This window comes from Heptranchias perlo, chromosome X (genome assembly GCF_035084215.1).
Source record: "Heptranchias perlo isolate sHepPer1 chromosome X, sHepPer1.hap1, whole genome shotgun sequence".
Lineage (NCBI taxonomy): Eukaryota > Metazoa > Chordata > Chondrichthyes > Hexanchiformes > Hexanchidae > Heptranchias > Heptranchias perlo.
The window spans coordinates 7,359,739-7,420,686 of NC_090370.1; the positions used below are offsets into that span (position 1 = coordinate 7,359,739).

At 44.8% G+C, this 60,948-nt stretch overlaps 2 protein-coding genes across 2 annotated transcripts; one reads left to right on the forward strand and one right to left on the reverse strand.

The window, feature by feature from the left end:
- Positions 1–35,971: 35,971 nt before the first annotated feature.
- krt18a.1 (keratin 18a, tandem duplicate 1) lies at positions 35,972–39,228 on the reverse strand. Its single transcript, XM_067976662.1, has 8 exons — positions 38,754–39,228; positions 38,380–38,462; positions 37,937–38,093; positions 37,387–37,551; positions 37,080–37,205; positions 36,671–36,891; positions 36,494–36,516; positions 35,972–36,186 (listed from the first exon to the last, which is right to left on the reverse strand). Exons 1-8 carry the CDS (start codon positions 39,150–39,152, stop codon positions 36,092–36,094), a joined length of 1,269 nt encoding a protein of 422 aa, XP_067832763.1. The 5' UTR covers positions 39,153–39,228; the 3' UTR covers positions 35,972–36,091.
- A 131-nt stretch (positions 39,229–39,359) lies between these two features.
- LOC137307234 (keratin, type II cytoskeletal 8-like) lies at positions 39,360–59,863 on the forward strand. Its single transcript, XM_067976661.1, has 9 exons — positions 39,360–39,771; positions 40,985–41,193; positions 46,811–46,871; positions 47,914–48,009; positions 51,421–51,585; positions 54,630–54,755; positions 56,184–56,404; positions 57,665–57,708; positions 59,531–59,863. The coding sequence occupies exons 1-9, from the start codon at positions 39,496–39,498 to the stop codon at positions 59,674–59,676; spliced, it is 1,344 nt and encodes a 447-aa protein (XP_067832762.1). The 5' UTR covers positions 39,360–39,495; the 3' UTR covers positions 59,677–59,863.
- Positions 59,864–60,948: the final 1,085 nt, after the last annotated feature.

Below are 60,948 nucleotides of genomic sequence, written 5' to 3' on the forward strand. Positions count from 1 at the left end.
ACTCCTGACTTGTGCCTTGTAGATGGTGGAAAGGCTTTGGGGAGTCAGGAGGTGAGTCACTCACTGCAGAATACCCAGCCTCTGACCTGCTGTTGTAGCCACAGTATTTATGTGGCCGGTCCAGTTAAGTTTCTGGTCAATGGTGACCCCCATTGGGAGCATGGGAGGAAACTTCCTGGTCTGTGCACTCAGTACTACATCAGGAAGTGCATTGACCCAGTAAGCCATCAGGGAGCTTCCAATGCAGTTTAAATATAGAAACTGTGAGGAATAAGAGCAAGTAGGGTTGTCATCTCTGGTTGAACGTAGTCCTGGAGGTTTCATCAAATGACCTCCCGCCCCCATGCCCCCTCCATTGGTCGCCCAACACATCTGTCCTCACAGGGCACCACATGCCCACGCCAATTGAAAAGTGAACAGACTCTTAGTTACCCAATTGTATGCTTCTGTCAGTCAAATAGTCTTTTCCCTCATCCCCAATATTTATATGACTAATAAACCTAAGTGTTCAAAGAAAATGATTGTGCCGCTCTGATTGTTCTCCAGGGTGTTTGCTCGCAGCAACGTCCTGGAGATTAATCTTTAATTCCTGGAGATTCCAGGACAATTCTGGAGGGATGGCAAACCTAAGAGCAGTAGAAGTACCGCAAGTAGCAGTAAATATCCTGGAGCAGTATCGCGCGCAGAATGGCCCAAGCAAGTTACCTTTAAAAACAATAAACCTGAATGGTCTGCATTGAATTTTCTAAATTTCTCAATCATGGGTTAGAAAATAAACCTGCATGCACCCTTAATTCTGTAGTTACTTGGCCAGACTTAAAGAAACCACCTCCGCAACTCACCCCATGTCCTCGGCCAAAAAGAATGATTTACCAGCAGCTTACAGGGGGTGAAATTGGCAGTCGACAGGTAAGAAATCGCAGAATTTGTTATCGGCCATTTTGCGCCCCCGCCAAAGACCAGCTTCACCCCCCACAATACCCAGAAATATGCAGTCTGCGTGTCCAGTGTGTCGGTACTTGCACAGCCTGGGGAAACACAAGACCTTTTAGCTCGTGCACTTGTGATCCAATTACAGGTCCTGTCACTCTCAAGACCAGGCAGAGAGTGCTCATTGTTTGAGGCTCTCAGATGCTTGTGAAAGCTTGAAAAACGGGGCTGGACAAAGACAGGCAACTGGACCAGGTACAAAGCGAACTTAACAAATAGCATTGCTGTTCTCATCGATACCTTACAGCTAATTAAGGGTTTGCCCTATTGGATTACAAATAGTTGCATCCGTTAAGCATGGGTGGCTGTGGAAGAATAATCCAGTCCCTGCGTAAAGCTGCCTTGCTCCCCATGGATCTTACTTAATCAACTGCTATCAATATATAGATAAAAGTTTTGAGTCTCGTCACACTCAGACTTCATTACAGCTGCAAAACAATCTTAAAAAAATGAAAAAAGCCAATTTATAGAAAAACACTCTCTAATAGACCTTGACATGTGCCTAAGAGGAATTGGCCTCTAATTGGCCATAGAATGTGCCTATTTACAGCAATTAGACCTTCTGGCCTTAAAGGGATAGACTAGGTTGCGACCTTGGCAACAGAATACATTGCCCATTACATGGTATAATTTTATATCGAAATATCTTGCATTTAGCCTACATTCGTCACACTGGAAAGTGTCAAAAATATTTTTTAAAAGAGGAAGAAAGCTTGTCACAAAGTTAAGTAAGGTGAGAGAGGTCATTCAGCCCACTGGGCTCACCCATCGTAGAAACCTACAATCCTCCCCATTACACCATCTAACCGTCTCTTGAATGACTCCAGAGATTTTGTCTCCAGTAGCTGGATACCATTCCAAGAACGAATCACTCAGTGTGAAGAAGTGCTTCCTGACATCGGTCCTGAACTTGCCTTTTCCCAATTTGTCCCCTTGCCCTGCAGTCATACTTTGACTTGAAATAGTGCTCAGGATTCATCTGATCCATTCCACCTATTATCTTATATGACTCTATAAGTTCCCGTGTCATTCACCTCTTCGCGTCTGAAGAGTCCAATTTTTTTAACCTTTCAAGCAGTCCTCAGATACTGGGTATCGGCCTTGTGTCCTCTGCACCGCTTCCAGGATTTGAATGGTTCTCTTGTGTCTCGGTGACCAGAACTGAACACATTATTCAAGGCATTCACGCTGAATTCTACAACTTCAGACCATAACCACTGCTCCCATTTTTTCGGACAGCAGGTGCTGGTAATGGTTCTGCTGTAACCATTTACACCTCCTCTAGACCCATCTTTTGTTTCTTTACTTGTCCCATTACCACTCTCCTTGCCTTGCACCATCATTCCCTTTGTTATTTAATCACTCCTGCCCTCCACCCCATCACAGACCTTCCTCCAGGTTCTTTCCTTCCACCCCCCACCCCCCGCCTTTTTCCCTAGTTCTGTACTCGCTTATAAACGGTTAAATCTCTAACTTCTTCCAATTCTGACGAAAGGTCATCGACCTGAAACGTTAACTCTGTTTATCTCTCCACAGATGTCGCCTGGCTTCCTGAGAGTTTCCAACATTTTCTGTTTATATTACAGTATTCAAGTTGCAGCATGAATGGAGCACTGTACAGCTTCAACATGGCAGTCTCAAGATTTGGGCTGATAAGTGGCAACTAACATTCGCACCAGACAAGTGCCAGGCAATGACCATCTCCAACAAGAGAGAGTCTAACCACCTCCCCATGACATTCAACGGCATTACCATCACCAAATCCCTCACCATCAACATCCTGGGGGTCACCATTGACCAGAAACTTAACTGGACAAGCCACATGAATACTGTAGCTACAAGAGCAGGTCAGAGGCTGGGTATTCTGCAGCGAGTGACTCACCTCCTGACTCCCCAAAACCTTTCCACCATCTACAAGGCACAAGTCAGGAGTGTGATGGAATATTCTCCACTTGCCTGGATGAGTGCAGCTCCAACAACACTCAAGAAGCTCGACACCATCCAGGACAAAGCAGCCCGCTTGATTGGCACCCCATCCACCACCCTAAACATTCACTCCCTTCACCACCGGTGCACAGTGGCTGCAGTGTGTACTATCCACAGGATGCACTCCATCAACTCACCAAGGCTTCTTCGACAGCACCTCCCAAACCCGCAACCTCTACCACCTAGAAGGCCAAGGGCAGCAGGCACAAGGGAACAACACCACCTGCACATTCCCCTCCAAGTCACACACCATCCCGACTTGGAAATATATCGCCATTCCTTCATCATCGCTGGGTCAAAATCCTGGAACTCCCTTCCTAACAGCACTGTGGGAGAACCTTCACCACACGGACTGCAGCGGTTCAAGAAGGTGGCTCACCACCACCTTCTCAAGGGCAATTAGAGATGGGCAATAAATGCTGGCCTTGCCAGCGATGCCCACATCCCATGAACGAATAATAAAAAAGGTGACAATTTGAATGTCAAAGATATTGGGGTAGAAATTGTTGTGCACTGCGCCTGTTTTTTGGGCTTATAATGGGCTCAAATCAGACCCGTTTAACAGCGGCCAATCTGTGCAGGCGTTGGTCCCACTGCTAAATCGTGGGGATCATCTTTTAGGCGTCTTAGATATGTTAATTGGGGGTCACAGTTGAAGGAGCCCTGCGTAAAATTTGTTCCTGAGGACCCAACTAAAGGTGGTGAGTTTAATTTTTTTTTAAATAAATGTAATTTTCTGGGGAGCCAGGAGGAGCAGGAGTGTCCCCTCCCCGCACTGACTCAATAGTCCTGGCGACTGCCCAACCTCCCCGCCCGCCCCCAGTTGCTTGATCCAATTCCCCTCCCGGAATTCACTTAAAGGTCGTTGCTGGTGGGGCGAGCTGCCTGTGGAGACTCCCCGAAGATGTAGGTGAGGCCTTCGGGCCTTAGGCCTCTCGGTTCGAGCGCATTCTGCTCACGCAGCACCAAGCCAGGGCCCAAAATCTGGCCCAGACTCATTTCTATCCCATTGAATTATTTTTCTTCCTTCCCTCTTTCTCCTCCCCCTCCCCCTCCTCTAGCTGGTACTGGCTGCCCTCCTGTACCTCACTGACTTCTTGACCTCCAAAATGGGGCAAGCATTTGACCATGGTGGGCATCACAGATGAGGTCAAAGAAAGAAAGAAAAAGAAAGAACTTGAATTTATATAGCACCTTTCATGACCTCAAAGCGCTTTACAGCCAATGAAGTACTTTTTGAAGTGTAGTCACTGTTGTGATGTAGGAAATGCGGCAGCCAATTTGTGCACAGCAAGATCCCACAAACAGTGTTAATGACCAGATCGTCTGTTTTAGTGGTGTTGGTTGAGGGATAAATATCGGCCAGGACACTGGGAAGAACTCCCCTGCTCTTCTTCGAAATAGTGCCATGGGATCTTTTACATCCACCTGAGAGGGCAGACGGGGCCTCGGTTTAACCTCTCACCCGAAAGACGGCACCTCCGACAGTGCAGCACTCCCTCAGTAGCAGTGTCAGCCCAAATTATGTGCTCAATCCTTTATGTAAATGAAGGGGACCTCAGAAAATCCTGGGTGGTCCCCATTGCCATGCCTGCTACGTCACCAGTGCACCCCCAGTGGAATTCCACTCCTTATATTCCCGGTCGCCTGAGCTACCTGTTATGATGAGTTAATGAAGGTGGTGCAACTATAACTGGAAATGATTACTCTGCAGGAATATGCTGCTCTGGACCTTTGTGTCGGTGTTGTGCTTACCAATTAATTAACCTGGCTTCCAATCTGTTTGTGTCGGTGGATTAGGCTGATTTGGGGCACAGCAGCTGAATTCCTATTGTCACACCCACCGCCCCCTGCCCCCACCCCCAATCTCTGTGTCAAATCTTAATAGTTTTTTCAGAGCGATTAGTTTTAAGATAAATACGAGTAGCCCTTCATGACTGCACCACCCAGTACCTTACCTTTAAAACTCTTTTGGACACAGTTGCAATCTTGTCTTCAGCAGCAGGAAATTCTAATTTAGACGAAAACAGGGGGAAGGTTTTCTCTAATCGATGACTCACAAACAAAATTGCAAAAACACGCATTCTCTGAGAATTGTTGGCCAGTTATCAATTAGGTGTCAGCTGTGACTCAGTTTGTAGCACTTTCACCTCTGAGTCAGATGTTTGTGGGTTCAACTCCCACTCCAGACACTTGAGCACATAATCCAGGCTGACACCCCAGCGCAGTACTGAGGGGGTGCTGCACTGTCGGAGGTGCCATCTTTCGAATGAGACGTTAAACCGAGGCCCTGTCTGCCCTCTCAGGTGGATGTAAAAGATCCCATGGCACTATTTTGAAGAGCAGGGGAATTCTCCCCTGTGTCCTGGCCGATATTTATCCCTCAACCAACATAATTAAAACAGATTATCTGGTCATTTATTTAATTGCTGTTTGTGGGAGCTTGCTGTGTGCTAATTGGTTGCCATGTTTTCTACAACAATGACAACACTTCAAAAGTACTTCATTGGTTGTAAAGCACTTTGGGACATCCGGAGGTTGTGAAAGGCGCTATATAAATGCAAGTCTTTTTTACAGAGTAAAGCAGGAACTCTCATTAAAGGAGGAATTTCCCCTGCCCCAGCTGATATTTTTTTTGCACATTATTCGGTGAAGGGGGGACATTTTAAAAAGGTATACTTTTATTCTCATTTTATCTCCTTTGTAATGCACTTTGAGTCCTGTCTGTGAGGGCACACAGGAAGCTGCTAATGGCACCACAGTAGTAGCACTCTTTCCTCTGAGTCTGAAGGTTGCAGGTTCAAGCCCCACTCTAGAGTCTCGATGATTGTGAATGCCATATGTGGCAAACCATTTATACCGATCAGGCGCGTTTAGGAACATAGGAACAGGAGTAGGCCATTCAGCCCCTCGTGCCTGCTCCGCCATTTGATGGCTGATCTGTGATCTAACTCCATATACCTGCCTTTGGCCCATATCCCTTAATAACTTTGGTTGCCAAAAAGCTATCTATCTCAGATTTAAATTTATAAATTGAGCTAATATCAATTGACGTTATCAAAGCTACTCAATTTGCTTGAGTAGCTTTGTGTACTGAACCTGAGTTGATCTCGTAACCTGCTGAAATAGCAGAACAATGGGAAGTAATGAAAATTCTTAATAATCAGTGGAGCAGGCCAAAATGGGATAATGTTGAAAGGTGCAGGTGAAAAGGATTGAGGACTATAAACTATATTGTTAATCTCACATACAGCTGACCATTCCAATGCACCCCGTCAGATTCCAAGCCACCTGCAGCCAATTGAGCTACGTACAAGCGTCAGTTATTTCCATGGCAGTTCTCTCGATCGCCCGGCGTAACTTTGGAATTTATGCTGTTTCTCCGGGGTTTCCGCAGATCTTACATTGAAGTTGAACCAAAATTCAACCAAGGTATATACAACTGCTGTCCAAAATACACAGTGTGATACACCCACTCACTGAATGTTTACTGTTCTTTTCCTTGCAGAAGGCGGCTACATATTGCACAACAACAATTTGGATTTACATTTCGACTTTAACGTACTAAAATGTCCAAAGGTGCTTCACAGGAGTGTAATCAGACAAAAAATTGATACCAAGCCAAAGAAGGAGATATTAGGACGGGTGAACAAAAGCTTGGTCAAAGAGTTTTAAGAAGTATCTTAAAGGAAGAGAAAGAGGTGGAGAGGAAGAGGTTTCGGGCCACAGGATCTTACGCGTCCACCTGAGAGGGCAGACGGGGCCTCGGTGTAACGTCTCATCTGAAAGATGGGACCTCCGACAGTGCAGCACTCCCTGAGTACTGCACTGGAGTGTCAGCCTAGATTATGTGTCAGCATGGCCTGGGGAAGAAACAGAAGAGAGCCTATATACTTTCTTCCTATGCTTTTGAGTGCAAGCACCTTCCACAGTGTGTACCTGCGGTGGGAGCAATGTCAGGGGCCATGGTAGTGACCTGAACCCTGTCTGAAGTGATTTTGCTTCGGACTGATGCTGCAGTTATAGTACAAATGCAGCCTGAATCCAAAATCAGGGTCTGACCTGCCACCAGAGTAAAGGAGGGTGTCAAAGATCCCCATGGCACTATTTCGAAGAAGGCAGGGGAGTTCTCCCTGGTGTCCTGGGCCAATATTTATCCCTCAACCAACATCACTAAAACAGATTATCTGGACATGATCACATTGTTGTTTGTGGGATCTTGCTGTGCGCAAATTGGCTGCCATGTTTGCTACATTTCAACAGTGACTACACTTCAAAAGTACTTCATTGGCTGCAAAGTGCTTTGGGACGTCCTGAAGTCATGAAAGGTGTTATATAAATGCAAGTCTTTCTTTCTTTCTTTCATTCCGCTTTGCTTTGGAGTCAGTTTGAGCCTCACACCTGATTCAGACTCCCAAGTTTAGTATTGGCACAGAGTGCTTTTACTCTCGCGCCGACATTAAACTTGTGGACTGCGAGTCCTTCCCTCAGAGAACAAGGCCAAAAGGATGACTGGGACAGGAACAAGAAATGTCATCATGGTGCAGAAGGATGGATCCTACAAAAGTTGAGGCTAAGGTGCATTGTTGGGGGAGTGTAGCAGGAGCTTGACTCTGAATCTCACCTCTGCACTGCCTGACCCTGCCTGCTGAAGGTAGAAAAGCATTCCACCCTTCCCGTCAGATCCTTCATGCACTCCTGGCGTCTCAGTGTCACCGTGCGCTGTCCCCGAGGAGGCTGCGGTGCAGACGAAACAGTCACCCATCTCCTTCTGGAATGCGCCTTTGCAAAGACGGTCTGGAGAGAGATGCAGTGGTATCTCTCCAGGTTCGTCCCGAGCAGTTCCATAACACAGGACTCTGTGCTCTACGGGCTGTTCTCGGGGACGCACACCGAGACAGACATCAACTGCTGCTGGAAGACCATTAACTCGGTGAAAGACGCCCTTTGGTTTGCCCGAAACTTGCTGGTCTTCCAGTGCAAGGAGCTGTCCTCGACCGAGTGTTGCAGACTGGCAAATTCCAAGGTCCAGGACTACGTGCTCAGGGACGCACTGAGGATGGGTGCGGCCGCCGCAAAGGCTCTGTGGGGAAAGGCAACCGTTTCGAGCCTTCCCGCAATTGTATACCGAGGGGCTGCAATCAGGGAAAAACCCCCCCGGGCAGAATGTAAAATAAAAAATGAATGTAATGAAATGTAATGTACCTGTAATCAATAAGCTGCATTGATTGTAAAAATGAGGCACCCTAGAGTGTCAGGAGCTGTAATTATCATGTACGATGTGTAACTGTATTATTTGAACCATACTTGAACTGTACTTTATGTATCTTGCAAATTGTATAATCTGTATCGTCTATGTTTGAAATGTGATATGGCAAATGTAGTGTATGTATTGTTACAAATTTTATGAATAAAGTATATTTTTGGAAAAAAAAGCACTTCATTCTCTAACACTGATGTTCCTCACCTCGATGAGTACAAAAGAGATCACCAAAACTGTGAGAAAAAAAGAGAAAGAAAATTTCTCAGGGTGGCGTGTCAATTTATATTGTTGCAGGAACCTTTAGCCGATGGGTAACACTGGATGAACATTAATCATCCATGAACCTTGGTCTCAGCACAGCTCAGCTCTTCAGATTGAGATGGAGATAAGTTGATCTCGGCTCTGGAATGCGAAACATCCAGTTTCCCCTTCATCATGAGAAACAACAGGATAAAAACAACTTAAATCCTGAAGCTTCTGTTTTTTGTATGACTGGGAGGGATAGTTATTTCAGAAACATTCTCCATAGGGATTAAGGATCATTAAATAAATAATCAGCCTCATTTAAAATTTTCCATTTAACAGGAGTTAAAAATACATTTTCAAGCACGGGCCTGTGGGGGAGAAGAAGAGACATTTTTGGGACAGGTGCTTAGAGTTACCACTAGTCCCAACATGCAGATCTCTTCAGACATGAGATTCTCTCTAGCTCCTCCAGCCCTACAACTCACAGACAACTCTGCGTTCCTCCAACTCTGGCCTCTTGTTCCTCCCCCACTTCCTTCGCCCCCACCATTGGCGGCTGTGCCTTCAGCTGCCTAGGCCCTAAGCTCTGGAATTCCCTCCCTAAACCTCTCCACCTCTCTACCTCTCTCTCCTCCTTTAAGACGCTCCTTAAAACCTACCTCTTTGACCGAGCTTTTAGTCACCTGTCCTAATAATTCCTCCTTTGGCTCGGTGTCAATTTTTGTTTGATAACGCTTCTGTGAAGCGCCTTGGGACGTTTTACTATGTTAAAAGCACGATATAAATGCAAATTGTTGTTGTTCATGTTGCTACAAGAGTTAACTCCTAATCTCGGTGGTTTTCAAATGCCTGCACCTTAATGCAGTGGCTATTTTTGCATACAGGAGCAATTATTTTGCATGCATATAAATTAGACACCGCTGAAAAATATTCACACAGAATACATTCAATTTGGAACATTAGAGCCAATTTTCTGAATTGGAACTGCTGGTGGGGAGTATCGCCCTCAGGAAGTGCATGTCAGGAAGTCGCGAGTGCCACACTGGCAGTGCAAGCTGGGAAAATTGCCCCCCAATGTGTAACTTATGGGCATTGTACCTTTAAAAGGTACATTGGGGAGGGCTCAGATAATAGCACCAAGGACATTCCAGGAATTAGGGCTCAAGGTTATGAGAAGAGACTTGCAGAGCTGAACTTGTTTTCATTGGAGAACAGAGTACTGCGGGAAGATCTGATCCAGATCTTTAAAATGTTGTGATGTGTCATTGATGTAGTTGTAAGCAGGCTCTTTTGACTTGGACTGTGATCACAGAACTTGGAGGCATGGGTTCACAATTAACAAGCCTCAAGTGATTCCAGGGATTTCTTCCTCAATGAATAGTGGATGTGGAACAGACTCCCAGCGAAAGCAAGTCACAGTATGTCAATTAACTCCTTACATGGAAGAGCTGGATAGCTTCCCTGATGGCCTAATCAGTAAAGATATCTCCTGGTTTAGTTAGCACTAACCCAAACAGACCAGACGGTCCTAAGTTTGATCTCCGATCTGTGCTGGCTTAGCTGCTCTCAGCTGGGGCGCTGGGGGGGTGACACCACAATTGACCTTAGCACACCCGGGTTAGCAGGGAGAACAGTCAGTCCCTCATCATCTCAACATTATCCAATGATCCCTGCTGGAAAGTGTGTGTGTGTTTGGACACCTCAAATTTCCCGATGTACACGGCCAACAGTCGAGGCTTTCCGTCAGCGGTGTGTACTCGGAACATCAGCCCTCTTCTGGGAACAAGATTGGAGTTGGCTCTGATGCCCTGTTAGGGATGCCAACCCTCCAGGATTGCCCTGGAGTCTCCAGGAATGAAAGATTAATCTCCTGGACACTGCTGCGAGCAAAACCCGGGAGACAAATGATAGGGGCATTAAAGAAAATTGCGTGTTTTTAAAAAAATTTCTTTGGACATTTTCGTTTATTAGTTTTAAAATATTGGAGATGGTTAAAATAGGCTGTTTGACCATGCCGGGCAGTTGGAGGTGGGAGGTGATGTGATGAGGAATTGGATATTTCCTTCAAAAGGAAATACTCGGGGAAAGAGCAGGGAGAGTGATGTTAATTGTAGCCATGTGATTTATAGCAATTAGTGTTAATTGTATTCAGGTGGTGTGTATCAATTGGGGACTCTCTTGTATCCATTTATAAGAGAGCTGATCCAGGGTGTGGGTTGTGTTGATCTCTGTGAATAAAGGCTTGGAAGCAACTGAAGACCAGGCTCTAGTATTCTATCCTTCACCACCTGGCTATCCAATTTATAACAAGTGGGACTAATGGTATAGCTCTTTCAAAGAGCCGGCACAGGCACGATGGGCCGAATGGCTGATCTTCGACCTCAACTGCACTTTCTCGTCCGATCCCCATATCCTTTGATTCCCCTAGAGTCCAAAAATCTATCAATCTCAGTCTTGAATATACTCAACGACTGAGCATCCACAGCCCTCTGGGGTAGAGAAGTCTAAAGATTCACAACCCTCTGAGTGAAGAAATTCCTCCTCATCTCAGTCCTAAATGGCCGACCCCTTATCCTGAGACTATGGCCCCTAGTTCTAGACTCTCCAGCCAGGGGAAACGTCCTTTTAGCATCTGCCCTGTCAAGCCCTCTCAGAATCTTATATGATCATGATTAGGAAGAGGAAACCTGAGTGATTTTCCCCATCCTATCGGAGGTGCCAAGTGTTGCCCCCTCCAACTATTGCCCAAGCTGAGATCAACCAATTGAGCACAGACCCAGGATGGACCCTGGGGCCTCCCTGGTCTGTCTGCCTCAGTACCACAGTGGCCAGCATTTTCACTCACTAAGTGATTGAGGAGGCCTGTAAAGATCCCATGGCATTAATCACCAATAATCCCAGGTTATTGTGGGAGCACAATCACCACAAGGACTGGAACGGTTCAGGAAGGCCCACCACCATCTCCTCAGGGCAACTAGGGATGGGCAATAACGCAGCCTAGCCAGCGTTGCCCACATTCTGAGATCCAAACAAAATCTCAGGTCTTCATAAAACCCTGTCCCTGTTCCATATTTGCACCCATGGCCCCACCTAGATTAGACCTGCAATCTCACTGAACTATGCTGGGTAAATGCCTTCAAATAGACAAATATTTATATAAAGATACCACCTCGCCAAGCTTTACTGTTGCCATGTTTACTTTTAATCAGTGAACTCCAGTAAGCAGCCAGGACCTCATGTTTTCCAGTCTTTGTTGTTGCCTGTAGTTTTGCTATCGAGGCCTTTAATACTAGAGATGAGCTTTGGGGGACATTTCCAAATTAGATGTTTCTCTCCAGAATGTGTCCACTTCAAATCTATTCGGAGTTGGGATGCTTATTCTGCCCATCCCAGGTGAATGGTGTTGCGAAAGGTAACACCCGAAGCTTTGTGTAAAACTAATCGCACTTTTCAAGGCTCCAACCCAATATCTGCACAATAAACAGACCACTCCTCCAATATCTTGTTCCTGCCATTATTCATTTTAATGACTTTGTTCTTCACAGTAAAAACATGCTGCAAAGTGAAGGCTTTCTACTCCCTGAGAACTGCTTTGGCGAGACTTGCCAGCTGCCGCCTTAAATTACACAGTAATTTGGGCATTCTGTGCATTTGAAGAATTTTATTCTCTTTTACCACAGTGCAGGGTAGTTATTAACCCACAGAAACTCACCTTTAATTATTCATCAGTACAATCATTTTTGTGCAACTTTCTAGCTACCAGCCCTGAAGACTCCGCTCCGCAAAGTCCCTCCAGTATCTGGTCCAAGTCAAGTGTGAGCCTATGCAGTGAATATCAACAAGCTATTCGACTATGGAGAACAGCACAGCTGAGCTCGATCCTGTTCTCATCCTCCAGCCACACTACCATTGCCTTGCATCAAGTTACTTCAATTAAGGGTACTCCAGGTGGAGAATCAGGAGAGTGAGGAGAATTAACACCACACAATAAAGCCTCAAATGAGGAAAGGACATTCGGCCCATTAAACATGTTCATTCCACAGACCATGTGTAATCCATTCATTTCCTAAGGAAAAGTTCTCTCTCCTCTCCAAAGGATAATGTCACAACTCGGGGTCTCTCCCAACACTCTTTATTCCTGCTCACCACAATGACACTGGGGGCAATTTTAACCCATCTCCCCTGGCAGGAAACTGATGGTTTTACACCCGACCCGATTTTACTCTCCATGGCTGTTGTTGTTGTAACTGGTCACACTCACAGGGAGGCAGCATGTGATGTGTGAAGATAATTTTTAAGATTGTGCACAGAGTCTTTATGGCAATAACGCTGCAGGGCTCACTTTCAGTGTGGGTGTGTGGCACCGAAATAGCTTCCACTGCCATACATCAATTTTGGAAGGTGTGCCCTGGAGCAACACTGCCCTTCCACTGCCATACATCAATTTTGGAAGGTGTGCCCTGGAGCAACACTGCCCTTCCACTGCCATACATCAATTTTGGAAGGTGTGCCCTGGAGCAACACTGCCACCAGAAACTGCATTCATTAATTGTGGTCTCACACAAGGAGGATATAGGTTGGCCTCAGGGGTTGCCTGTCTGGCTGCCCTTCCACATTTGAACAGCAACAACAGCAGCTTGCATTTATATAGCGCCTTTAACGTAGTAAAACGTCCCAAGGCGCTTCACAGGAGCGATTTTCAAACATAATTTGACACCAAGGCACATAAGGCGATATTAGGACAGGTGACCAAAAGCTTGGTCAAAGAGGTAGGGTTTAACAAGCGTCTTAAAGGAGGAGAGAGAGGTAGAGAGGCGGAGAGGTTTATGGAGGGAATTCCAGAGCTTAGCGCCCAGGCAGCTGAAGGCACGGCCGCCAATGGTGGAGTGATTAAAATCGGGGATGCGTAAGAGGCCAGAATTGGAGGAGTGCAGAGATCGCGGAGGGTTGTAGGGCTGGAGGAGGTTACAGAGATAGGGAGGGGCGAGGACATGGAGGGATTTGAAAACAAGGATGAGAATTTTAAAATCGAGGGGTTGCCGGACTGGAAGCCAATGTAGGTCAACGAGCACAGGGGGTGATGAGTGAACAGGACTTGGTGCGAGTTAGGATACGGGCAGCAGAGTTTTAGATGAGCTGAAGTTTATGGAGGGTGCAAGGTGGGAGGTCGGCCAGGAGACCATTGGAATAGTCCAGTCTAGAGGTAACAAAGGCGTGGATGAGGGTTTCAGCAGCAGATAAGCTGAGGTAGGGGCAGAGAAGGGCGATGTTACAGAGGTGGAAGTGGACGGTCTAAGCAGCACATCCAGGCAATTGGGTGAGAATCTAGACTGGAGGTGCACCAACTCAACGGGACCTGTCCAGATTTAAGAGGAGGGTGCAAGCATTCTTCAGGCCCTAGTCCATGGAAGGAATAGGGTAGGGAGAGTATGGCGACATGGTTCCAACAGACAGCAAGTATCCTCGTTTATCGATCTCGCTGTTACCCTACTCACTAACGCAGTAATGCGGTGCCCAACAGCAATATAATGCCACAGAATACATTTGCATGTTACCTCTGTTACAGGGCATGCCGCACTGACACCACTGGAACCTTTCTCTCAGTTCTCTTCCGACATGGGTTTCCCAAGGTGAAATGACGGGGCCGACTGGCTCACAGCAACGTGGCGCTTCGCATTGTGACAAGTCACACCGGGCACAGGTACCAACACGCATACAAGCGCCCTTGGGCATTCAGACAGTGACTTTAAGGAAGCAGTTTTAGCTAAAGCACAAGTCACAAGTGAGGAGGAACAAGCAGAGATAGCTGCAGGAGAACAGGAACTAACTGGTCGTAGTGCCAGCCTAGGTGTTCTGCAGCAGGGTAGGCCAGGGATTGGTACTTTACAGTGCTTGTCTTCAGAAAGGTGCCATAGGATGAGCAAAATGCCTTCACGATATTCCTTGTGAATGCACAGGAGCCCCTGCAAGGCTTGTCCAACAACCTGCAGCAATGCAGCTCCAACAACCCTGCAGCCACGTGTGAGGGATTCACACAACTGCAGTATACCTTGGAGCAGGTGGAAACACCACTACCATCCACAGGGGAGCCCCCGCCGACAAGGGACTTAAGTGCATTGAGACCGTGGGCTTCAACTTAAAGGAATCTCTCAGCGCCAGATTGGGTGAGGTGCGTACGGACGGGCTTGTTTGTGATGGCCACACAGTTGAATAGCCTCCGCGCTCAATGTCAAGGCTCACACACGAAAAATGTTCACTTGGGTGAGGTTCTGGTGCAGGAAGTCTGCCATTGCCGACGACACAGTACCTCAGTGTGAATCAATGCATTGAGGAACAGAGGGGAGAAAGACGGTTTTTCCCAACCCTTTAATGGTATCACACAAACCAGGCGTGTGACTGTCTGCCTATCGGGATGAATATAGCTGTTCACATTGTCTGGTATGCACCAGTTAAATTTATTGGTAATAATCACCATTATTCTCCAATATAAGGCCAAGTGGGAGGGAAAACAGATGTTTGCATTCAAAGGGAACCTGTTGTCATGTGTTGCCGAGACATTCCACCCCCTACAACGTGAAGCACAAATTATAGGCTGACATGTCATTCACAAAGAAAAGGTTCACCCAATGAGTTTTTAACAGCAGTCTTTCTTTTAAACTATTTTTTAAGCACTGTTTGTCCCACTGAAATCAAAGAAAACACCATGGAGAAAACTAGCAATCTGAGGTGTGCTTTGTCCTCAACTCATTGGAATTGAAACCAAGAAAGGCCCACGTTCGATCCCCGGCCTGTGGTGAGTTCGCTGATCCCAGTGGGACAGCAGTAAGGGGGGGGGGGCAGGCCTCACAAAACGAGGCTGGTCTAACTCTCCTCATTGCTGGTGCGAATCCACCTGCACCAGTCGGTCAACGCAGCCACGATTTTGCCAGTTGCCACCGTTCATTTTGACCGAACATGTTGCAGTTGGAAAGATATTTCTGTGTGATTTAAGTTTGCAAAAAGAAATTCTAAAACCAGAAACGTTCTACCAATATTTTCCTCTGAATTTCTGATCAGTAAATGTGATGATACAATGGAATAAAAAATATATATGGACCAGTATCCCCCATGTAGTGTCAACATAAAACATATTTGACTGTGAAAGCTGCACGCCAAATGAAGGAAGGCCCAGGATTCAGTCACAGCTCTGGAATTGCTTCTTGCAGCCTTATCAGTGTTACCAGGCAACGTCACATCTGTTCTGGACACACATTTTCAGGTTTCCACTGAGTGTGCATCCATCTTGTTCACAGCCGTTCTCTGTTAGGGCTTCTCCCCTGTGGCTGCTTGTTACAAGAGCAGACTCTGGCCCTTATCACAGTGGTACCCAGTACGGGAGTTACCCCAGATATCAGTGCAAATGCGGTTAGACATCTCTGACCTGCAATATTTAGGTACAGTGCACCGGTAATCCTTAATTCCTGCTCAGACAGGCATTCTGATAGCAATTTAGCAGCTGGATTCTCGTCTAAGAGACTTCTCCGTTAACACTGCTGTTCAACCACTTATTTTAAATGGGTTAACGCTGGCATTCAGATAACGCTGTTTGGAAAAGCTAGGCTGAGATGTTGGAATGTGCAAAGCAAGTGACCTCACTGCCTGAACGATAATCTGGGGAGTGGACCGCCACCTTGTAGAACCTGCTCAATATTCATCCCAGTGCAATCAAGTGGGATGAAATTCGGGTGGGTTCTCCAATGGGTGGACAACCCCCTCCGCCAATTTATCACCCAGGCAGTGATGTTGAAAATGAGCCCCAGTGACGTCGTGTTTCGTGTGTTTTCTCGGTACCTTGTGCAGTTTTACTTGGAGCCGGTGTACTTGGGTCATGGCCTTTGTCCCTTCCGGCACTCGGCCAGCTCTCCCGGGCAGCAGCAGGTGCTGGGCGGTCCGGATCTCCTTGGGAGCTGAGGGTCGAGCACTTGTTGCAATGGGCCAGCGAAGCCTCTTTCATTCTTAACAGTATGGGTCACAAGTGAAAGAACCAGGGAATCTAAGTCAGTTAAAATAAAGGCGCACGGTGCAGCCAATTTACATCATTCACAAATCTCAAAGCATGCGGCTTTGCAAGTTGACGTGAATTTGTACAATGTATCCAGGCCCCATGGATCACTGTGCAGCATATTTAATGTTTAGCCCACAGTGACCCAAATCATGGCCATTTTTGCGAAACCGTGCAAGTACTTAAAAAGCTTAGCCTAACCCACCATACGTCGGACTGGTGGACGTTGTTTACAAAAGATGAGATTTGGTGCACAGAGGGACCCGACTCATCTGCTAGGCAGGTGCCATTTCCTGTCTCCCTGTCCTGTAAGGTGGTGGACAGATGACTGCTGCCTGTCACTGGACGGGCACGGTCGTAGTCACGGGTGTTTATTCTGACTGTGGACATTTGTTTTTAGCATCTGGTACTCGACAGATTTATTGGTGGGTTGGGTGTGGGGGTCTCGGATTCCTGCTGATTAAACAAGAAAAGTTCAATTGCAGGTAAGTCTATAGTTGGTCTCTGGTGGAATCCTGGGCAGTTTAGCAGTAAATGTGGATCTGTATTCCCAGTAGTCAAGTGGGCAAGGAGGGGTGAGGGGAGAAAGGGACTTGGACAAATTTGGCTTTAGTCACTGGCGAACGGTAACAATATTGAACGACAGGTTTCCAGTTCATGTGCGGCTGAATTTTGGGATCTACAATGTCAAACACAATGCCCTGAGCACTCGTTCTTTTAGTAGATGCACTGAGGGGGGGGTTAACCAGGAGTGTGTTTCAGGTGGACGGAGGGCGGGGGGAGCTGCAGGGCGATCGACAAATCTACCCGATCTCATCAGTTTGAGGCATGGGCTATTTTAATTAATGGGTACGGTATGTGGTTATGTTACTGGACTAGTAATCCAGAGGCCTGGACTAATAATCCAGTCGAACGTGAGTTCAAATCCCACCATGGGCAGTTTGAGAATTTAAATCCAGTTTTTAAAAAAAATCTGGAAATAAAAAGCTGGTATCAGTAAAAGTGACCGTGAAGCTGTCAGATTGTGGTAAAAACCCAACTGGTTCACTACTGACCTTTACTACCCTTTTTTTATTTCAAAATATGCTTTATTTCATAAAATTTAAGGATACACACAGTTCAATGTAGATATCACAATTACAATTCAAAAACAATACAATGAAGGTCATACACAATGCGATTCCATTATTACAGTTTAAAACACAGTACATATCTTCTAATACATGCTGTGTTTAAGGTGAAATGGCCTCACACGGTGGCCTTTCCTCATTGAGCCTTTATGTAGGCCACACCTCACTTCAGTGCGTCCTGCAGCACGTACTCAACTTACCATCCTTACTCGACCTGGTCTATATGTGACTCCAGTCCCACTCCAACGTGGTTGACTCTTATTTGCCCTCTGAAGTCCCCTAGCAAGCCACTCAGTTGTATTAAACTGCTACAATGTAGTGATTCATGAAGCATCTCAAGGACAACTAGGGATGGGCACTAAATGCCAGCCTTGCCAGTGATGCCCACATCCTGAGAATCAAGCCTCTATCCTGGAATTCCCTATCTAGTAGCATTATGGGAGCACCTGCACCACACAGACTGTAGCGGTTCAAGACGAAGGCCCGCTACGGATGGCTAATAAACACTGTCGGGGTGGGGGGGGGGGGGGGGAGGGAGAGGGGGGAGTCCGGGGCAGCAGAGGCCCAGATTTTCCTCGTAGGGCCTGGAGGAGCACGGCAAACTGACCGGGTCCCTTCATATGGATTTGCACTGTTCTCAAGTGACGTTTCCCCCCCCACCCTGCACGCCCCTCCCCACTCTGACAGTGGCAAACAATGGGAATTCACCTCCGTGATCTTGCCCGAATTTGGGCGGGATTGCGGCGGGAAATGGCGGAGAAATCAGGTGGCGCGGCCTACTGCCACCTTACCACCCGCCTGTGATTTCCATTTCCATTCCCCTGCCCGCCCCCGCCAGGACCGCCACCCCTGCTCTCTACCAGACCCCTTCCTGGGCCGCCAATTCTACCCCCAATAAAAAAGAAAGAACTTGCATTTATATAGCGCCTTTCACGACCTCAGGACGTCCCAAAATGCTTTACAACCAATGAAGTACTTTTGAAGTGTAGTTACTGTTGTCATGTAGGAAACGCAGCAGCCATTTTGTGCACAGCAAGATCCCACAAACAACAATGAGATAATGACCAGATAATCTGTTTTCGTGATGTTCGTTGAGGGATAAATATTGGCCAGAACACTGGGGAGAACTCCCCTGCTCTTCTTCGAAATAGTGCCATGGGATCTTTTACATCCACCTGAGAGGGCAGATAGGGCCTTGGTTTATTATCTCATCCAACAGTGCAGTTGTCCCTCAGTACTGCACTGGGAGTATCAGCCTGGGGCTTGAGACACACTAACTACCTGACTCAGAGGCAAGAGTGCTAGCCACTGAGCCATGGCTGACAATGACATTCCCTTTCAGCCAATACCTAGTTCTAGTTTTTGTTTGAGAAAGAACACGGCATTTATACTGTGAACGAAAAGGTTCCTTGGACCAGATCCACTCGCTCAACCAGGAAATGGCGTGCGACACAAGGAGACTTAGAGAAAGGAAATAACGGAACTTAATAAGGGGGAAGGGAGCATAAATAATTAAAAAGATATTGATCAAAAGTTCACACCAATTCACACCATAGTTTGGAAACGAATTTGTCTGCCACAGTGCCATTCAATCCCCCTGAATGTGTTTCAGCATTGTAATTTCATCCTAAGTGGCTGTTATTCTATCTGTGACACATGGGCCATTGACAGTCTCACACAGTGATTAAATAATGCATCACCCTTGTATCATATCTTTCACCCTTTCACCAGTTGATTAGGTTTTGGAAGAGGCTGCCAGTATGGCACTGTCTTAGCTTGAGTCTCATTTTCGTCCAATTGAACAAATGTTCCATTTAAAGTGACCCTCTGTAACTCGCTCAGTGCACGGCCCAGTATGGCACTGAGTTATTCGGACCAGAAAGGACCCTGTTTGGTTCCCTGTTTGTTGCTACGATAGCTGATCTCAGTCCCCACATAGAATTACATAGATCGTACAGCACAGAAACAGGCTATTCGACCCAACAGGTCTGTGCCGGAGTTTATGCTCCACACGAGCCTCCTTCCTTACTTCATCTAACCCTATCAGCATATCCTTCTATTCCTTTCTCCCTCATGTGTTTATCTAGCTTCCCCTTAAATGCATCTATGCTATTCACCTCAACTATTCCTTGTGGTAGCAAGTTCCACATTCTAACCACTCTCTGGGGAAAGAAATTTCTCCTGAATTCCTTAATGACTATCTTATATTTATGATATAAATATATGTATTTATGATACATTTCCCCTGTCAGAAATTTCTAAATCCACCAATGCAAAAAAATGCGTGTTTGTGCACTTCAGTTTTCCCCTGCAATATAAATGGTGATCTATCCTGCCGCTTAAGTTACAATAAATTTGCGTCCCACTGCACTCTCAGTGTAAGTACTTGATTTTCTCTTCTGACCTACAGTGGGGCATGTGGTATGTGCCGTGTCCATTCTGCCCACCCGACGATGTTGGTGGGAGGCCCGATTGATTTTGGTGATTGGGCTTCATTTAAATCTGGCGGGCATGCCACTTCTTAAAGGGGAGGTGGAGTTGACATTGGTGGTGTGTGGAGAGTGGATTGTGGACCAGCAGGCACAATGTCGATGGCTAGGACACCACGATTTTAGGATACTGTGATGGAGATGCTTACTGAACAAGTCAGGGCCAGGAAGGGGGTCCTGTTTCCCTTAGGTGGCAGACAGGTGCCACACCAAATAAGGCAGCAGGCATGGAGGGAGGTGGCTGGCCAGGTCAATGCCAGCAACATCATTCCCAAGACCTGGCTGCAATGCCAGAAAAAGTTTAATGACCTCACCAGGTCTGCCAAGGTAAGACTCATCTTCACATCTCTCTACTCTGAATACAAATCCTGTAAACCACACTTTTCCTCCAGCACGACCAATGCTTCTCTCCCCCTCTGCACAATCCTCTCCTCCAAACATGACAGGACACTTGACCACACCTCCTGCTCACACTCACACACTCAACACCTGCCACTGCCCTCAAAACTGGCACAAAGAACGTTCGACTTTTATTTTGTGTGGACTTGGATTCATTCTCATATTTCTCTTAAGTTCTTTCATACTTCACACTGAATCTACTTTCTTTCATCCGGCGAGTTCCCCCCTCTTGCACACTCGTTGCCGTCACCCACAGCAGGACGTTTGGCCATTTTCTCTTCCTTTGGTCTTCCTACGTAACTCTCTCGCTCACTCACACTCACAGCATGCCACCCCGATGGTACATTGTGCTGCCACTTATCGACTGCCGTTTACCCTTGCCATTATGTGCTAACCCTCGTTGCCGTTTTGACTGGTGTTTTCAGTCACTGGAAAGCAGTGGTCATGGTCACTGGCCTACAGACAGGGTTCTTTTTCAATTGTTAGTTGTTTCTTGAGTTGCTGGCTTTTTGTGAGCTGTGTCAGCTCTGACTTTGAAGGTATTCAGCAGGTTTTGCGAGATTTGACTGTTTTGCATTTGTTTTCAGTGATGCATCTCAACTGTTCCAGAGACAAACTGTGCTACAGACAACTAATGTGGCTGGTTTAATGGGGTCACAAATCAATGGCACTTCATCTTGGTAACACTGGCTAAAATAGAGGAGCTCTTGGGAAGGGGTCTGGACTCTTTGTTCACTGCACCCTCCTCTCACATATGCACATGCCTATGGTTTCGTTATTTTGATTGGCTCACCTCTATTAGGCTTATCTATGAAACATCTAAAGCAACAATAACAACAACTTGCATTTATATAGCGACTTTAACGTGGTAAACGTCCCATGGTGCTTCACAGGAGCGATTATCAGACAAAAATCGACACTGAACCAAAGAAGGAGACATTAGGACAGGTGACCAAAAGCTTGGTCAAAGAGCTGGGTTTTAAGAAGGGTCTTAAAGGAGGGGAGAGAGGTAGAGAGGTGGAGAGGTTTAGGGAGGAAATTCCAGAGCTTAGGGCCTAGACATCTAAAGGCATGGCTACCAATGGTGAGGCAAAAAGAGTGGGGGATGCACAAGAGGCAAGGGTTGGAGGAATTAAGAGTTCTCAGAGCGTTGGAGGGCTGGAGAAGGTTACAGAGATAAAGAAGGGCGAAACCGTGAAGGGATTTTTAAAAAGGAGGATGAGAATTTTAAACTGGAGGCGTTGGGGGACTGGGAGACAATATAGGTCAGTGAACACAGGGGTGATGGCTGAGTGGGACTTGGTACGGAATAGAATCATAGAATCGTTACAGCACAGAAGAAGGCCATTTGGCCCGTCCAGCTCATGCCAGCTCTCTGCAAGAGCAATCCAGCTAGTCCCACTCTCCCGGCCTTTCCCCATAGCCCTACAAGTTTTTTCCCTTCAAGTATTTATCCAATTCTTTTTTGAAAGCCATGATTGAATCTGCCTCCACCACCCCCTCGGGCAGTGCATTCCAGATCATAACCACTCGCTGTGTAAAAAAGTTTTTCCTCATGTCGCCTTTGGTTCTTTTGCCAATCACCTTAAATCTGTGTCCTCTGGTTCTCGACCCTTCCACCAATGGGAACAGTTTCTCTCTATCTACTCTGTCTAGACCCCTCATGATTTTGTACACCTCTATCAAATCTCCTCTCAACCTTCCCTGTTCTAAGGAGAACAACCCCAGCTTCTCCAGTCTATCCAAGTAACTGAAGCCCCTCATCCCTGGAACCATTCTAGTAAAGAGGGACAAGGAAGGATAGTGCACCATGGTACGCCAGTCACAGGGGATGTCATTTGTGACTTGGATTAGTTTCAATGCTGTGGCTAGGGTGGAAACCTGATTGGAGAGATTCAAGCATGGAAATGTGGGAAAGATGGACATGGATTTGGGAGGTGACAACATGTTCAAGGACTTTAGAGAGGAGAGGGAGGTTGGAGATGGGGCAGAAGTCTGCAAGGACAGGGGGGCGAGAGTTTCTTTTTTGAGGGGGGGTGATGATATTGGTTTTGAAATGGAAGGGGACTATACCTGAGGAGAGGGAACCTTTACAATGCCAGCCAGCATGGGGGCCAGGAAATGAATTTGGGTGGTCAACATTTTAGCGGGAATGGGGTCAGGGAAGCAGGAGGTGGTTCTCATGGACAAAGCACTCACAGAATGTTGTAATAGCACCATGTCATTCAAGAGACATCATTACTTTGGCATCCAGTAGTAGATATTTAAGATTTTGCAACTACAGAATCTGATAGTCATCGTGAGGCACCTTGTGCTTTGCATATAATTAAACTATGATGCAGTTACCGCAGATTCAAATTTCAGTGACTAGTTTGTATATCTTGCACAATGAAAAGCCTTATGATGATGTGGTCATCTAGTACAAGCAATAATGTACAAGTAAATATGTAGGCTTGAATTTTTATGAATGACTGTCGGTTGATAATCAGTGTAACAAGAAAGGGAATGAAAGAAATTAGCAGCTTTCAACATTTACACACATCTATGTAAGCAATTTACAGATTATCACTAAGGGGCAGCGTGTTGACAAGGAATAGGAGGAGACCAAGATGAAACTTTGGAGATTACCTGAGGTAACTGTAGGGTGGGAGAAGATATGCAGTCTATGTTGGGACAGATAGGAGTGTAACCAAGCAAGGTGCTGTATATGCGGACCGCAAAGCAGAGACAGTGGAGGGAGATGGAGCGGCAGACCATGTGGAACACCAAGGAGAGAGTGAAGAGGAGGGATAGCGTGCCATGCTCACAGCTACAAAGGATGCCGTTGGTGACCTTGACCAGGGTGGTATTGGCCCTGTGGGCAGGGCGGAAACTTGACTGAAGTAATTCGAACAGAGAGTGACAGGGGAGGAGGGTACTGAGTTGGGTGGTAAACACATGTTTCCTTGGAGAGGAAAAGGGAGGTTAGCGATTGGGCAGTAGTTAGAGAGCATGGAGGAGTTAATGACAAAAGGAATTTCATAAATCATCAGGGAGCTGGTAAGAAATATTAAATTACAGAATATGAGCCAAAGAAATAACTCTCACCTGTTTTAATGGAGTCAGTCCCTTAATCCTGTGCACATGAAGGAGCATGTGACTCCTCTGTGGAGACTGCAATATTCCACTTAACCCTTTCCTGACTGAGATATTGAAGCCTCCTTAGCCTGAATAGAATATTTACAAAGTAGCTTGGTATTTCAATAAACAACTTAGAAGTAATATTCCAAATGCACATAACAATTACTACAACAACAACTTGCATTTATATAGCATCTTCAACTTAATAAAACGTCCCAAGGCGCTTCACAAAATTTGACACCGAGCCACAGGACAGGTGACCAAAAGCTTGGTCAAAGAGGTAGGTTTTAAGGAGCGTCTTAAAGGAGGAGAGAGAGGCGGAGAGGTTTAGGGAGAGAATTCCAGAGCTTAGGGCCTAGGCAGCTGAAGGCACGGCCGCCAATGGTGGGGCGATTAAAATCGGGGCTGCGCAAGAGGCAGGAATTGGAGGAGCGCAGAGATCTCGGAGGGTTGTAGGGTTGGAGGAGTTAACAGAGATAGGGAGGGGCGAGGCCATAGAGGACTTAACTTTCCCCTCTTGTTTCTCCCTGCATCCCGTTTTGAAATCACACTATCTCCTACTCATTCTTTGCTAGGATGACTTCAAAACTTCTGACTTCTGTCACCCTTCTCTTCCTCCTGCAATATCCAAGCTTTTAAAACTCCAAGCCTACCATCGCCTAATCATCTTGATTTACATCAGCTTCTCTCTTGTGGGGCTTATCCGAATGCAAGAAGAAGGAGTTTATGATTTCGCTAGAATTACTGAGCAAAGGAAATCTTCCAGCATTTGCTTATGATTTCAATACACAGAGTGCCAAGTGGAAAACATCCCCACTCCTACTTAAACCTTTGGTGGTGTCCTGAACTATGGGTCTCGCTGCAAAATGACCTCACTGGTGGATAATGCTGAAACTATAGAGCTCTATTCCTGAAAATGGGTCGGCCAATGGTTGTTAACAGCTGCATGGGTAATAACGCCTAGAACAAAAACAGAAAACGATGGACATTTACAGCAGGCGTAACCTGCATCTGTAAAACACAGGTTAACATTTTGGGTACAGACTATTTGTCAGAAAAGTAATCAAGAAAGAACAGAGCGAAACATGAAGAGGTGTAGTCAATGGTGCCCCTATCTGTTGAGGCAGGTGCCAGACTCCTGCTGGTGAGCCTGCAGGGAAATGTGAGTGCAGTCTATGACCCCATGCACCCTGGGGAAGCCTCCCATGTGGACGAAACCTAGTGCTCTCTCATGCTGCTTAGATTAGTCCACGGGGAAGGGGATGTAGGTGTTCCTCCTGGAGCAGAGAACCTTGGTCACCTCCCTGATACAGCAGTGAACAGCGAGTTGCAAGATGTCGCCGATGTCATCTGCTGCAGCCTGGAAGGAGCCGTGGCATAAGAGTTAAAGGGCCACGGTGACCTTGACAGCCACAGGCAGTGCTGTCCATGCCCTGGTGCGAGGCTCTAGTTGTGGCCGCAGCAGGCGATGGAGCCTGGTTACAGCCTCCTTGGTGAAGCGCAGGTGCCTCACAGGTTGCTCCTCGGTCAGGCTGCGATAAGAAAAGTGTTTCCTGAAGTCCTACTGTGGGTATGACCTCCTGCACAGTGCTCTTCTTCTCCCGCTTCTCCCAGCTTCTTTTGCTCGCTTCTGCCTTCTTTGCTGCTCCCCGTCCTCTTCCAGCCCCAAAGGCAAACCTAACAGACCACCCATGAGTGAAATAAAATATCACCAAGGCGGACAAGCAGTCCAGCACCGGCAAAAAGTTGTTCTCACCATCCCTTCTTCCTTATCTATCTTTTCTAAATACATTATAGCTTGCAATATTTAATTGCCACTCCTGTCCTGCCTGCAGCCATGTTTCCATTATCCCTATTACATCTATTTCCTCTCTTCTAATTACTGCCTCAAATTCCCCTGTTTTGGTGCTGATGCTCTGTACATTGCTATATAGGCAATTTAGTATGCTTTCATTTTTCATTACTTCTGCTTTATTTTTAACAGCCATTATGTTATTATTTGTAAGGACTTGGTAGCATTAAGTCTATGTGAAACATGCGCTGGTGCAAAAATTGATGCATTTCTATCACCACAAAGTGGGGCGTGCAGATTGATTTAACAGAGGGCTGATGAGATGAGACATGGTTTAGGCATGAGGTGCTTGCTGTGGATACCAAAGACTTGCCTCACAAAGTAGCACCTCACGGTATACACCTTGACATAAACAAATACCACTCAGATTCGATACACATTGGTCAAGACCGCACAGATCAATGGTGTGCACTTAAATCAGCCTTTGTTATCCCATCAGGGAGGAAGTCTCACCACAAGTATTTCTTTGAAAAATCAGGGTTATGATTAAATGTAACATTCTTTTGCTGTTTTCAAAGTGCCTATGATAGTCACCTATCGTTTCCCAAACAATGATTCTCTCGTTGTTCTGCCAGGCACGCTTCTGCATTTTACCACTATAACAAGGAAAGTCATACTCACACTTCTGGGGTGATTTTCGTCTCGCTAACGTCCTGTGTGCACTCAAAAACGGAGTGGAACCAAAATTAAGCAGCTGCTGGTCACGCTGGCTTACCGCTGCTTTGACGCCCGTTCCGATTTTCAGGTGGACTTGAATCTTGCTGGCCAATCTTCCCATTGGAAACAGGCAGGAACCTCATGCGTATTGGGGTCAAGTTATGCCATTTAGGCCCCAACGCCATTTTTGGCATACATTGGCTGACGACGGCCTGCTCCTGCTCTCGCCCACCAACGATGGGGCAGTATAAGTCAGGAGGTGGCCATTTCCGAAGATACTTATGGATCCTCAGTTGCTCTCAGGTGAAGCTGGATGGAGATCTCTTTTCTGGCAGCCGTTTGCGGGTTTTCCACCTTAACGGATTTGAAAGCTTATGCGGTAGCTTCTGAACTTGTTGCCTGCTGCTCCACAGTGTGGCTTTTTTCAGTTCCTGACGAAAAATCACAGATCAGCCATGATCTTATCAAATGGCGGCGCAGGCACGAGGGGCTGAATGGCCTACTCCTGTTCCTATGTTCCTCTTTAAGCTGCCGCTGTAGGCATTGACAAATGGCTGCAGCGCTCGATTTCCTGCCTCCAAGTTGGCGAGCTGCCTATTGGGGGCATGTTTTCTGCTGGCAGTACACCGACTTCATGATAATGAGGGCTAACCCTGAAAATCGAATAGGCCCCATTCAGAGTCCTCCTAGCGGGCACTGCGCTCACTGTCTGCTTGTTTACCCAATGCAGACAAAAATCGCCCCCTTCATTTCTGATGCTACTTATGCACTACAAGCAGGCAAGTGGATACATGATTCATTGATGTGGTATTAAGTAAAGGAGACTTTATAAAGGAGTGGGCAACGCAACAAAGGAGTAGTGTACTGGAATTACGTACTGCAACAGAAGCTCTACAGAATATGTGCCTTCAAAGAACTGGTGGGAAGAGAGAACTGGAGAGGGAGTAGGAGCCAAAACATTCCTCTGCAATGGAATGCCAGGTTTAGACTTGTACAGGTGTATCAGACAAGAAGGTGCAGCTTCTCTCTATATGAACAACAGAATAAGCCTCTTTTCCAACCAGGTGTATCGCAATAATAAACGGACACCATTTTCATAAGAAAGAAAGAACTTGCATTTATATAGCGCCTTTCACGACCTCAGGACGTTCCAAAGTCCATGAAATACTTTTGAAGTGTAGTCACTGTTATATTGTAGGGAAACATAGCAGCCATTTTGTGCACATTAATGTGTCACAAACAGTGATGGGATAAATGATTAAATAATCAGTTTTTAGTGGTGTTGGTTGAGGGATAAATGTCGACCAGCACACCAGGGAGAACTCCCCTTCTCTTCTTCGAAAATAAATAAATAATAATCGAAATAAAAATGTTTGGCACAGTTTATTTTGTTAATTGCAAGCACAGAACGCAACAGCAGAAAGCATGTGCAGCACATCACCACATCCCTTGAGTGTAATTATGCCACAACCAAAATGGTGCCTGTTTCTCGTGGAGGCATTGCCCCTTTAACTGGTCTGATGACATCACTCTTATGCCCGCACTTCACACACACACACAATTGAAATGTTTATTTCCTCACAGACTGGGAAGGTCCCACTTTGAACTCCCTGGTCTATGCTGAGTCAGGTGATCTCAACAGAGCAACAGCCGGGATGCCACAAGTGGCCTAGGGAGGCACAAAGCAGCCAAAGTTCCTGTTCCTCATCACTACCCAGTAACCTCCGCTGGAGAGTGTATGCAGGGAATGATCAGGATTGGGTTTGGTTGTGAGGGAATAGCATGCCAACACTCACCAGAAAAAATGGCTGCTTGGGTCAGGTACCAGAAGACTGCTGGCAGGGCTGAAGTCCATTCTTTTATGGCATAGGCACTTCCAATCAGCATCCAGCACTTCCTGTCACCATCCAAAGGTTAGTGAGCCAATCTTTCCATGTGAAGGATCAGCAAAATCTAAGATCTTCATGGGAATTGCAGTATACAGCAATATCAAAACCTATCATGAGGGTGGCACTGTTTCAGCTGATTGTGTCTTTAACCCATTTATATTACACTTTTTAGGTCAGATTCCAGGAGAGCATGAGACACTAAGGGGCAGGTGCGTTGGGGGCAGGGGGGCTCCGAAAATTGCTAAAATCCAGAGCAGGTTCGGAGCCCGGCTCCAACCCGCTGACTTCCAGGTTCCCCAGTGACGCGTTCGGGTGCGCGCGCCTCCCGAATGCAGGAGTCCCACCGGCAATTAAAGCCGGCGGGATGATCATTTGCATAGTTTGACAGATAGTTAAAGTACTTGAAATACTTGATTGAGTAGACATTTTGGCAGGGATGCAATTTTGAAGGATCCTCAGCATGTTCCCCGTGCTGTGGGAAACACTCCCTGTTGCAACAGACGTGTTTCAGCCTGGATAGAGCAGCGGCCACACCAGCACCGTCTCTCCGACCCCCGCAAAAAACAGTCCTGCAACTACACATACGCCCACTGTAGAGTGACCCAATGGGTGGCATCAAGTGTGGGCGTTCATGGTGAACCTCATGAAAGGGTCCTATTACAGAAGCCAGTCAAGCATGGCCAAGACGTGGCAGTAGTGGTGACAATAATAATATTTAATGTGCGTTTAACAAAAAGTAAATATAAATAAAAAACATGACCAAACGTCAAACGCCCTTGTGCATCCCCTTTGTGCTTACAAAACCTTCACCTTTCGCTTCCGACTACTTCTACGTGGTGCATCCCCTGTGGCTGCAGCAGAGGTAGTGGCAGGTTGCTCTTGTTCATGCCCTGACTGATTAGATGCTTTGGGCAACATGTAGCTGATTGAAGTAATGTAAACAATGTGTCAGCCGTGGCTCAGTGGTTGCACTCTCGCCTCTGAAGTCAGTAGGTCGTGGGTTCATAGTCCGACTCCAGAGAATTGAGCACAAAATCTAGTTTGGCACTTCAGTGCAGCATTGAGGGAGTGCTGCACTGTCAGAGGTGCCATTTTTCGGAAGAGATGTTAAACCGAGGCCCCGACTGCCTTCTTAGATGGATGTAAAAGATCCCTTGGCACTATTTGAAGGAGAGCTAGGGAGTTCTCCCGGTGTCTTGGCCAGCATTTATCCCTCAAATAACACCAAAAACAGGTGATGTGGTCATTTGTTTCATTGCTTTTTGTGGAACGTTATTGTGTGCATTTATTTGCCATGTTTCCTACATTACATCAGTGACTACATTTCAAAAATACTTAATTTGTTGTAAAGCACTTTGGGACATCCTGAGGCCGTGAAAGATGCTATATAAATGCAAGTTCTTACGCAAATGATGTGTTTCTCTTGAAGTTGTAGATGAACAGATCCTTCCACACTGAAGGTGATGATCCCAACTGATGGCCACTGTTGCTCCTTCCCTCGTTTTCCCTTCCTCTCCTGAAGACGCTGACACAAACCACTCAACCCTCTGATAAATATCCTGATATCCTTTGTAGTTATAAAAATAAACAGTCCGGGCTTGAACACATAACCGTCAGATGCCGAGGTAAGAGTGTTACTAACTGAGCCAAACTGATACATGATTCTTGCATTGGCAGAAGTCTGGTGACTTTTCTTGTTCACCCTGTCAACTGAGGAATGTTGTGGGTCATGCAAAGACCTAAAAAATGGTTGAAAATGCATTCAACATCGAGGGAGTCCCAATCCCAAAATTTATCCTTCTATCACCCTTTCCAACAACATTCCAGAGCTGGTGGGCTGTGGTTGGAGACCTATTGACACACTGAACAGCACTGTTGCCTTGGGCCACAGGTGAGGAGTTGGAATGCTGTAAGTGTCTCCCAGGTCACATAATGAGCACTACTGTCATACAGGAGCTGATACTTTAGAGCAAAATAAGTTCTGCTGCTGGTGAAGGAGCTGGTATTAATTAATCTTAGATCTCAGAGAATTATGTACATCACCCATACTAATCATGTATATATCTGTAGAAATGGAGTTAACCTCCCAGGTACTGTTGGGTAAATTTTCAACTTGCTCCCCGGGGCTTAAGACTGGCCTTGCCAATCAGTGCCCGTTTTAGAAACCAACCAATTTTCATTTTCTCAGGAGGTCCCAAAGCACTTCACAGTCAATGGAGTTTTGAAGCATTGTCACTGTTGTAATGTAAGGAAATGCAACAAGGTTCCACAAACAGCAATGAAAGAAGGACCAGATAGTCTGTTTTAGTGATGTTGGTTGAAGGATATATGTTGGATAGGTATCCGGGAGAACTCCCTTGCTCTTCTTCAAAATAGTGTCATGGAATCTTTTACCTGGCCTTGATTTAGCATCTCATCCAAAAGACGGCACCTCCAACAGTGCACTCCTCCAGGAATGCACTGGAGTGTCAGCCTAGATTCTGTACTCAAGTCTCTAGAGTGGTGCTTAAACCCACAACTTTCTGACTCAGAGGCGACAGTGCTACTGCTGAGCCAAGGCTGACACCTTCAGAATATTGGTTAATATAAGTCAAGATTAGAATCTTGACTTATATTAACCAATATTTAAACAGACTGCCAGCTGGGGTATGTGACTTCAATAGCCATATAAGCAAGACTTGCAATACCAACAAGTTATAGAATTGCTTGCCTGCTATGTGGCCGGTCTAGTTTGTATCCTGTATAGTTAATCCTATCAAACAGCATTAACTTGTTTGTATCCTGTATAATGAAATCCTAACTAACTAACGAGGCAACGAATTTTAAAGGTTCAGCCAGAATTATGCTTTCATCAAGAATTTTACAAACAGAAAAAAAATCAGGCAATTTGCAAATCTCTGTACCATTTCTAACCATTCACCTGTAGTTCAATCCAGACAGAGGACATAAGATGCTGAGCACATCTACCCAAAATAGCACAAGAACGTGCTGTTGTCTCCATGTGCTTTGGGTTAACTAATTAAGGGAGAGATGAGTATGTACATGTGTGTGAGGCGGGGCAGTGGGGAGGAATGTTTGAATGATAATGTCAAAGGGCTTCAAACAATGAATTACATTATTGACATGCACTGGCCATTGTTCTCTGGCCACTTTACATTTAAAAGTGCCTCTTCTTTTAGTCATTCTACTGCAAAGTTTGTTTTTTGACTCTCTTCCAACCTTTTCAGCCCTGCACGCTGATCTGGAACCGTGCGCCATGCTGAAATGCCACACTGACTGAGTAGGAAGATGCCAGCCCCCACAGATTCAATGGAACCATTTGCCGACATACCGTGATGGACATCAAACGTGCAGCTCTCAGGTGCCCATTGTGACTAGATGTGGCCTTTCCTTGAGGCTGTGGGGAGTGAATTAAAAAGGAAGATTTAAGGCAACAGGTAGACAAAAACAAATTGTAGTGCAACAACTCGAGGGAGAACTGTTATTTTGCCACATACATAATATACTTGAAAAGGAGAAAGGCTATGGGAAAAGGGCAGGGAGGTGGGACTAATTGGATAGCTCTTTCAAAGGGCCAGCTCAGGCATGCTGGGCCGAATGGCCTCCTTCTATGCTGTATGATTAAATGATTCTATGAGTAATGCTTTTAACGTGTTGACGATGAAGAACTAGAATTGAGTAGCATTTACATTTGCATATAAATTTTGTATTTGAAGGCTCTCTAGTTCAGAAGTTCTACATAATAGGATATTTGATACAATGGAAGTTTATGCTTAGCTCCCACACATTTAATCGTGGAGTCAATTCTAATCGAACATCTAAATTTAATATTTTGATAATATTCAGTCAGAGGGAACTTTAGAAAGAAATGAAAGTCAATGCAGATTTTTATATCTTTTCATATTGCTTCCCTGATGGCTCATTTGGTAACAACATTTGGCTGAACCATGGAGACCAGAAGGTCTCAGGCTCAATTCCTTGTCTTTTTTGAGTTAGCTGATCTCAGCCAGGGTGGTAGCAGCAATGCTATAATTGTCCTTGGTACCCTGGTTTAGGGAGGGGAAAATTAGCAAGGGTTCTTGTTTTTGATTGCTATTAAAGCATCTTCTGAAGGATAATATGTATGTGTGAATGTTGAGCAGGGACAGGATTGGGCCCAGCTCTAATGCTGTTGACAGCGAACTGTCCTGTTGACGCTTATGTGTAGGCTCACACATGAAGAATAGCCACTTGGGTTAGTTACCAGTGGGTATCCATGGAATTGTGTTCCAGCAGTAGTCAACACCGTCAGGAGAGTAAGGGGGGAGCATGTCCCAAAAACAACATCAAACTACAGCACTGTCTGCATTGCACTGACAACCACATGAATACCACAAGATTTGAAACACTGAAATCATAAAGCTTGAAACCCTAAAAGACTGGCACCTAAAATTATTAATATTACACCAGACACATATTACACCGGGTTCTCAATGCTTGACTATGTAGTGTCGCCAGAAGATAGGATATGAGATCACTTTGAATGCTTGTGTGTAGTTAACATTGAATCACAAACCTAAATGATTTTCCTTACAGTGTAACTCGATCCAAGGGAATTTTGTATCTATTAGGTTTCAACTGTCAACAAAACTCAACAGGATTCTTGCTAAAATATTAAGGTGATAACTCAAGTCTTTAGAATACTTATTTAGGCATTGCTGCTGGTGTAGATATAAATATAGTAAAAAATTGTGATTTCTTTCTATAAAGTTGAGAAAATCTACCATTAAAATTATGAATTTAACCAAATTTAATATGTTTTTTGATAAATTGCAAATACAGACTCAAGGACTGAAACTTGCTCAAGTTCATACAAATTAGGCTTTGTAATCCGGTTCTTTCATCTTTGAAGGGAAGTGGGACAATGAAACCTAGCGAAGATGATCTCGGATAATAGCTATTGAGTGCCACAGTACTTAACCGGTCAAGACAATACCGCTTCACATTATATCCTGAGTATTAAAAGATGTAAATATAGGTTCTGTTTTAAAATGACTTGCATTTATTTTTCCCTGTGTTCAAATTTATTTCAACCCCTGTCGTGATTGGTGTCCGCTTTCTGCATGATTATGTTAATGATTCATTTCAAATCTTGATCTTGTAATAGTTTTAATGTATATTACTCAGTATTAGGATTTGCATATATTTCAAATTGTTTAGCTTCAACTTTTTAATTTTTATTTTTACGGTGCATGCTTTAAGCCTCTTACAGTAATCATAAGAAGACGATTTCTCACAACTTTCTTCCAGAGTAGAAGAGATTTCTGCTGTGAATCATGTAATCAAAAGTTAGTACTTAAGATGCTGTCGGAGTTTCACTCTTTTCTGGGCACATTATAGTATTGCAGGTTGCAGTTGCAAGTTAGCTTTTCCACTTTAATTCCAAAGGAATCAAAAAGAGATTATACACTGGTCAGTTACAGAATTATTTGAAAAAGGGAAAAAAAGGTTAAAAAAAAGACAAGTCAAAAGGCAGAAAAAAGGATTTTTTAAAAAGGTCAAATCCAACATTTCACTGTTCTTGCAGGCAGTGTCTCCAGAAGTGAAACAACTGTGGTAAGCCTTTAAATAGCAGCCAAAAGCAGGGCTTAGGGGCTTTAGTTAACTACTTGACTTCTGACTGTGTATAATTGGGCCAGAAGTGTCCAACCGTTTGGAGCAGTGGGCCAGATCTTTATGTCGCAACCATTGAGTCAGCTATATTTGATTAAGGGCACATATATGCACATTCATTGTTTGAACAACAACTTGCATTTATAGCTCTTTTAACGTAGTAAAACATCTCAAGGCTCTTCACAGCAACGTAATCAGACCAAAATTGACACAGAGCCAAAGAAGGAGGCATTAGAACAGGTGACCAAATTCTTGGTCAAAAAGGTTGGTTTTAAGCAGTGTCATAAAGGAGGAGAGGTGGAGAAGCAAAGACATTTTAGGAAGGAAATTCCAGAGCTTAGGGCCTAGATAACTGAAGGCACGGCCGCCAATAATGGGGTGAAGGAAGTCGGGGATGCACAAGAGGCCAGAATTGGAGCCCTTTGAAATGTTTCAATGTGAAAGGTGTAATATAACTACAAGCATTTTCATTAAAATATCCCCCCACTCCCAACACACGCATGTCCACAATAATTCTCTCCCTTAATTAGTTAACCCAAAGCACATGGAGACAACAGCAGGTTCTTGTGTTATTTTGGGTAGATGTGCTCAGCATCTTCTGTCCTCTGTTTGGATTGAACTACAGGTGAATGGTTAGAAATGGTACAAAGATTTGCAAATTGCCTGATTTTTTTTATTCTTTTGTAAAATTCTTGATGAAAGCATAATTCTGGCTGAACCTTTAAAATTTGTTGTCCAACTAATTAGTTGGGATTTTATTATACAGGTTCAAACTAGTTAATGCTGTTTGATAGGGTTAACTATATAGTATACAAACTAGACTGCCACATAGCAGGCAAACAGCTATATAACTGTGCACTGTTGAAGAGATGAAAGAGATTAAAACAGAAAAGAAAGGGAAGGAGAGAAAAGAAATGTGAAAGATCAGAGCGGGGGAGAGACAGCAATGAAGGCAGAGAGACTGAAGTGAACTCTAGAAGCTTGAGCTCATCCAAAACTCTGCTATCCGTATCCTAACTCGCACCAAATCCCGTTCGCCCATCACCCGTGTGATCGCTGACCTACATTGGCTACCGATCTGGCAATGCCTTGAAATTAAAATTCTCATCCTTGTGTTCAAATCCCTCCAAGGCCCCTCCCTATCTCTATAAGCTCCTCCAGCCCTACAACCCTCCAAGAACTCAGCGATTCTGGTCTCTTGTACATCCCCGATTTCCATCGCCCCACCATTGGCAGCCGTGCCTACAGCCTCCTGGGCCCTAAGCTCTGGAATTCCCTCCCTCTCCTTTAAGATGCTTCTTAAAACCTACCTCTTTGACCAAGCTTTTGATCACCTGACCTAATATCTCCTTATGTGGCTTGGTGTCAAATTTTGTTTGATAATCGCTCCTGTGAATCGCCTTGGGATATTTTAGTACATGAAAGGTTCTATATTAGTGCAAGTTGTTGAAGGTGGAAAAAGAGACAAACTGAAATGGAGGCATGAAAGCAATTTAAGGTTGTATTTACAGTACAGATTTAGCACTGGGACACTGGCACTCAGTAAATTTGTAACATAAATGTGCAGGGAGGGATTCCGATATGGCTGAACTAGAGGCAGCAGCAGGAAGGGACTCATGCAGCAGGTAGAAGCAGTACTATCAGGACTGAGGTGGGTGGGCAGGTTAGAGGTAGCCAGTGAGTCTGGGGCATGGTGGGAAGTACCACTGTGTGCTGGGAGCAAGGTCAGAGTCTCGGTCAGTAGCTGCCTGTGGAGGGCAGGGGTACTGTCATCCCAAGGATTAGCCTTTGTGACTCAGTTGCCACAAGATGGGGTATCCTCCTATACCCAAGTACACTAGTAGCTGTACAGGTGAGCCTGCTATTGGAGCGGGATTGATTTTAAAAAAAAATTCCCACAGACCCATCAGCAAATCACCTGTTTCTGCTATTGGGGTGGGAGGATGCTCGTGTGGAGCATAAACATGGGCATGGACCAGGTGGGCCACAATGGCCTGTTTGTGCTGTACATTCTATGTAATTATATTGGTAGGGAATCAAAAGATGGAACTCCAGGAGCCAGATAAAAATCAGGGACTGGGCTGGATTTGGTCTACACACCCTGGGTTGGACACTTCTGATCTGGGCAATGTTACCATGCACTCGATTACACGTGATGAAGTCCTGCCCTTTTGCTGTTAATCAGCATCTTATCTCAGTAGCTTTTGTCAAGATACTCTTGAAGATTATTGTCTTTTTTAATAAGGACAAGTCAAGATTGAAAGTTAAGCACTATCTTTATTTTCATCAGATTCAAACAGAGGGCAGACTATTACATTTCAGCTAGAGATGATCTGTTGTGGCAATTGAATCTAGGTGGATGTGGTTTCATTGCCATTTAGTTGATGCGAATTGATTCACTCTCAGTCACCATTTTGCCATCCAACATTTTCTGAGTGGTTACCATAGTCTTCTTGATAGTTTGTGATGTTCCTGCAAATAGATAAAAAATTGTGAGCAGGTATGTTCACACACAAGCTTAACATGCGATAGATTTCTGTCTTCACTGCCTGGGTGACAATCTGCCAGGGCAGATCGCACACCCTTTAAAGAACCCCCGATTCTCAGCCCATTCATTTTAATGGAATGTAAATCAGATGGGTTCCATAAAGGGCTTGCAGTCAGCCCTGGCAGATTACTACCCAGGCAGTGCAGACAGAAATCTATCCCATGGCCTTTACAGTAGAAATGTTTATAAAATTACACACAAGTGTCCTGAAAGCAATTAAAATGGTCTTACCTGAAGTTGATTCAACAAGTGCGCTGTAAAAAGAGAAAAAAAGTCAAACATAGTTCAATCTGCCCACACCAATTATAGATATTTAACCAGGATGGGAGGGGGGGGGGGGGGGTCACCATTTTGCTATGGTTGTAACAATTTTTTTTCCTACCAATGCTAAATGTAACCCCAGCTTACTTGATGGCCTCTCCATCTAGCAGACGTTTGTATGTTGCTATTTCAACCTCAAGCTTCATCTTGATGTTCAGTAGATTTTCATAGTCTCTGGCCTGGGACTGCATTTCACTGCGGAGCTGAAGCAAATCTGCCTCCAACTTGGCAATCAGGGCATTTAGCTGCTGCAGCTCCATCTCATATCTCAGCTCTGTATCTCGGAGAGTGTTTTCCAGTGAGTTTTTCTAGAATGAAAAAAAATGTATCCAATAATGCAGCTTGGTGAAATTGACTGTTACCATTCAATTAACTCTCAGTGAGTATTGGATTTTAAATTTTGGTTAAATGACACTTGTTCAGAATGTAGGTATGTCTTCAAGGTTATTAAAAGTGTATACCATGAGATTGAATTAAATGTCTTTGGAGTCCTCACCATGCTTAGAAGACTCTCCAGCTCAACCTCCAGAGACTGTGTCTGGCGGCGTAGTTCAGTGACTTGTCCCTTTGAACCTTCCAGTGCATCAGTATTCTGTTGGACTTCAACTGTGTAGAAATCCATCTACAATTAGAAGAAATGCAATTAAGAGCCAGTACTTTTCACAAACGTTACCAGGTTCTAATATTTTGACAATGTAGTAATCTTGCGACCCTGTGTAGGTTTGTGTTTTAATGTGCACTTCATGTTATCAGTAAAGGCATTATGTGGAGTTGTTCAGGTTTTTAAATATAATTTCATTTACCTGGGTCTTGTACCAGTTCTCTGCATCATCTTTGTTTTTCTGTGCTATTTGCTCATATTGTTCCCTGATCTCTGAAATGATCTTAGTCAAATCTGGACCTCGAGGAGAATCCACTTCAACCTGCACATTGGAGGTGGAGATCTGGGAACGGAGGGCTTTGATTTCCTGTGGAAATAAAACACACATTGCCATTCCATCTTTGTCAAACTGTCCATACCCTGCTTAAATATATAGAATACAAGCAAAGGATGAGAGAATCAAAAATGCAGCTTGTAATACATAGAAATACACATCATACTTGAATAACCCATTTCCTGCACATTAGCCATTATTCAGATTATTTCCCAAAAGGAAATTACTTGTGTAACAATAATGGGTTTCCCAATAGTACATTGCAATCTTTCTCTAGAACTATGCCCTCTACAATATCCATTGACCCTGTTAGGTGTGGGTGAATTCCACCATGCTTTCCAGAACCCACACCCTACTTTTCATATCATTATCATCCTGATATTTCCTTTCTAATAAGCGCCTGCTCTGTGGCACTTACATCATCATGGTTCTTTCTGATGTAGATAAGCTCCTCTTTCAGAGACTCGATCTCGCTCTCCAGGTGCAGGCGTCCAATGTTGGTGTCGTCAATGACTTTGCGCAATCCGTTGATGTCAGTCTCCACAGACTGCCTGATGGCCAGCTCAGACTCCCATCTACCGAGGAAACACAACCACGAGAGCCCATGTTAAAGGAGCTCAAACTTTGAGACTTGACCCCAAACACCTTCGTGTGGCTATGGGTCACCTCATTGATACAATGGGGTTGAACACTCGCAACTTTAGGGACCATGAAAGAAGTGGAGGGGTTTGAAACCTTAAAGAAAAAAAACGCTTTGCATTGAATGCTGCGTTAGTAACTTTGTTCAATAATTGTATAACAGGATATGTGGATCGGTAAACTGATCGGTTATTGTATTTGTATGAGAAAGAAAGCACTCACTTCACCCTGAAGTCGTCAGCAGCCAGGCGAGCATTATCGATCTGAAGTATTAAACGAGCGTTATCTACGGTCATGTCATAGACCTAGAAGATTAAAATATATATATTAAAACAATTTACATCCCATATGTTACCTACTCGGCCTTCCTGACAATCAGCCGATAAATTACAGTTGGTGATACTGGCGCAGGAAGGGTTAATCCCTGTCCAGTGGAACAGGTCTTTAAAATACAAAGGTTCCTCCGCTTGTGACCAGCTTGAGACGTCCTGCACCCCCTAGCAGGTGGCATGGTGGGCAAAGCATATGCCAGGTGCCAGGAGCCGCCACCCCCCGGGCCATCCCTAATGGGTTTGCTGAGCTGCTGGAACTTTTACCTGTTTGCGAAGATCATTCAGCGGCTTCTCGTAGGCACTCAAATCACGAGCACTGGGTCCCCTGGCGTCCAGGTGCTCCTTGATGTGCAGCTCCAATTTGGTGTTGGCGCTCTCCAGGCTGCGCACCTTCTCCAGGTAGTTGGCCAGGCGATCGTTCAGGTCCTGCATGGTCTCCTTCTCGTTGGCTACGCCCCCGATCCCGCTGCCCACCATGAGTCCAACGCCGCCGCCGCCGCCGCCCATCCTGCTCGACCTGGAGAAGGAGCTGGACACCCGGCTCACAGCGACCCTGGGGCCAAAGCCACTGAAGCTGCTGGCGCTCGACTGCAGAGGCATGGACCTCCGGATGGAGTGGCTGTGCACAGGGCTACCGAAAGATGACAACGAAGAGTAATTCATCCTAGCGGGAGAGATAGGGCAGCTTGTCTAACACTTACAGAAAACAATTCGTGAACCGCACAAAAAACCAAGACGTCCCAGGAAGTTTATAAACTTTATACCCCTCGGCCATCACCAATTGGCCGAGAGCTGTGTCCAATCTGTGTCTGACTGCATTCCTGTCCAATGGGAGTGCCAAGGGCTGGTATAAACCACACACCGACTAACGGGACCGCAGTTCGCCTTGGGGCAAAGAGGATTCAGAAACAGGTTTCTTTTAAAAGTTTTTAAAAAAAAAAACAATTGGCAAACTTTTCATTTTTTATTTCATTCTAAGGTTGAAATCGAAAACTTTGAAGGAAAAATGTCTAACCGTAGCTTGTACCGTGTCAACTCCCGCTCCAAGCAATTCAGCAGCCAGTCTTATACCCCCGGCTCAGCAATGCAACGGGCCAGCTCCGTCCGCTCGGTCGGACTCCTGGGCACAGCGGCCGGGCAGAGACTGGGCGTCGTGCCCCTGGGCAAGGGGTCCCTCGAGCTGCCCCGATTCGAGGATTGCCAGGCTTTCCAGCAGCTTCGCGTTCAAGAGAAAGAACAGATCAAAGGATTAAATAACCAGTTCGCCACTTTTATCGACAAGGTAAAAATAACGTTAGTTTAAAATTTATAAGTAACAAAAAATATTAAACTAAAATACAAAGTGTGGTTAAACTGTAACAAGATATTTAACTGTGAAATATGAAGTATTATCAAACAAAGTAAACTAACTGAAGTGTTATGTTAAACTATAAAATTATTTAAGTATATAATATGACATATTATCAGTCTGGAAGCTCCGGTTTAAACGGGTTATAGTTGATCCCTTCAAACATTTCAGATTGTTCTATATATAAAAGTAAACTGGAGACCTGCCGAATGAGCTCGCCTGGGGGCAAATTGCACTGAACCGTGACCAGCCCCACCAGTCTCCTGTCGGTGACTTTGAAGGTGCAGGTAGCGCACTTTGTAATAAAACATCAAATCCACAGATTGGAATGAAAAACAAAGTACTATTTCCGTCCTAGATTTGAGTCCGATTGTCTTATTTAATTCTCCTTTCCAAACTGCCCGTTACTTTGCTAAATGTGAAAGTTCACATTTAGAGATGAGTGTGAAATTAATATAATAAAAGGGGGAACCCCCCCTTAGATTAGATCCATTCCTTGTGAAATGTAATCAATTTTTTAGTTTGGCCATTTCACCTTTTACCGATTTGCATTTGGGTCTTAAGGGCGTTTTAAAGTCTCATTCCCTGAGTAACATTTGAAATCTGAAGCATATATTTTCTTTTTTATAGTGTTAAATGAGACTTTGTACTTTTTACTCTGAATTCACAAGCTTTCGGAGGCTACCTCCTTCCTCAGGTGAACGATGAGGAAGGAGGTAGCCTCCGAAAGCTTGTGAATTTAAAATAAAATTGCTGGACTATAACTTGGTGTTGTAAAATTGTTTACAATTGTCAACCCCAGTCCATCACTGGCATCTCCACATCATGACTTTTTACTCTGAGTCGAGGTTTTTAACAATTTCTTGCTGCTTGATATTTAAATATGGGTTGTCTGTATCTTTTATCTGTAAATGAGCAGTTTGTGACTAAGTGTCACTTGTTCTGCATTGGCACTGACCTAGACTATGGAGACCTGTAATTTTTTTACTCCACTCACCCTACCTGCAAACAGGTGCATGAAAAATATTAAAACATCTATATTTGATATGTTCTATTTTGGGGAATAAAGCTCCTGTGTACTGTAAATGTGTTTAAAACTCTGGTGACAGTGCAGTTCTAACCCCAAGTGCATTTGCTTGTGTTTCAGGTGCGGATACTGGAGCAACGGAACAAGCAATTGGAAATGCACTGGAAGCTGCTCCAGGAGAAAGGTGTGCGCACTTCCAATATTGACAACCTGTTCCAGGCTTATTCCAACAACCTCAAACAGCAGGTCGATGCCTTGGCCCAGGAGAAAATCCGCCTGAGTGCCGAGCTCGAAGGCATGCAGATGCTGGTGGAAGACTACAAGTCAAAGTATGTGGAGAAGTGTTCAAAAGTGCCTCTGATCGAAGAATTAGAGAGAGGTTGAAATTCCTTTGTGCCATTGTGGTCATGATGGCGAGTAGACAATGGCTAATGACTTAGTTGGAATAGAATATACATGAATTTTAGCCAGAGAGAAACAAAAGTTTGACTGCAGATTTTTCCCATGAAATCATGCGGTGCAATATAAGTAGTGAATGTTTTCCCCATGAAATTCCCCTGGCTGCTATTTTAGCAAAGATGCTAACTGGTTTTTAAAATAAATTTAACACTTCCTTTAAAATAGGGAACAAGAGAATTACTTATAAATATGTTAACACACTCATTACTAATATCTTGTAGCATGTGGCTTGGGCACGGAATCTGCAGTGTAACTGTAGACTGACATAACCCATCTGAGTGCAAATTGATTTCAGGGTCGTCACAGTCACACGATCACTGGGAATTTCCTGAGGGGGGGTCCTTCCGATTGGTCACTGCAACGTCGGCAAAAACCGCCGTTCACTCGGTGTACCCAGGATTTCTGCCGCAGTTAAGGTGGGCAATCGGGAGAACACTCCTCCCCGCCGCCAGGAAATTTCCCGTGTAAGTTTCTAATGCTGGTAAAAACCCAACAGGAAAGTCAGCTCTCTATTAACAATAAGCAATTCACCAGCACTCTGATGCATGTGAGCAGAGCTCTGTGCCCATGTTTCTGTACACCAGCACAGAGCTCAGAGCAGACACAACTGGGGGTGAGGCCGTATACCATGGTGTTCCCACTTGCAGGGGCTCTCTGTAGCTAAAACAAAAGCGACAGTTGAGTGAAGCACAAAGACATTTTGTAAAGTAATCTGAGACTCCCTTTTGCTGCAAAACTGGTTTTGGTAACCAGAAGTCTTGTGTGCCAAGCCAATATCAAATATCAACCATGTTCTTTTTGGCAAAAGAATCAGAGGGGAGAATTTTTTAAAAACTCAGCAAGTTGTTACAATCTGGAATATACTGTATGAAAGGGTGGTGGAAGCAGATTCAATAATAACTTTCAAAAGGTGAATTGGATATATATTTGAAAAGGAAAAATTTGCAGGGCTATGGGGAAAGAGCAGGGGAGTGGGACTAATTGGATAACCAATGAAGTATTTTTGAAGTGTAGTCACTGTTGTAGAGTTGGGAAACGTGGCAGGCAATTTACACTCTGCAAGGTTCCACAAACTCGTGATGTTGGTTGAGGGCTAAATGTTGGCCAGGAATCTCGACGCCTGTTGCTTAAATACACTGCCCAGCGCCGATTGAAACCGTACAGACCAAAAGGTCCCAGATTCAGTCCTCCGTCTGTGCTGAATTAGCTGATCTCTGCCAGGCTGGTGAGTGAGATACTATGCTAAACCTCAGTGCAGCCAAGGTTCCAACCCTGATCTCCATCCAGTGAACACTTTGCTCATGTGGGGTTTAAAGACCAACATGGATTGGTTGGACCCAATGGCCTGTTGAAATTCTATGTGGGAGTGCCACTCTTATCTCTGGTGTCTTGCCCAAGTGGCTGCTGTTCTTATGTGAGTATTGGCTGACTGTTTGTTTGCCTGGGGAGGGACATCAGTGTTGTTTGATCCTGTCCCTGCCCTTTGTGCACAAATGCACTTTACAGTTGGAACCATTGTATGGTAAACAGGTGGAGGAACTCTAGTTAATTATTCCTTCCTTAGCCCAGAAGTGCTGAGGTAAATTGCATTACCAGTTCAGCTGGGCAGATAGTAACCTGGGACCTTCCTGGTCTGTTTTGGCCCAATACCACACCACACAGTCTATAACCATCTTCTATTTTTTTTTTAAATTAAAATGTCACTTAACATTATTCATGCATCGACACTCTTCAACGGAAGACTGTGCAACCAGCAATTAAAATTAGTTTGAACAGTTCAGCTATATTTCAGTACACCTGTCACTCTGAACCTGTACACCCTGAAAACAGCTTTGAAATGAAATCTTTCCCCTTCGATAGGACACTACCACCAAATGCTGGCAGAGCCATTTACTTCAGTATATCTGTAGCCAGTGGCAGACATTAAGTGCTCTAATTCTTCCTGGGCGTGCACACAGGTTAATGGATTTGCATTCAAATTTCTTTGCTATTTTAATATACTTTAAATGCACCTGCTTAAAACAAATGAGGGCTGATTTTAACTCCCTCTGCCCTGTGAGGGGAAAAAGGGTGGTAGCAGCCCAAAAATGCTGTCTGGTCACTTATTGCCCCATTTAGGCAGGCACTCTGGCTGCTGCCATCTTGGGGAGGGCCCTCAGATGGGCAGCTGAATGCCAATTACCCCTTTAGAATTCCACCAGTAATACCAAACCAAGAGGAAATTTTCACTAACCCATTCAGTGCCACTACTTGTGACCAGAACAATTCCTACCTGCACATTAGTAGAGTTACATTAATTGCTTTTCCCGGAGCAGTTTGGCCTAGAAAAGAACAGGTTGCACACTGAAATGAATCAGTCGAATTACTGTTGAAGGCACAAAGTGAGCACCCAGACTCAACGACAAGCTTGCATTTATATAGTGACTTTAATGCAGCGACATGACTCGGTGATGGGGGGGGGGAATAAACTGAACACAAATGGGGGAGTTAGGTGACCAGATGCATGATCGAATCGATTTATGTTTTAAGAACGTGCTTCAAGACTGTTGGTGGAGAGAGAGAACACAAATTTTAAATAAATGAAAGTATGTGTTGGTGTTTGTTTAATTTTTTTTTGCTTGCCCCCCTCACTTGGATCACTGCTGTAGCTCTTTATATTTCAGTCTGGTCTCTCTCTCATCTGTTGCTCATCCTGTCTTGCTGGGCTAGTCTTGCTCATTCCTGACTCTCTGATTGCTTAAGTTTAAGCTTCCTTTGGCTTCCCTGTTCCCTGGTTGTGGCTGATGTGTAGACCTGTGAGGAATAGAAAGGTAGGATAGAGTACCATCCCCCATTGGCACAGAAAAATAACTTTCAGGTCCTCTTGTTCCTTCTCCCTCCCCTTCTGTCTGCCATTGTACTTGTGATTTTTGGGGGGGGGAGGGTGGGAATCCTATTATTGTGTGCTTGCCTCCCTCTGCACACCTCTTCAAAAAATCCACCCTTGACTCCTCTGTCCTTGCAAACTACCGTCCCATCTCCAACCTCCCTTTCAAGTCCTTGACTGTGTTGTCGCCTCCCAAATCACTGCCCATCTTTCTCTCAACTCCATGTTTGAATCCCTCGAATCAGGTTTCCGTACCTGCCACAATACTGAAACTGCCCTTATCAAAGTCACAAATGACATCCTATGTGACGATGGTGAACTATCCCTCCTCATCCTTTGACACGGTTGACCACACCATCCTTCTCCAACGACTCTCCTCTGTCGTCCAGCTGTGGGACTGCCCTCACCTGGTTCCATTCCTATCTGTCTAGTCTTAGCCAGAGAATCACCTGCAATGGCTTCTCTTCCTGCTCCCACACCATTACCTCTGGAGTCCCCCAAGGATCTATCCTTGGCTCTCTCCTATTTCTCATCCTTGTTTTCAAATCCCTCCATGGCCTCACCCCTCCCTATCTCGAACGTCCTCCAGCCCTACAACCCTCCAAGATCTCTGCGCTCCTCCAATTCTTGCCTCTTGCGCATCCCTGATTTTAATCGCTCCACCATTGGCTGCCGTGCCTTCAGCTGCCTAGGCCCTAAGCTCTGGAATTCGCTCCTTAAAACCTACCTCTTTGACCAAGCTTTCGGTCATCTGTCCTAATACCTCCTTGTGTGGTTTGATGTGAAATTTTGTTTGATAATTGCTCCTGTGAAGCACCTTGGGACCTTTTACTATGTTAAAGGTGCTATATAAATATAAGTTGTTGTTGCTTAGCACAGATGACTTTCTATTGCACAGGCCCACTCAGAAGCTGACTTTTTTTGTGTAAAATTGTGGTACTCAGCAGCACATTATGCTCTGAGTAGGTGTTGCAATTTGCAGGATGTATCATGGGCGAGCTGCCTAACCACTTGCCCTAACCACAGTCCGGAGGGCAGTTCTGGTTCTTATTTAACTATCCTGACGTCACTGAAGGCACAGAGTGATTGTTTTATTGAAAGAGATGTGTTCTTATCGGCTTCACCCCATCTCTCCCGGGCCATGTTTAAACTACAGTAATTGGCAGACTGGAATTCCTCTTTAAGGAAACAAATGCCCAAACTTTATCTCTACCCTCTGATAAAGGAGAGACTGCTCATCAATGTGATTTCCTGTGTGGCCACTCATTAACTGGTTGGGTAGCTGACATCAGCTTGGTGGCTTTTTTTAATTCATGAAAAGGTGGGTCTCCACAACTATAAGGTAGTTCTTTTCAATTTTTGTCCCTCCTGTCCCAAAGGCACTGACTTATGCAGAGATATGGCTCCACTAGCACTGGTATCTCATCAATGGCTATTCTTCATAGGCAAGCCTAGACTGAGTGTCAGCAATCTGTTTAACTATGGGATGGATGGATGGATAGGGGGGAGGGGGGGGGGGGGAGAAGGGACGTCATGGTCAAGCCTCATCTTGTACTCACCAGATGTCTATACACATCTGCATTCTGGCAGGAATAGTGATCAGGAGTGGCAACTGCCCGCCACCTCTCCCTAACCTATGGTACTGAGGTCTATTGTATGATTCCTACCACTGTCCAGTCAACGTTGGCTAATTTGACGCAGACCAAGGGTTGAAGGCAGGACCTGCTCTGCATGGTGGAGTTTCAAAATGGGCTAGTTGAGTCATCGAGGTGCTCGAGCTCTTTACAATGACGTTTGCTATTTCTTATCTAGATAGGCCAAATACTTCCGCGTGAACAACCCCTCCCTAAACTTATCTTTTCCTTTTGCTCAATAGTTTTAATGATTGATTGCTTTTATTGGTGGAAAGCAAGAACTTTTGATTCCTTGCATGATCTCAGGAACTCTCAAAGCACTTTACAACCAATGAATTACTTTGAAGGGCAGTCACTGTTGTTTTGTAGGCAAATGCAGCAGCCAAGTTGCACACAGCAAGGTCTCTCAAAGACCAAGAGATGAATGGTCGGTTAATCTGTTTGGTGATTTTGGTTGAGTGATCAATGTTGGCCAGGACGCTAGGAGAATGCTCCTGCTCTTCTAAGTGCCATGAGATTTTTTTTTTTTACATTCACTTGAGCCGGGGCCTTGGTTTAACGTCTCATCCAAAAGACGGCAGCTCTGACAGTGCAGCACTCCCTCAGTACTGCACTGGGCGTGCCAGCCTAGATTTTGTGCTCAAGTTTCTAGAGTGGGATTTGAACACACTGCCTTCTGACTGAGGTGAGAATGCGAACAGAGCTACGGCTGACACACTATTGAGAAGTATGGTGGAAGGTTATAGCCCAAAGTACAGGACACCAGCAAGGTTGCACAGAGTGGGGGACAACTCGAAGTAGTGGATTGGATTTGAAAACCCTGCAGCTGGTGAGAGGGCATTAACCATCTGTGCATTCATGGGTCATGTTTACACAGGGTTAATGATTACTGGGGTTTATTGGGAAATACTCTGCAGTTGATAACTTGGAAATTCTACCGACAGCTCTTGCCTGGAATCCTTTATTCTGACTTTTTTTGTTCTGCAGGTATGAAGATGAAATCAATAACCGTACAGAGAGGGAAAATGACTTTGTAATCATCAAGAAGGTGGGTTCAAGCTTAAAAGTCAATCCAGTCAAGAAACTACTGGGCATCTCCGCAGGCTCAGTGGGTAATGTACTGTCCAGTATGGAGCTGAGCTATAAACACTAGGAGGCCCTAGGCCTGATCTTCGGTTTGTGCTGTTAGTTGATCTCTGCGGTCAGGTGCTGCAATGGTACTCAGCATCTCTGTGCTCGGGGGGAGGTGGAAATCTGATGAGGCTGCCTAGGATGAACACTATCCATTTTTTTTTTCCCCCCCTCCCTCGCCACAGTTGAAAACCTGCTGACGCTCAGGTGGGATTTCAGCAGGTGGGTGCAGAAAGTGGGGTGGGGTACCTTTACATTGGATCCCCTTCCATTTCTATGGCTATCAGACTTTCCTGGCATCACCTGTGCTGGTGTCTGATGTGCCTCCCCAAATATGGGCAGTGGTATTTAAATGAGGGGGTAATAATGGTGTGACAATAGATTTCCTGTCATTGCCCCCTCAGATATGCTGGACATAACTTGTGCCTCAGCTGCTAGGTGATGGGAAATGTGAAAGAAGCTTAAGTGGACATAGCAGGCACTTTGAGAGTGAGCGAGAGAGAGAATTTGCATTTTGAGTCAAGGCCACTGTTTGGTGAACAATGGAGTTCTTGCCTGGCCCTTTAAGCTGCTGCAGGCATTGGAGATCCTGCTGCCATTTGCCATATTCACCTCCTGCCCCCACTGCCCCGGGGACAAGCTCCCAATTGCTGTCAGCAATACTGCTATGCCAAAACCATTTAAATTAAGCTGACCCCAGAACATTCACTGGGGTCAGCACCCAGCTCAGAGCGGGCAGACATGCTGCCATGCCACACTTGTGCCGATGAAGAAAATCTAAGCTTAGACGTAAAGAATGGTCGCTTTGGCAAGATACTAGAAGTGGCTGGTGATCTGGAACCCAATGAGGCTGAGTTCCTTCAGTGGAAGAGAGGAGAAAGAAAAACAATGGAGACCATTAAAAATTCCTCCCTTGTGTACCTTGTGCTTATGTCTGTCTGTCTGTCTTTGTCTTGTAGGATGTTGACGAAAGCTATCTCAACAAGGTGGACCTGGAGGCTAAACTTGAGAGCCTTACTGATGAAATCAATTTCCTGAAGGAAATATTTGATGAGGTAATGAACAAATTGTGTTGTAAGAAACAGAGACTTTCACAAAGAACTCTCTCTATTTTTAAAACTTCAATTTTGTGATGTGGGCATTGCTGGCAAGGCCGGCATTTGTTGTCAATCCCCGGTTGCCCCTCGAGGATGGCGATACAACTCAGTGGCTTGCCAGGCCACTTCAGGGGGCAGTTAAGAGTCAACTATATGGCATGGGACTGGAGTCACATTGGCCCAGACCGGGTAAGGACGACAGGTTTCCTTCCCTAAAGGATGTTAGTGAACCAGTTGGGTTTTTACGTCATGTTTACACAGCTTTTACTGAAGCCAGCTTTTTACTTCCAGGATTTTAAAACTGCCATAGTGGGATTTGAACTCTCATTTACTGGATTATTAGTCCAGGCAGCTGGATTACTAGTCCAGTAACATAATCGATAAGCTACAGTTCCCATATATTTACTGTTTTACCAATACTGTGGGTTTCTGAACCACTTTACAAAACATTATGCTCTAAAAATAATTAATTGTGTGTAACATTTCAATATGATAAAATGCTATTTAAATGGAAGCATTTTTTTTACATACTGGGGAGAACAATTTACTTTCGGGGAGGGGGTGCAGGCTAATGCTTGTGCTTAAGATGAGGCATATTAACACTGAGGAGACTAACATTTTCTCCTTTTCGACGTCTGGGGCTGGGATTTTCCTCCGGGTGGAGTGGGGCTCATTTGCAGTGCGTGGTGGGCTCCAGACAGAATTGCTGCTGCCAAAAGGGAGCTTGCCAGTGTGAGGACAGCACCAGAAGGTGGCATCAAGGCTGAGGCTTTCAACGGGTAAATACAGGGCCCAACTTGGAGGGAGTGGAAGCTGGTATTGGGCCCTCTCCCTTCACTAGGGGAACACAGGGCCTTTACTGCCATTTCGAGAGGCTACCACTATCTTCCTCATGGTGGCCCAGGGGATTGGCGGTAAATGGGGCATACAGGAGGGAAATCCTTTAGGGACCTGGTTCCTGTCTTTTTTTTCCCCCCCGCCCAGGTTTGGATGGTATCGTGGAGTCCTGGCCCCATGCAAGCACACTGAGAAAATGCAAGTACTGCACAGTAGGTTAGTGAGCATTCGAAGGAGACAGATAGGCCAGGGTTTTGGGTGGGACCCTTGCCCTGAAGGCTTCCACCACTTGCAGTTTTTCTTTTGATCTCGGGCACTCCCAGGTTAGGTTTGTCGCCATTATCTGAACCCATTGACCAGTGGGTTCCCTCCAAGTATCCACTATCTTTATCTAATACACTGGCATTGGCCCTCTTAAATAAGGGTGCCTTAATACAGTTTACTGTGCACTCCTGCTATGGTTCCCATTAGCCCCATTCCCTCCTCAACCAAATGTTTTCACAATAACATAGAAAAAGTAATCCAAAATACAAACTGAGTGTTTTAAATCTAAAATAAATCCTGGCACGTGTGCAAGGGAATATCTGAAATTCAGATGAGTCTGGGACCAACAGAGTGCAATTCAATAGAACGAATACTGAATGAGTTTGTATGAAATCCCATGCTACTTTAACAGAGGCATTGCCTCATTTAAAGTAAACATGTGGCAGTAGGAAGAGACACCAAGGTATGATTTGGTGATGAGGGCCACACAGTAAGGGCCGAGGTGTCACCTCCAGTGAGTCAATTTTCCATCATAGCTAGGATGTCAATGCAACTATCCACAATAAGGCTGTGGATGTCAAAGGCCTTGTTTGCAAGCAAACGGACATTCTGGAGGGAAATGTGGAGAGGGCCCATGATTGTTGATCCACTGGTAGTCCCAAGGGGGCAGCAGTGGGTGGGATGAGTGGGATGGAAAGGAGGTTGGCAAGATTAGCCCCCCAGTGGACGTACAGGGTGGGAAAGTCAGTGAGAGGAGGTTGGTCCTTGTAAGGTGGCAGTGACAATTGCCTTGATGGGTCCTTTTGGAGAATGCTGAGAAGCACAAGAGGGTGGACTTAACTAAGCAGAATTCAAGCCTGGAGAGTAGGAAGGCAAAGGAGTAGTGATAGGTTGGGGTCGAGATTAGGGGAGGGGAGATGAAAGGTGGCATAACTGGGTAATAGGAAGGCAAGGAGACAGGAGAGAAGAGCCCAAGAGGGGGGGGATTAAAAAAAGATAGAAGTAATGGGCTGGAGCCTGAAGCGGCAGTCAAAATATGCAAGTAAATGGACACAAAGGGAATTCACGTTATATAGGCATGGCAGAGATTAGGAGAGACATTTCCTCATTGTAAGGAGACAATATGACAGTCCAAAGATAAAGTCTGAGGGCCCATGGTGGGATGAAGTTGACTTGTAGACCGGGTGAAGCCAGCTGGGAGCATCGACGAACCAATGTCCAGGCTCGGAGCCTGTTCTGGACTCAATCGCTCGCCACAAGCTATTCAAGGGGCAGTGTATCAGTGGGCGAACTACTGGAGTGGAAACTGAGGGCTGAGGAGGAGTGGAGAGTCGACCATGAGCCAGCAGAGGTTGATCCAGGGGAAGGACATTAATGCTGGGGAATGGAAGACTTCCCATTTTGGTCATCAAGCCCTCCCAGGTCAGGCACAGCACATTTAGATGCAGGGTAAAGCTCTCTACTCTGCCCCAACAGTGTGTTTCAGACCCAGCTATAGAAGAACACCCTGTACTATAGCACTTTCCACTTCTGACCTTGTGGCCTCTGTGCTCATTAGGGCAAAATTAATGCCTGTTTTATCAAAAGAATTGGCACCATTCAATTTACAATACAAATCCATCAACAGAATGTTAGGAACAGGACCGGGAGTAGGCCATTCATCCCCTCAAGCCTGTTCTGCCATTCAATTAGATCATGGCTGATCTGAGAAATCATTAACTGCTGGTGTTATTTCAACCCATACTACAAGGAAATGTAGGGTACTATACATTAGAGCAGAGAACTTGCAGGCTCACATTCAAATCAAGTTCTTTTAGTGAGCATTACTAATCCTTTTGTTTAAGTCTAGCTTAAGTGCCAAGACCATATTGATGGCCATGCCTGCTAGGAACTGGTTTGAGACGGTCCAAACTCATCAGATGCTGTGTTCAACCTGCTACTGCAGATTACAGTAATCTCTGGACCCCTCACTTATATTGCACTTTTGTAAGATACCCAATGGGTATGAAACATTTCCATGTGAACATGTGCTAGAGTAGAGTTTCTCCCAGCATCAAATACCTCCTGTAAACACTAACACTGGTGCACTAGCACCAGCAAAAGTGACCTTTATAATATTTTCCAGTTAGTCCTGTTGACACAACTCTCACATGGTGTACAATACAAATGTGATCTAGTTTTTTTTTGTTTCTATTTAAAGAGTTGTAACTGGTAAGCAGGACGCAGGCATTGCTAAACTGAAGTACATCTGTTTATTTTCCCACCCAGGAAATCTATGATCTGCAGGCCCAGATGAAGAACACTGCTATCACTCTGGAAGTTGACACTAGCCGCAACCTGGACCTTTCCAGCATCATCAGTGATGTCCGGGCTCAATATGAAGGAATGGTGAACAAAATTCGCCAAGATACCGTGATTTCATATGAAACCAAGGTAAGGCTTGGTGTATTCTGTCAAAGGGTAAATAACTCTTGGCGAGCAGACACCAGCGCTCACCAGGTTTGAACGGCCTCCTTCTATGAGGTCACTTCTAGAATGCTGTGACTAAGAAAAAAGGCAAAAACCTAATCTTAGCATCTTGCATAAACATAAATATTGACGTCCAAAGAGAAATATCTTGAGCAATGAGCTAAAACCAGACTAATAATATTAGACGGTAGTCATGATGTGGAGATGCCGGTGATGGACTGGGGTTGACAATTGTAAACAATTTTACAACACCAAGTTATAGTCCAGCAATTTTATTTTAAATTCACAAGCTTTCGGAGGCTACCTCCTTCCTCATCGTTCACCTGAGGAAGGAGGTAGCCTCCGAAAGCTTGTGAATTCAGAGTAAAAAGTACAAAGTCTCATTTAACACTATAAAAAAGAAAATATATGCTTCAGATTTCAAATGTTACTCAGGGAATGAGACTTTAAAACGCCCTTAAGACCCAAATGCAAATCGGTAAAAGGTGAAATGGCCAAACTAAAAAATTGATTACATTTCACAAGGAATGGATCTAATCTAAGGGGGGGTTCCCCCTTTTATTATATTAATTTCACACTCATCCGTTGTCGAACGGACACCGCGCAACAATCGCCAAACAGGAGGGTTCCCTCCCAGTCGGGGAACACTTCAGCAGTCAAGGACATTCAGCCACCGACCTTCGGGTAAGCGTACTCCAAGGCGGCCTTCGAGACACACGACAACGCAAAATCGTCGAGCAGAAATTGATAGCCAAGTTCCGCACCCATGAGGACGGCCTCAACCGGGATCTTGGGTTCATGTCACGCTACACGTTACCCCACCAGCGAACAAATGTTATCTGTTTTTAATATAACGGGTCAGTTGCTGTCTTTTCTATGTTTCTAACTCTCTATCTCTTTTTTTTTGTTTGTTGTTTTTTTTGGTGATTTGTATATTCTGAGACCTGGCAGGTAACACCTGTCTGTCTGCACACTGATTGCCTTGGCAACGGGCAGTTGAAAAAACTGTCTGTTATCACCAGCATTGTTCTGTGAATTATAAATGCGACTTCATTTCGAGGACTTCATTTCCGCATCGTTCACCTGAGGAAGGAGGTAGCCTCCGAAAGCTTGTGAATTTAAAATAAAATTGCTGGAATATAACTTGGTGTTGTAAAATTGTTTACAATAATATTAGAAAGTAATGTATTAACATGCAGTTCATCTGTCTGCTATTTTAAGATAAAACTGGTTAATAGTGGGCAACGGCATTTCATATGAACCAATTAATATGGGCATTCCTAATATTGCACAGCATGCTTTCAATCCCAGGAGTGTTAAGTTGTGGATAAAATGGTGGCCATGGCCACCATATTACCAAGGTACTTCACTGCCATTGCTGGCAGGATTCGTGACTTTGATCGCAGTGCTGTAAAGTCACTGTTGGTGGGAGAGGTCACCAGTTTTTTTCTAGTTGTGGGTGGAATGAAAATGCAGCCTGCCCATAAGGGTCACTGATGTGGTTTCTGGATTGCTGACCTGTATGAACCTTCCTAATGAAAAAAGGCCTGGAGGCCAGAAAATTAAGTTGTGAATTAATTGTGTCTTTCAAACAAATGTGGGTGCACAAGATTACATAGTCCTTGGGACTGGGAGCACTAGGCGATTACCAGACCACTTCTCAATGAAGCATTTCTGTAATTTAAAGTAAGCATTAGTCAAAGGCAAGACTTGGATCTGAAGGTTCTGCTAGTTTCTAATGGGGATTGATCATGTTGGCAGAACAGACAACTGAATCCAGCTTAAGTCACATGCCGATGAAGGTGTGCTGTACCATATTACTGCACTCATGTTGACTTTTGTGCTAAAATTATAGACTGGAGGAATTTGACCTCCCGGGAGACCAATTTATATCCCGAGCCATTGACATTCGAAGGTATTATTTTGCCTGCACAAGTCATTTCAAGTGCTTATCTGTTTCACCATAAGGCACCACATAAATGGAACTATTGTTCCTGAAATTCTGTGGGATTTTCCAATTTTTCACCGACGCTCCAACCTTCAGGGAAGTAGCAGAGCCCTGATATAACCCAGGTTAAGCTGGGTCTGTATGATTTCCCTGGGGTTTACAGCAGGAGACTGGGGAATTTCAGGATTGTTGGGGGTAATTTTGACTTTGGGTGATTAGTGGAAAACGGGTGATATCGGATCAGCCGCCCTTTACACACCTTACACGATTCTCAAATCCCTTGCACTATCGCCCAAAGTCAAAATACCCCCATTGCCTTTTATTTTCTGGAAACAGTGAAATGTGGTGTAGTACTGATGTTCTACTGCCAGGTGAATCATGTCTTGGTTGATAAATCCATTTCCATTTTAAAATCTTCGAAAATGCTGTGAAGCAGTTTGTCTCAAATGTAGAACTTCACTCATTGAGAAAATACTGAATTTATTTTTATTGTATATTGCAAGATGATAACCCCACTGTACTGTACCCTCACATGAGAATGGCATCATTTTACAAATTGCCATTCAGCCACTCCACATTCGTTTTCCTCTTTCTCCTCATTGTATTAAAACCGTGACTCATCACACCATCTCCTACTCTAATTCCTTCTTTCCCACAACCAGAACTTCTTCTTATCTCCCTCAGTTTTATCCTCCTACAGTCCAAAACCAAAGCTTGGCCTCAAAGAACCCTACTTCCTGATTTTACCTAATCTTCTCTTTTTAAAAAAAAATCAACCTTGATGGCGTCTTGGACTGTGGCCGTTGGCCATTCCCTCGGGCTTCTCAATGAAGAGAAAACAATAACCAAGGAAAGCACTACGACAGAGAAAACAAAACTGCAATTTGGAAATACAGAAAACATGAGTCCATCACTATCTTTAAAGAGTGAATTATGTTAATGTTTGGGGTGAATTGTTAAAACCATTAGTACAATGGCCCCCCCCTTTATTGTAGGGATGGTCTGGGTTCCTTTAAAGAATGATTATGAATTTTATGTTATTAATGGTTCTCTATTTTAGTTTGACACTATGAAGAAAAGTTCTGGAAAACATACAGATGAGCTCCGTATCATTAAGACTGAGATATCGGACATGGGCAGACATGTCGGAAGACTAAATTCTGAGATCCAGAGTTTGAAACAACAAGTAAGATCACTTTATGCAGGATTGAAATTCTTAAGTCATTGCTATTTTTGTTGTAAATGCCACTCTGCACCCACTCTCTCTAATTTTCACCCCTCTTCTCCTGGAGGTGTTGACTCTTTCTGGTTGCACAGCTTCCAACTGCCCTCTGGTACCTCACTCCAGTGGCCAAGTTTCATGTGTGGCCTTACAACAAGTGTTAATGGACTATTTGAGATAACTGGCTCGATTGAAGTCAATGGAGAGGATAACTGGGTGGGGTGTATAATGGGGGGCCGATCTGCTACCACCTGTTTTCCACGACCGCTGAACATTAAAATCAGCCCCACGGTCTTTGCAGCATGCATTGCTGAACAACAGATCAGGAATGGGAACCCTGGCTGATTATCCCTCCTGATCGAGGGGTGCTGAGGCCGTGGTGTAGGGCCCCTCTTGCTGCCCTGGCTCAGCTCAACTGACTCAGCACAGACCACGGACTGAACCTGGAACCTTCCTGGTCTGTTTGGATTAGGTGCACAACAGCAGGTGCACTTGTAAATGGAGCAAATTGACTGGGGAAGGAGGAGCCAAGTTAAGACATTGCTACCATTAAACAGAGGAGATTGTGACACTTTTTGTGTTTAACGTTAGTGACTATGGCAGTTTTAACTCTTATCGAAACAATTTGTGGATTTAAAATGAACAAAGATAGTTTTATTTTTAATAATGTGAAGAAATGTATTTAAAAGGAAAGAGGGGAGATTACAGGGTAAGCTAACCTGGGCTTGTGCCCTTACTACTGACCAACTAGGAGGGCATTGGCAGAGGCCAGTGAGTTCTTCACCTCTTTTTATAGCTCAAGGAATGGGAGTGGAGGATGGAGGTGGAAAATGAGTAAAGGGAAGGTGGAGGGAGGAGTTATTGATGGTGTTCAACATCTCAAAAGAATTTCTGCTACTTTATGAATGTGTCAATTAGAATTTGTTGCAAATGTTTGTTTTTGTTAAAATGGCGCACGTACATTAGTGAATTGAAGGGCTAGCTTTCAGCAATGCTAATTATCAGTTCGGAACATTGAAACAGGAGGCCATTCAGCCCCTCGAGCCTGTGCCGCCATTCAATTAGATCATGGCTGATCTGTATCTTGCCTCCATTTACCCGTCTTGGTTCCATATCCCTTAATACCTGACAAAAATCTATCAATCTCAGTTCTGAAATTTTCAATTGACCCCCAGCCTCAACAGCTTTTTGCAGGGGAGAGTTCCAGATTTCCACTCCCCTTTGTGTGAAGAAGTGCTTCCTGACATCACCCTTGAACGGCCTGGCTCTAATTTTAAGCTTATGCCCCCTTGCTCTGGACTCTCCTGACCAAAGGAAATAACTTCTCTCTATCTACCTGATCAAATCCAAAGTTGGGACATTGGCTCACTTTGCACTGTCCATATGCTACAGAAAGATCAGATGGAGGCAGCAATCGCAGACGCGGAGGGACGCGGGGAGCTGGCCCTTACTGAAGCTAAGAGCCGCATAGCTGAGCTACAGGCAGCCATGGAGAAGGGTAACCAGGAAATCATCCGTCAGGTGCGAGAGTACCAGGACTTAATGAACACAAAGCTTGCCCTGGACATCGAAATTGCCACTTACAAAAAACTGCTCGAAGGAGAGGAAAGCAGGTTAGTACATTCTGGGTACCTCTTGAAATAAAAACAGAAAATGCTGCAGAAGCTCAGCAAGTCGGGCAGCATCTGTGAAGAAAGAAACAGTTAACATCTCAGGTTGAGGACCTTTTGTCAGAACATCTGGGTACCTCTGGAACTGGCTTAGTTCAATAAATTAGGCTCTTTCTGGAAGGCTGGGTTCAGGGTTGCACAAAGTATCCCAGTTGAGGGTGTCCTTGAGAGTGTTGCACAACATGGCCATGGATGTAACTCTATTGAAACCTGCCAGAAGATGGCAGGGACCTGGTTGCATTGGGTCTTTGCTGTTTCTGGGACTTTCTGTGCAGCCTTGTTGGATTCAGAACCTCTGTCCAACCCTTACAGGGCAAATGACTCCAAGGGGGTGGCCACTGGGTGGGGGTGGAGGGAGCAGAGCTAGGGTTAGGGACACTCAATACTAAAAGTTCCTGCTTCCCTGGGTCAGTTGGGACCCACTTGCCTGGGCAACCTTACCCCCACCCCCCACCCAACATGGTCAGCAGATGCTCGATCTTCAGGCTTCATGGAGCAAGTTGGAGATATGTTCATAGTGGCACAGGTGCCTGCCAGCCCCAAGTAAATTAGATGTCCTCCCACTGAGCCCACAAACTCTGGCAGGGTCAGTGCTGGTGCACTTAATCTCTGCTGATTATTCCGGGCCTGTGTTCCACAACTCGTGTGTGTTAATGAGGGCCAGTGTATGTTTAACTGCTGCAGCATGATCAATCTTCAAAAAATATAAACAGAGCCCCTTTTTTGGATCAAAGTGGTGGCGTTAGAACACTGAGCTCCCATTCAGATCACCCAAGTTTGTAGGGCATTGGATCATCCAGTGAGTTCTAAGTGATATAAAAAGAAAGAACTTGCATTTATATAGTGCCTTTTATGACCTCAGGATGTCCCAAAGTGCTTTACAATCAATGAAGTACTTTTAAAGTGTAGTCACTGTTGTAATGTACGAAACGTGGAGCTGCTCCCACTCCGCCATCGTAACTTCACCGTGAGTATGTCAGAAACCCTCTTTGTGTGTTTACACTGCATTTCCAGTGAAATTACGGCAGTGACAGGGAGCAGTTCCTAAGAGATTAAGGGCATTCAAAGTGCAGTTGACTGCTAGACCAGGATAGAGTAATAGAGATTATTACTCTTAGAGCTTCATTGTACCTTTTATTCATTCTTAACTGTTCTCGTGTGTATGTTCTTTCCAATAACAGTTACTCTTGTCTCTGATTTCAGATTGTCAGCGCCAGTGAATGTGTCCTTTCACCAATCAATCAAAAGTAAGAAAACTGCTCTGAATGTTTTCAATTACAAAATCTAATCATTTTGTGCAGTACAAAATACATTTTACCTTCCTGGTGTGCCACTTGGTCCTAAAAGACTAAGAAGGACTGAGATTCAATCTCTTACCTGCAACCAGGGCCGGAGTTGGGTGGTGGTGGTTGGGGGGGGGGGGGTCTCAATGCCCCTAGGCCAGAAAGTGGGGGAAGGGCAAATCAACCTCTGCTCTTGTTGATTATCCAGTGACTCCTGCTGGACAGTGCTCATGTACAGACATTGGGGGCAATTTTTAATATGGACGATATTGCATTGGCCATCCCTTATACATCCCACCTGATTTTTCCCTTCCATATAGAGCAGCTAATTCAATATTGCCAATTTTACACCATCACCCAAAGTTACAACTACCCCCATTGAGTAGAGATAGTCAAGCTTGGTTATAAGGCCCTGGTTACAAGGCCTGCCCAGTTCTGGTCTCCATATTATAGAAAGGATATAAAGACATTGAAGGCGGTGCAAAAAAGATTCACAAGGGTAATACCAGAACTGAGAGGATATCCTTCTCAGGAAAGGCTGAACAGGCTGGGGCTCTTCTCTCTAGAAAAGAGAAGGCTGAGGGGTGACCTGATAAAGGTCTTTAAGATTATGAAAGGGTTTGATTTGGTAGATGTAGAAGATGTTGCCACTTGTGGGGGAGTCTAAAACTAGAGGTCATCAATATAAAAGTCACTAATTAATAAATCCAATAGGGAATTCAGGAGAAACGTCTTCACCCAAATAATGGTAAGAATGTGGAATGCATTACCACAAGGAGTGGTTGAGGCAAATAGAATAGATGCATTTAAGGGGAAGTGAGATAAACACATGAGGGAGAAAGGAATAGAAGGATATGCTAATAGGGTGAGATGAAGTAGGGAGGGAGGAGGCGCACGTGGAGCATAAACGTCAGCATAGACCAGTTGGGCTGAATGGCCTGTTTCTATGCTATAATTTCAATGTAACAAAAGGTAGAGTGTAAAAATAATTTGAAAGCCATGGCTATTTTGAACATTTTGTCATAACAGATTCAGGCAGTAATGCATGGTCCATGGTATCAAATATTTCTTGCTATGTTGATGTGCTAAATATTTTTTATTTGGGGTATGTGCTTAGCCAGAGGCACCTTCACTGCCCTCTACCCAGTGGTACTCCTTAATACAGCCGGGAACTATTTGTGGCCTTCCTCCCCTTGGCTGTGGTCCTCAGCAGACCTGTTATTCTGGTAGTCTCTGGACCTCCATGAATAGTCTGCCCAGCTGTAGGATGCCAACTGAACTGTGACCCAATACTATTTCTTGTCCTTTCACTTGCTCCACAGCAAAAGGTGGGCAAGGGAATGCTACTAGGAGCAAGTACTATCCCAGTGCCCATACACCAATTGAAAGAGCCCTATTACCAAATGGCACAATTGGTCCAATCATTTTTTTTTGTTTTCTCCTTTGTTGTTTTGAGAAATTGCTGGCCTTCACTTGGCAATGGCCCACAGCTCCCTGTTTGGGGAATCAGGGCCAGAGACCCAGCCCCCTTCATTTACTCCTGTTGCAGCATCCCTTAGTGTGGAACCTCACAAGACATTGGGATTGTGACCCTTGACCGAAAGTCAGTAACGTTGATGGACCACACAAAGGAATGCAACGGTCTCCATCTGTTAATGTTTAATGTTGGTCACAGGTACTGCTTAGCGTTCAGTATAATAAATTGGTGGACTAAAAGTTGTGCTTTCCAATGCAATTGTTGCTCATTCTCTTGCCTCTCATTTTAAAATGTGCACATGTTCAACAGATTACGGACTTCCGGCACTGCAGATCGAGAGCTTTAACCGTGGTGGGCTGGAAACAAGCGGAGTAAGCCGAACCCTTGTCGTCAAGACTATTGAAACCAAGGATGGCAAAACACTCTCCGAGTCCCCCTTTCATCCAAGAAAATGAAGTGCTCATCTTTTACAAAAAGATGTGTCTGGTCATTTCAATCATTTTTAACTTGTTGCGTTTCAAATTTTGTTGGTTAAAATGCACCTCAAGGCCTCATCAATGGATCCATAAAGGAGTTTGAGAATTATGAAGGATTTCCCCCCCAGTCCTGGTACCAAATGTGAAATAAAGCTTGATAATATGACATACTTGCATTTTCTGTTTTGATTAATTTTACAATCAACTCTCTCCAGAGATTAGATGTGTCGCTGCCATTTGGGAAATTGTGGCTGATTTGCATGTATTTCAATAGACAATCTATGAATTCCCTCACAAAACTTGGTTTGGTTCCCCAGGTGATATCTTGTGCACAATTCTGGCCTCTATTATAAAAAGGATAGAGGCACTGGAGAAGATGCAAAAAAGATTCACCAGAATGATACCAGAACTGAGAGGATATACTTATCAGGAATGGCCCAGACTCATAAGATCGTCCCAGACAAGTTGAAAAAGAGTGGGAGAGATAATGAGATCAATCAGAACGTAGTGAAAAGGTAGACCTGAAGCTTGAGTTTGTGAATGTTACAGCACAAAAACATACCGATAAACCCATCAATGCCACCTAGTCTGATCTCCTGCTCACTACTCGTTCTTTTTAATATTTCTCTTTCAAACAATGCTTTCAAAAAAAAATTAAGGATTCTACTTCAACAATTTGTGGCAGAGAATATTACGTTTGAACGGCCTTTTATGTGAAGAAGTTTTCCCCCTTGAAAGTTTTGTGATTCTCTTATATTTATGCCCTTGCTGACCAGTACAAGGCAAATGACTGAACACAATATTAGTTCTAGTGTTTTTTTACAAACCCTTAAAACATATTTTCCAAATCAGTGCTGGGAAACTAGCTTTTAGTTTTTTAAAGCTACAACTTTGGGGTGGGGGAAGGGTGTGGAGGGCACAGCACAGTCTGTGAGGGAGGAATATGTAGAAGACCATGCTGGTGAGCCCAGTCATAAACATGGTAGTGGGAAACAAGGAGCATAGAACTGTGGAAGGTGATGTACAGGGTTAGGGACTACTCCCCACCCTTGGCCATTGGACCTCTCGCCCAATTCGTCTATCTTCAGTGCAGTACTGAGGAAGTGCTGCTTTGTCTTAGATACCTGTCTTTCAGCTCAAATGTTAAACCGACATCCTTTCTGATTGTTCAGCTGGACATATAAGATCCCATGGCACTATTTGAAGAGCAGGGGGTTCTCCCAACTAATATTCTTCCCTCAACCAACACCA

Excerpts from the sequence above, each read along its gene's own strand:
- krt18a.1 (XM_067976662.1), bottom strand. The coding sequence starts at position 39,152 with ATGAATTACTCTTCGTTGTCATCTTTCGGTAGCCCTGTGCACAGCCAC. Across the intron at positions 36,517-36,670 it reads CTAGATGGAGAGGCCATCAA|CGCACTTGTTGAATCAACTT; the intron begins GTAAGCTGGGGT and ends CTCTTTTTACAG. Across the intron at positions 36,187-36,493 it reads ACTTGTTGAATCAACTTCAG|GAACATCACAAACTATCAAG; the intron begins GTAAGACCATTT and ends ATCTATTTGCAG.
- LOC137307234 (XM_067976661.1), top strand. The coding sequence starts at position 39,496 with ATGTCTAACCGTAGCTTGTACCGTGTCAACTCCCGCTCCAAGCAATTC. Across the intron at positions 56,405-57,664 it reads CTCGAAGGAGAGGAAAGCAG|ATTGTCAGCGCCAGTGAATG; the intron begins GTTAGTACATTC and ends CTCTGATTTCAG. Across the intron at positions 57,709-59,530 it reads CTTTCACCAATCAATCAAAA|ATTACGGACTTCCGGCACTG; the intron begins GTAAGAAAACTG and ends CATGTTCAACAG.